Source organism: Callionymus lyra, chromosome 2, assembly GCF_982586985.1.
Source record: "Callionymus lyra chromosome 2, fCalLyr1.hap1.1, whole genome shotgun sequence".
NCBI classification, from domain to species: domain Eukaryota; kingdom Metazoa; phylum Chordata; class Actinopteri; order Syngnathiformes; family Callionymidae; genus Callionymus; species Callionymus lyra.
In genome coordinates, this window is record NC_141819.1 from 25,048,523 (window position 1) to 25,109,470 (window position 60,948).

Below are 60,948 nucleotides of genomic sequence, written 5' to 3' on the forward strand. Positions count from 1 at the left end.
CGATCAGGATAAAGCACCGACCATTTCAAGGCTCAGCAAAATTCTAATTCTAATTAGACTTTGCGCCACACGCCAAATAAAAATTGTTCCCATGGCATTTTAAGCCTATCAACTCTTTCTCCAAATCACTGAAACAAAACGAATAAAAAGGAATGATTAAAGCGATAACAAAGGCATAAAATTTGAATTATCGAGGCACCACATCTGGGATCTATATGTCACTTGGCTGCCGTTTGTACCCCCTTGTTCAGCAGTCCATTCTTTATGCATGAAAGAAAGTGAGGAACGGCGGCGGGCGAGGGAAATAGGAGCGAGAGGAGGCGCAGATTGTAACGTTAAAAGGTAGAAAGCGAGAACGCAAATAGGCCTTCAGCTTTAACGTTATTAATGACTCCTCAAAAATCGGCGACTTTTCCAATCTTTCCAAGAAGCGCTTGACGGAGTCTACAGATGAAGCTGACCTTCAGAATGTTCTTTGGTCTTTAGTTAAGAAATTCACTCACCATTATGGCGTCATTAAGGAAACAAGGATAAAATTACTCCATGGTTAATGGCCTATAGGATCCCCCACCAAAATTTGTTTCAGATCTAATAAAACTGTGCTTAACACAGCCGAATGAATTATGAGGACTGTTACTCGGGGTATTAAAATGTGGAAAATAGATTTTCAAGAGCTCGGAGGACTGGACTTTTTTGAATCAAACAGTAGAATGAGCTTTTCTGGGCAATAAATTCCATCGTGTCTCAATTTGAATCCTTTCATCTGCTAAATATGACACTGTGATGTATTGGGTGCTTTTGATGGTCTTATTTTTCAATGATGCCTAATATACAGATGCTGAATAGACTTTGAAGTAATCGTCTAAAACTGTAGGTTTTCTTTATTGTTAATCGTTCAATCCATCTAGTTTCTAAGGTCAGTCAAATACCAAATGTGAGTTCTTTAAGCAATTCTAAGTGTCTTTTTGGATCTAAAAGTCAATATGTCAAATTGGATAATTGAACCCTTACAAAAAAAGAAGTTTTCGGAAGTTTTGACGATTGATACGTAGTAGTTATCTGGTTGTAATTTGGGCTGCCTCACAGATAACCCTATGTCACCTACTCTCCACCCATTGGACTGCTCCTATATCCAAGTAAATGCTAGTAGTTTTTTTTTCTATGTGCATCAACATCTGATAGACTTCGGGAATGGTATAAATCTAGGCTACAGCCTTAGGAATAAGTTAGCTCCCAAGTAGGTCATGAATCTCAGTCCATCTCAAACTCAGTCCAAGAATGGACCAAGTGAGTTAGAACCACTTGGCACACAGCGTTTCCCTTACTACCAAACAAGTCCACCACTGGTTAAAATCGGCGTCTTATATTAAGGAGACCAAACAGGTGAGCCTAGAGTGACATTACATGCCGACACTGGCCTTGATGTACCAGTTAACTTATTAAGATGATTTATTCTTGACAAACAAGTTGCTATAGTTCTGGAGTCCACAGACAGACTCCAACATTTTTTCACCCCAACTGGATTTGTGTTTTATTTTAGCAAAAATTGATATGGTGATATATTGCCATATTATTTTCCACGTTGCTGCATATGCTGCTACTGATATTCAATTAGATATATTGATATATCTTTTCTGGCAAATCATATTTTATGTGTTACCATAGTGTCAAATCCATGTGTAACCATTTTGTATGGTTAATATTTCAATAATGTGTGAGTAAAATTTAATTTTTAAAAATTAACATGAAAATATTCACCCTAATTTTTAAACATTTTTGTAGCCATTAAACTACCTGCCTCTAGATGGCAGCAGTCCTTCTGGTGACGACTTAGTATGAGAAGATACAGTCCCCTCCAGTTTTTTGAGCGGATGTTTGGACATATTTTGTTTTCAAAATGGATCAGGAAATTAAATGTGGTCTTTTATATGTTTATCTACTGTAATCTCTTTTTTATTTTGTCGAGAAATATTTGGTGGCAAAACTATTACCTCCCAGAAAAACTAGCGAACAGTAAAAGAAGATGATTATTTTAAATTGCTCTTAATCTATAGGGAAAAAAACAATGGTTTTATTTTCATATCACACACGATGTTAGAACCAGTAAGCAGGGGTCTGTTATAGAGAGAGAGAAAAAAAATCCTTCTATCATATACACTCAGGCGACAAACTCAGACGATGATCTCGATCCTGCTCTTGTGATCTGGACCTTCATCATGCCACAGAGATGGCCACTAATCATAAAGAGGGGGAAAGTTTGCCCAAGATGGTGCCACGGAGAGCTGGTGTGTGTGGTAATGGCATTTGCTCTCTTTAAACTTTAATCTTTCCTATTAATTCCCTGCAACTGGAGAATGTGCGAGAGTTAATGTTCCATGAACGTGTTTCTCACTCTGCAATCTCTTCAAGCTAATTACCTTCAGGTGCTAAATGGTGGGAAATTGCCATCCATTTGGATGAGAAAAATTTCACCCCCTGCTCCCTAGTGAAACATTTTTTTGCCGGGCACATTAAGGAGGAAAAGGGGGGATCGTGGCGGTGGGGGAAGGAGGCAGGCCGGCACCAAGGTAAACAGTGCTCATAAAAGTAACTCTTCTCTGCTCGCCGCAATGAAAGCAGAAGTGTCGCCGTGCTTCCGGCAGCGGTCAGGTGGAGGTCAACAGGTGCTTCTCTTGACAAGAGCAGCAGATGTTTGATGGCTATCAATCATCTCAACTGCCCATTAGAAACTTATGATGTGAAAGGATGGCTCTCTGGGTGCCGGACTCTTTTAATTATAGACGTCTAAACAGGACGCATATCTTCGGTGGAGGTGAGTCCAACGACGAGAGGTCCAGAGTCGCTGCAGCTGGTCAAGCAATGAATTGTTTCCTTGTGTTCTTTTTCAATACAACACAGCAAGAAGGTTGCGGGTTCGCTTCCCAGCGACTTTTAGCCTTTCTGTGTGGAGTTTGTATGTTTTCCCCCTGTTGCGTGGGTTTACTCAGGGCACTCCGGTTTCCTCCCACAGTTCAGAAACATACAGAGGTTGGTTGGGAACTTGGGGAAACTGTCTGTAGTGTGTGTGTGAATGGTTGTGTGTCTTTGTGTGTCCATTGACAGACTCAGGGACGTCCTGTTCAGGGTGTCCCCCGCCTGTTGCATGAATAAACTGGGATGGATTAATTTAAGTTAGTTTTTGTCTGTGTTGGCCTGTTTAACAGTAGAGTATATGATTCAGTCTTTCCTGATAAAGACATTTCTAATATTTTCTTTAATATATAGAGAAACACCTGAGAAATGTTCCTAAAATAAACTTGGTAACTTGCATACTTATGTCCTCGGACGAAATCCAGCTACCTAGAAAAGAGCTTTCAAACACCTTTTAATAACTATTTTAAACTACAATGATAACTACTCTGACTCTGACCTTTGGCCTCTATAAAAACTGGATTCGACTACTAGAACCAAAAAGAACTCTCCAGGTAAGGGAAGTATATATGAAGACAGCAAAATACATATAAGATTAACATTAAGATAAGGTAAGCATGTTTAGGTGTAAGAAAATTAAACTGTCTTAAAAAAAGGTATATTTCCGAGCAAACGAGGATATCACTGAAATCCTGAATACATTTTAGATTTAGAATGATGAAATAATGGATTAAGAAATTTACGATACTGAATAAAAGAAAAATCCACAACAGTATTTTGTGACGTATCTATTTGCAAATATAACCATTGCCTGAATTTTATGTGGGTGGCAAAGTGCTAAATATTACCCTGACCACTAAGGTTGGAAAGGATGGGACACCCTGGACAGTTATGCAATCCATCACATGGACCATATAAAATGTGATTCCAAGTCATCCGTCGACCTCCTTATGTGCTTGGACTGTGCAAGGAATCTAAAATAAACAAGAGAACTTGAAGTAGGACTTTAAACGTCCATCATATTATCAAGGTCTATGAATTCTTGAAAGCAGGCAGAAGAAAAAAAAGATGGTATCTAGTAAGTAAGTAAGTAATAGTTATCTGTAAAGTGCCTTTCTAGACCAGCGTCACGAAGCGCTTGAACAATCAAAAACAATACATAGTTAAAAATTGATACAAATTCAAAAACTTTAAAAGACCAAGACAACATAAGAAAAACACAGGAGTCGCAGAAAATTGGGAAAAATCCTACACAAATAAGAATGTCTAAAGATGTTTCTTGAAGGAGTCAGTAGATCATCAAACACAGAGGGAGAAGAAGATCGTTCCAAAGCTTAGGAGCAACAGTCTGGAAGGATTTCTCTCCTCTGGTCCTGAAGTGTGTTCAGGAACCATCAGTAGATTCTGATCCACTGACCTCAGAGCCCGAGCTGGGGTGTAAGGCTGGATCAGATGACTGATGTAAGAAGGAGTCTGACCATGAATAGATCTGAAAGTAAGAACCAGAATTTTAAGGTTGATCCTGAAAGAAACTGGAAGACAGTGAAGAGATTTAAGGATCGGGGAAATGTGAGTTTGTCTACTAGAGCAGGTCAGAATTCTCGCTCCATGTTTTGTATTAACTGCAGGCGAGACAGCTACTGCTTGTTTAGACATGACTATTAACTGTTACAATAGTCTAAAGAAAAAGAAACAAACGAATGGATTATAAATTCCAGATCGTGTTGTGACATAGTTTCAAAGTTTAGAGATTGTTCCCAGTTGAAGGAAACAGTTTGTGTTCAGTTTTCTGCAGTGTTGTACTAGAGACATGTCTTTGTCAAATACAACACCCAGGTTTCTCAGGCTCAGTTTGACAGACTGGCCTAAGTCAACAAAGTACTGACTCAAACCTGGAACTTTATTATCAGGCGCAATAACCAGATCTTATCTTATAGTTATCTTTCACCAGTCCATCGCAGAGGAAGCTGACCAGAACCTCTCCATGCTGGTATAGTTCGGCAAGTTAGCCTGGAAGTTGAGCCCTTGTGTTGAAGAATAACATTTACCTTAGCTAACTAGCATTGTGGATTATTATTACTTGGTCTAGGAAAAGAAAGAAGCTCAAATGTTAACCCTGCTGTAATATTACAAAGGATCCCGGTCTTGTTGGAAGTTCTAGCCTCTTGTGAAGTCGGACTGTGACACCGGCTCAGTTCAGCGACTCCTCAGAAAGAGTGCGGAAGATGCATCATACAAGGGGAGTAAAAAGGCCAGCTGCGATGGGTGGGCCACATTGTGATCACTCACCTTCATCCCTGATTTGTAGTCATTATCCCGACCAGCGTTTGAAGATCAAAAACAAGGACAGGGAGAGTGATGGGGGACAGAGAGCGGCGGCAAGAGAACGGGGGCAAACCAGTGAAAGAAGGAGAGACAAAGAGACGCCCGGTGTGTGTTTGTGTGTGTGTTTGTGTGTGTTTGTGTGTGTGCGACTGCCGTTTGCCCTGTTTTGGTGGATACTGCGGGGAAGATGACAGCGATGGCGGGGAATGGGTGGGGTTTGAAGGAGGGTGGATAAGGGTGATAGCACCTTAAAACCAACCAAGCTGCAAAAGCAATGAATATTAAATTCACGCTTAAATAGCCCGGTCTGTGTGAAGCATTACTGTATTATAATTTGAGATTTGTCATCGATGGGACGCAGGGTGGAGCTGGAACAACGGGCCACGTCAGAGCCGTCCGCTGATAACAGCCGGCCGGCAAATTGATAATCTTATCGTAAATGATTGTAAATTTGGCTTTTGGTGGCGGCGCAGTCGGGCAGATGCAAATAAAGGTGTGTTTTATTTGTGCTGCGACTCGCGATTAGATAAAAATAGGAACATATAACAATTAGGAGGAAGTATAATATCCTTTTTACCCATCCATGTCTGAGGCAGAGCGTGCCTGTCGGAGGACTCCCATCAGGCTTTTGTATAAATTAACCAAACCCTCACTGTGCTGAGATTCATCTCCAACTGTTTCATTGAGAAGGCAGAGAATTTTCCCTCCTTTTTTTAGACTTAATTATCCTTTGTTGTTCGTTTTATCTACCTTCAAGGATTGTCCTCGGTGGGGGGTTAAAGGAATGGGAAGTAACACGAGGAGGGTGTCTGATCGTGGCTTCAGAGCTGTGACATGATGACACGAACCGAGAAGATATACGTTGTCAGTTATCAGCCATCGGAAAGTTGTTTTTCTACTGACCAAATCAGAGTTTCAGGAGTTTCTCTGCTGTCTGAATGTGTCATGATTTGCTTCATGGATATTTGATTGTTGCTTTTATGTTTTTTATCTCTGTCAGTTCTTTCACTTTCACTTGCCTGGAATGTACTTCAAGTTGCTTTTTGTTCAAATAAGTTTTGTTTTTCCGGTGCTAAAGTTGTTAAACAATAGTCAGTTACAGCCAGAAGTGGACATTGATTTGTCTCTTATATTCTATAATACTTGTTTTGTATGCGTGAACTTGCAGTATTGATAACTATTTGTATATATATGTATATATATACGTATATATATATATATATATTATGTTTTTTTCTAAAGATTTAGTTAAAAGAACACTATTCAGCCTGGCTGGTGGAAACTAAAGGTTGCAGCAACACTTAAATACAGCAGAATATAAATGACTAGTTAAAACAATAAATTATTTATTAATGTTTGTCTTTATATCGATCTTTTCATCCGACACAACGATGACTTGAAATGAAACAAAAAGTTGGGGGATTTTAGTTGCAATTTTTGGGGGATTAGATTGATTAATTTGATCAAATAATAACATGTTATTATGATATTCATATCATAATGAATATGATTGTTCAGTACCTTGACAGCACTAAAAAACATGAATTTAACAATAACTGTCAATAAAGATTGCAATTGACCAAAACATCCATGAGGGGCAAGTTATGTTTATGACGGTGTTCGAAATAACCTTTTGTGCAAACTCAACCACAACCTTCGCTTATCACACCAGACCAGAACGACACCTTTTTGTGAATCAAAATATAAACATTGAGAATGTTGGGGAGCACATACACCATCAACGTAAACACATCCAACCATATAGAAAAACTACAATTGGCTCTTCTTCAGTTGCTTCTTCAGAGCATCATGTTCTTAATAAGTAACTTCTGAAATCATGAGCTACAATTCCTCCAATCTAGTGTATTTATACTGTGTTATAACTTAAATAAAGGGTTATATTGTCATTACTGGATATATACAGTATTAGGTACTTGTGAACCTACTTTTTATTTAGTTTTATTTGTTTTTGGTCTCATTCCAACTGACATCAATTATAAGACGAAAACATGTACAATTATGTAGAAACATTCTCTGCAAATATCACAAAAGTTTTGGGCAATTGTCAATTGAAAACTAATTATATTGTTAAAAACTGCAAAATGAATTGACAAAGTTCAATTAAAAAGAAAGAAAAAGAACCCGTTTTGTTTTCCACTCGTGCAAACAAGTGTTGAAATTCATGTGCCTCAAAAATCTGCAATAACGCCTCTGGCAAGTGCAACAGCTCTCCTGCCAAACTGTCACCATTTAGGCCTGGATAGCGCAGGTAATTGCATTTCCAGAAGAGCAGGAGCAGATGAAACATGCTGTGGACAGATACTGTTGGCACGCCGGTCCCCTCTGTCGGAAAATTTCATTTTTCCACAAGGAAGCCATGAATGCTAAGACTGAATCCAAATCCGTTTTTCCGCACTTTATCAGTGTGTGGCCCACCAAGTGGGGAGATGGAGGTAATTCATTCAACTGAGACTCACCACCCTAATCCAATTTCCAGCCTCCCCCAGCTAGAGATAATTACAAGTATTAAAGCTGTTAGGACGGGGGGGTGGGAGGGGGCCCCGGCTCCGAAACTCCGCTGCAGGGCCCTGGAAATATGGACTGAGCGAGGGGATCTCTGCTGGGAGAACTCAAGCTAAGGTATTGTTCACAACTAAGAAAGTGTGTTAACTAATGAGGCAAAAGGACTCTCAAGGTATAAAGGACACCCGTAGCCACATGTCATAACACACCGCAGGACTTTCTATCCTCGCGCATCACTTCAGCGCCAACAATTGTTCGGTTCATGTGTAAAGAGCGGTGGGCCTTCCTGCACACTCACTGCAACAACCTTTAACATGTCCTTAAGTCGTCGGTGTGAGGCTCGACACACATGCGGGTCAGGTCGAGGATAGACGCTGCTTTTACGTACAAGTTAAGAGACTAATTCTGTCTTTGTGAGTTTTGTCTTCCATTAAAATGTTTTAAATCTGTGAAAACAGATGCTTAAAGAAAAAAATGTACGCTTAAAAACAAGAAACTAGTTAATATTGAGGATTTTAATGTCATTATATAGCATGAAATGTATATGTATTAATAAAGAAATACTTCCAGTACCAGAAAAATATAAGTATTTTCTCTTTTTTGTGTGAATCTTCAGATCAACAATGATCTAATGAAAATTAATATTAAATTATAAACACTTAGGTTTGATAGTTTGATGCAAAACTAGACCTTTGATTTACTCATTAATTTTAGTATAACGCAGCTATGAAGGAAATACTTTATTTTAACACTGATGCTCAAAAAAGGCCATTAAATATATATTTTCTGACCATGAATAATAAAATGAATCCTCTTTTGGCAGTTCACCTTTTTTTTTTAAATACCCTAAACATACATGTGTGATGTGTTTTTATATTTCATATTTACATTTTTGAGTGTGGAATATAAATAAATATAAGTAAAAATGCTGACTTTAACTATTGTCGTTTGTTTAAAAATCACTTCCAAATGACTGAATGTTTTGGGAGGTTTTTAATGTGTTTTTCTGTTTTTATCTCTTTGTACAAAACATTTTTACAGTTTGAGGAACCACTTAAATGCCAGATAAACTGTGTTTAAAACGTGATGTAGAGTAAATTGCTGCCGTACAGAGAAGAAAGTTAAGTTGGATGTAAAAGTCTTGGTAGCAAAAGTTTAACAATTGCTGTGTGAACTAGAAGTAAAGGTATTGATCAAACTCCTGAATGGAATTATTAAAATTTCGCTTAATCTATATATTTGTCCTAGCATTTTTTTTAATCTTATATTGTATTTTTCATGAACAAGGATGTGAGAAATAAAACAAAACAATACATTTTTTTAATATGACGATGATGGTGAAATTACCTGCAAAACAATCTTGTTCTTGGTCAGTTTTTACTTCAAAAGTGTCGATATATTTCAGCCCACTGTCCTCCATCTGTGACTCTTTCTTCTCCTCTCCTCCGCCTTCCACACCATCCAGAGGTAACCGACACCTCTTCATGTCTTTGAAGGCACAAAGGAGTTCTGTGGTGGCAGCACTACACAGGCTCGTTTTTTTGTCTCCGCTGCTTCAACTTTGACTGCTCAAGGAGCGGAAGCTGCAGAAAGCTCTAATTAACGGAAGCGGAGACGCTCCTGTGAGCTCCCATTCAGAACCTCCACAATAGACTAACTCCTGGAGCAGAACCGGGAACGGAATATTGGGGGAATGAAGGAAAAACACCTGAATAAAGAGCCACTTTTGTTTTTGCTTTTTAACGTTCAATTTGGTGTAAATCTTGAAGGATTGTTGATCAGTGATGAAGAACAAGTTTGTTACTTCTTTTAGCGTTGATGCTAAAAATATATAACAAACTTGGCTCAGGAGACACGTACGATAATTTTACGAAACAAGGTGACTGGAACTGAAAATGATCATCTTGACAGCGAAACAAAAGCCCTGCTAACAGTAATTTCCTGTTTCTAATTATTTACTTTTTTTGTCTTTTAGTTTCCTCTTTTGCGTTAGCTTACTTAAATATTTTAAGTATTGGTTACATTTTATTAGCTTGACAAGTAATGTCTTTCTTTAACAATTGACCAGTTTTCCTGATTATGTTTAACTTATTTATACATAGTCTGGCTTCCTCTTGGTTAAAGTTCTGTTTTTCTGTTTGACGGTTTGTTGGGTCGAGAATATTTTTTAATTTTAAGTTGTGTGTTTAAAAATGTGCAGTATTGACTCAAGTAAAGAATATCAATGAAAGTAATCTGTATATGTGTATTTTCTGTCCTGCCTAGATGTGAGTATTTTTCATGTACATTTATTTGTTATGTTTTTTTGTACTTTATTACATTAATTATTGTAATTAACCAAATATTTTCTCTGTTCTGCCCGTTCTTCTTTTGTTTGGATTGTGTGTCAGACCCACTGCGTAGTGTTTTTTTCTTGAAGCCTTGAAGCCACGACAGTCGCAGCATATCCATCGAACCTTTCTGGAATTAAACCCACAACTCTTGGGATATAATCTGTTCATCATTTTGATTAGAAAAACTTTGTTGCTTTTTTCGTTTTTTAAAGACTCACAGTTTATTCAGAGAACAGTTAAAGGAAAACTTCTGTACTTTTCACTGCATCTGTGTCATCATCCCTCTTGTTTCCTTTGGGTGTTTTTCTCTTTCGTCAGTTTGTCTTTCTCAAGAACATCTGTGTTGTCGACAATAAGCTACTGCATGATCGGAGTTAACAACAGGATGTGGAAAAAAAAGTTTTTGACACTGTGACTCACTTCAAGGTTCTTTCAGCCAATTAATACAAAATTGATGATGAAATTACGTTTATAAAAATGTATTTCATTGGGAATTTTCAAACATTTTATTTTGTAATTATCTGGAGGTTTTTTTCAGGCCCAATGATTTCCTCCAAAAATTCCAAACCACCAGGATCAGAGCTGACAAAAATAAAAGATGATGGACAAACAATCCTTGTCTTATTCAAAATAAACAACTTTTTGAAAACTAAACCTTTGAAACTAACTGAAGTATTATCCGTGTATCTGTTCCAACCTCTCCGTGCTCAGACTAGAACTTATACGGCTGTGGTGAATTGCCACCTTTCCAGGGTGTCCCATTCTCTGGGTAAGCTCCAATAACACTTCAATAAAACAGTAATGTTTTCTTTAAGATGCAGCTCACCCTTGATTCTCATGTCTAGATCTTATTGACCCTGGAACATCTCTGTATTAGGCCAGAGAGCTGCAGGGAGTTTCCAGACCTCTTTATTTCAAGCGCTGCCCCCACGACCCAACCTACATTCTTCAATATTCTTACCTTTAACCTATTTTTACATTAAAAAAAATCAAAACAAAATCAAACAGGATTCTTTTTACTTGTTAAGCTTGTAAAAATAGACGTTTAAAACTATTTTTTTCATTAGTTTAGCAGAAAAGTCCAACAGCAGCAAGGATTATTAATTGACAAAAGGTTTCCAACAACCGACTTGTTTAGCTAAAATGATGCATTTAGGTTTTAATTTGAGGGAAACCCTGACATTGTAGTGGAATCACCACTAATTGGGGGTTTTATTTATACAAAAAAAAGAGTGTAATTTTGCTGCTGGGACACTTGTTATTCCGCGTGTGTTGCTGCTTTGCTTCCATGAAATATGACACATCCTGGTGCTACAGGAAGCGTGCAGAGTGTTGTGTGAAGTTTTTAATGTGTCAGCGGCACAGTGCTGTTTGTGTTTTACTCAGCCCCCCAATAATCTATTCTGCTCAGCCAGGCGCGTACATTGACAAATGTTTCCAGCATTAGGTATTTACCTAGTGGAGTGTAATGGATGTAAAGAGTTTGAAAACGCCTGCCGCACTAACAGCACCGGCGGAGGAAATACACTGTTCAAAAAACACAATCGATGGCTCTGAAGGATGCTGCGTTTAGGGGCGGGCGTGTTTTTCTTTTTCCTCCATCTATATACATTTCACTGGGTATTTATTTGTTTGTACAGCGAACGTCCCATAAGTCAGCGCCGACAGTAATAGTTCTTCCAAAGTTAAATGTAAATAGTTGTATTCATGCAAGACAATATGTGGAGATATTAGCTGTCAAAGTGTTGTCGTTTCACTGAAATATGCATGTGGAGAGACGAGGGCTCGACTGCATCTACATACTTGAGGCCAAGATTTATCTAAACATGGAGGTATATTTAGGGTCATGCTGAGGTAAAAACATATTTTTTATTTTTCGTAATCTTCTTCTTGCAGCTATCGGTCAAATATATGTATTTATTTCCATCTCATCTAGTCATGTATTACAGTGTATTATAGTTATTGTAATGACAGAGTAAACATGTACTTAAAGGGCTCACAAATGCAGTATAACAAAACGAATATTTGTTTGATACACTGATTTTAAATATATACTTGTTCATTCAATTATTATTTTTATTTAGTAACAAAGATCAATTTACGCAGTTTTTTATACAACATCTGAAAAGAAACAAATTAATGTTTTAACTTTGACATAAATAAGAAATTTAGTTGGGGAAATGTTTATATTAGAGGCAGAAATAAAAATAAATTGACAAACCTTATTCATCTGCTCCTTTAATCTCTCTTATCTTTGATGAACTGGATTAAATTGTGTATATTTGTAAATGACCAACATAATAAAATTAATTAAAAAAATATAAATCAATAATAGCAATGCATAGAAAAATTGCAATTGAAAAAAAATATTATAATTATTTTTATTAGTAGTATTAGTTTTAAAATGGTTATTATTATCATTATTGTTGTTATTACTATTATCTTTATTATTATCATCATTTTCAATGTACGACCAAATAACCATTGAAGTTTGGACTTTTTGTCTTCACTGTTTCTCTGGGCTCTGTTGGGGGGGAAGCAGTTTTTCCGCTCGGACAGAAGTGTAAAGCCGGACACTTTTGGGGGGCAGATCCCAAGTTCAGCTCCTCATCTGTTGGCTGATCTTCCTCTTTTGTGAAAGTACTTCTCGGCCTAAAATCTGCTCACTCGTTACCAAACCCGGCGAGCGGACGGACTGGACTCCTCACTCGGGGTGAGACAATATAACAATTATTGATGATGGAAATGGAAGGTGTGTGTCTCGGGAACTTGTGTGTTTGTGTGTGTGTGTGTGTGTTTGACATGCTAATGGGAAAATAATTCAGATGGGTTAAATAGCAGGCAGACGCGACACACCTCAAAGTCCTATATCTTTTGACCAAATTGGATTTCTAATCCGGCCCACCGCTGAGATGTTGAGTCAATATCTGGGTGGAACAGCCCATAAAGGCCGTGGCCTTCTTTCACCCTGTGATTTATGTCACAGTCGCTCACCTTTGTGTGTCACATCATGACACCGTAGCTCTTGAGAAACACCAGTCAAACACATCCGTGTTCAAATATGATCTGAGTTGGTTTGAAGAGGGTCAGGAACGAAGGATTAAATGTGAACATAAGTATGTTTGAGTTCACTACAGGTCATTTGACTTATGATAATTCAATGATAATATGTTTCAATAATCAATACAAGAGATTGATCGAACACCCAAGATCGATATTTATTATTTCCTCACATCCTTTATTTACTTATATTTACTTTAAAACACAAAGAAAATTGTAGGTTTCTTTGTTTCGGTTGATCAGTGGTTCACATAGAACAACAAACCGTCTTCTTCTGTGATCACACAATATTTTAGAGAAGAAAGAAGCCGAGAGCATGTTTTTTAGATCACAAATAATATATGATGGTAATTAAATTTTTTCATATGTATTTATTTTTTTCATTCTCAGGGATTATTGACACAGTTTAACAACACTTTACTATAGAAAAAAAAGTGAGTTTGACGCCATCTGATAGAAAGAAAAGAAGGTCGAAACAAAGTCGAGTTTTAAATGAGTGAACAAATGTTGTGTTGAACAATTATGATGCGAGTTTATATATATATAATAGTATGTTCAGTGAGAAACTTCACTCATTTTAAAAAACAACCCTCTTGTTGATATGATCTCACGTAAATGACGTTGAACATCTTTATATGAGAATATAAATGCAGAATGTGTAATACTTTGGGCATTAGGACTTTTTTTTAGCGTAACACGAGACAGATATTCTGTATATGTGACATCAAAAAGTAAAGTTCAAACTAGCCCGAAAATTTAATCCATTTGTGTTCATAAAAAGATTGTCTGTTTGAATTTATTCGCATGTGAACCTACTTCAGTGGATTCATTAAGAAGTTGTATTTAATCATTTGTGAATAGTAGAAAATGGAAAAATCATATTGTGCTTCTCAGTCTTGAACGCACAACATTGTATTTCTCTTTACATGAAGTAAGTGTCAGTAGACTTAGTGAAACAAAGAAAAGTGGCAGAATCACCTTAAAGAGTTGGACCTGCAACGATCTTTTGCTTCTGATTCTCATCTACACCCTCGACCACAGACACTCCTACGAATACTTCCATTCACACCCAATGGAAAGTTAAATATCTGAACGTACGTCCCACACATAGATTTATTTGAGTCAGAAAAAGGTGCATCATTTGAATTTTCCTATAGATATGTTTTGCCAGTCATGTGACAGGATGTTGATGAAACTGTTGTTGAGGAGAATCATTGACCTGAAAACATCTTCAGAGAAACAGAAAAAATATTTTTTAAGCATTAGATCATTGTCAGAAGGTTTTAAATCAAACCCTGAATTTAAGATGAAGTTAAAGGCAAGAAGTTATAAACATTTTAAAGTTATATTTATATTTATTTAGTGCGTTTTATTTTGGGAATTTCCCTGGATTCATCTGGCCTTTATGATAAAAGAAAGAAAATCAAGTAGTGAGATTCATAAATAGATTTTTCCTTTTTTGGTTGTTGTCTTTAAATTCACCTGCTGTTGTTATACTATATTTTTGTTATTTTTTTAGTAAAATACTTTTACGGGTTTAAAAAGCTATGTTTTTAATTTGGCAATTCTTTGCTATTAAAGTACTATCACCCCTTTATTAACAACACAGTGGTCATTACTTAATGTACGTTTTATCATTTTATGTTTTGCTTTTTCATTTAATGGAAATATATTTGTCAGATATTTGTCGTATACAATCTAGGTTCAGGCCGGTTTCATCTTTTTACGCGTCGATATTATTAAACAGTTTTTATTTGTTTGTGTTGTACGATATATCACCTTTTTGTTGAATTTAAATCATCCCTAAAATGACGCAAAATGTTATTCCTCGCAACTAACTGTGTAAAAGCAACATTCGATACAGGGTTAAATAATTATTATTATCTTTCAAGACTTACGAAAAAAAACATTTTTTAATTAAGAATTAAGCAAATCTATTGGTTTACTGTTATTGTTATTAACTGTTTTACTTGTCAGTTTAAATTTAAAGCTTATTTTTGATAAAACAATGACTACATGTTATTTTGTCGTAGTTTTTTTCCAGGGTTGAGTTCAAGACTAATTTTAAAAGTTATAAAAATTAGTTTTGCATAACAGAAGCTTCTCTTCTGACGGGGAAAGACATAATTTAGCTAATAATCAATCATTTATTACAATTAAAAAACATGCAACATCAGCATTTAATGCCTTATTCAGCAGCCAAACTGGGTTTGTGTCAGTGTTGCACATATATACAGAGACAAATGCTAAAATGTTAGCATCTTTCAAGTGTAAATAATGCACAAAAAAACTCAACAAATGATGTTCATTCCCGGCACGTCTTGCATTTTAATCAAACATTTTGTTTTCTACCTCAAATTCACTTGTTTTTGCATCTATGATAACATTTTTTCTTCATCTTAAGAAATTAGCCGCTACATGACCTTTTCCCAAAACCCCCGTGTAAGTCTAACCCTGTGGAATTAAGTGTGAGTTAATGGTTAAACTATCAGACACTTTGGTGTGGGAAAGTTTGAGGGAGGAACATCTCGACTGGACAATCATTAAAACGTGCTGACAGCCATGAGAGAACAAGGCGGCGCTTTTATCTGCACATCACTTTTTTTTTCTTTTTACTTTTATTAAAACTGATGAGTCAAACAGACGTCACTGTTGCAAAGATAGCAACACACAACGGACAGTTTTTAACTATTTACTTTTATTTAATCAATTTAATGTCAATCATTTACCAATTTACAACTTATTTAAAATTATTATTATTTTAAAAGTGCATTCACAACTTATTACTTCGTCAAACCAATGTTATTCCTGTTATTTTCATGCATTAACATTTAGAAATGGATGTAAAGGAAGTTTATTTTAAACCAGTTATTCCAAAAGGAAACTTCAAGTCAATTTAAAAAGGCCAAAAAACGAGCAGATTTCCATGTGAAGGTCTTCTGCTGCCCCCCTAGGATCTCAAATGGTATTACAAGAGATTTACTTCTTAAATAAATGTATTTTAATTGGCTAATTTGTTTGTTAGATTCACGTCTTTATTTCGACGTCATAATAAATGTGAGTACATGTTTTTGGTCATGGCTACATCTAACAATGTTGAGATATTGACGTGAGGTCAAGGTTCAAACCCTTGACTGACAGATTTAAAAATGATCTTCTTGTTCATGTTTTTAGATATTTTGCATGACTCTTTGAGTTCACTTCAGGTCATTTGACTTATGATACTTGATAATAATACGTGCATCAGTATGACCACCTGACCAATCGTGTCAGTTCCCATCGAAGTGTTCCGGGTCAGGAGACTCATGGGTCTAACATGACGGGTTGAACCGGTTCAGCCCCCGAATATAACCACTGTCCACTGCCAAAACATCTGTCAATCGTCTTAAAATCTAGATTTTATTTGATGAATCCAACATCTTCACCTCCATCATCACTCTCACCGATCTCAGGATCAGATCACTTTAGATAGGTACTGACCACTGCAGACAAAACTACAGTTATATGATGATCTCTTCATTTTATTGCTTGTTTAAACATACTTGTGTCGGACCTTCACGTGTGCACGAAACATCAGTACTTGACCCTAAAATCAGTCATAACGCAGGAGCTGGAGACGGAGGCTGAGACCCCCAGACAAGCATGTGCTGCATTAGTATAGACCAGTGCCCATAACATCTGTTTCCTTTGTGTTACAGCAGCGTTCACGTTCTATAGCAGGCAGATCAGTGACTGCTGCACTAATATTTGTGTTCCCCGCACACAGACACACTGTCACACAAGCACTTGTCTACATTTTGTAGTTGCTGGAGGAAAATAATTGCCTTATCTGCAACTGTCAAAATGATGAATGCTCTGGAGAGCGCCGAGAATTGACTGATGGATTTGGGGGGAACACTTTGTATAATACATTAACCCCCTCTGGTACAAAAGGCTGCACAGAAACAGATTTGTATAGACTGCTGGAAATAAATCCGGCCGAGGCTGAGGGATCGATAAACATCAGGAGTTATGGCCGGGGTCCGAGTCCGACGCAGCCATTATTGAGATTCATGCAGGAGTTAAGAGACGGAGCAGAGGAGATGAGAGAATGGAGAAATATTAGCATTTATGTGTCACTTGTTCGGATGTTGGAGCCACATGTCGAGAGTCCAGCGTCAATCATTTTGCTTTGTTTTGAAGGTGATTTTTGACAGATATAAACCAGCATGATGATCTTTTCCAACATGACTGTAGAGACCAACTTGGGCTTTTACAGAATTCCTTGATCAAGGAAAGCTTGAATCTAATAACTAACTAATAACCGTGCATGTATATATATATACAGTATATAAATACAAAAAGATAAAGAAGTTATTAAAAACAAATATTTCAATGACTACAAAACACTATTTAGAAGAACGATGAGTAACTGTTCAATAGAGCACTTTCTTCAAACCATAATAGTAATGACATTTACACAAAACCAATAAAAGCCTTTTTAAATTGTATTTGAGATGAAAAAATAAAGAACCTTTTTTTGCAAGGCAAAAGACATTTTAATTATGTCAACACGTTTCTTTATTCTGTTTGACGAAAAGAAAAACAAAGTTTACGAATTATTGTTGTCATTTATTTGTTCTTTTTGACAATATATATAAGCTTGTCAATTTAGGTCAACACTTTTTTTTAACACTAAAAGACTAAATTCATACTGACACAAACATTTTATTTTGATAGTAAAAAACAATAAAAGCTATGATCAATTAATGACAACACCTTCATGTATTCTTTTTGACAATAAACACACATATGAATTATTTTCAACACATTTATTAATTCTTTTTTGATGATAAAAACCCAAATGAATTCATTTCAACCCATTTATTTATTTTTTTTTGACAATAAAAACACAAATGAATTATTTTCAACACATTCATTCATTCTTTTTGGACAATAAAAAGACAAATTAATTATTTTACACATTACAAATTTGTTAACTGTTTTTTTAAAGTAAAAACACAAATGAATTCATGTCAACACATTTGTTTATTCTTTTTTGACAATAAAAACCAAAATGAATTATTTCAAACACATTAATTCTTTTTTTTTTTTAGAGTAAAAAAAAACTAATTAATTCGTGTCAACACATTTATTAATTATATTTTGACAATAAAAACACAAATGAATTATTTTCAAGATATTTATTCATTCTTTTTTGACAAAGAAACTTGAATTAATTATTTTAAACACATTTGTTTATTCTTTATTGACAATAAAAACACAAATGAATCCTCGTCAAGACAAGTATTTATTTTTGTTGTTTTTTACAATAAACCACAAACAAAATATTGTCAACATATAAATGTATTCCTTTTGACAATTAAACACTAATAAATGATTGTCAACACATTTATTTATTGTTGTAGTATTATTTGGGTTCATTTCTATAAATCAACAAACTAAATATTGTCAAAGTATGTATTTATTTATTTCTGAAAATACCCACACAGATCAATTAACGTCCACACATATATGTGTTCTGCAGTAAAAACTGGGAATGAAGAAGGGAATGAAGAAGGGAATGAAGAAGGGATTGGCAGCAGACGACGAGGGAGACGATCCTCTCCTGCGGCTCGTCAGGCACATGAGTGGAAATCCTCTCATATTGAGGGATTCTCTCTCAATTAAGGGCAATATTAACTTTTCATAGCTCTAATGTCCTGAAATGAAGTTTTTCTCAAATGAAAACCCTTGTGATCCTTCTCCCTCTTCACACTCGGCTGGAAAACATTATGCCGCAGCCGAGGCGCAGACACACCTGAAACAGGTTAATGACCTCACACTGGACGCACCATTTCACCTGGTGAGGAAACCAAGCGCCCCCTCCCCCTCACTGAATTATGAATTAGTCAAAAGTGAGGCCATTAGAGATCGGACAGAAGGTTTGATTTCCTCTTCAAGCGTTTTCCATTTAAGAGGTTTAAATATTTTACAAGTCGATGTGATGATATTAAGTTGGAATATTGGAGCCACTTCTTCATCGGGTGACGGTAATGGTGCTGAAGCAATGAATCATGGGAAGTTAAGCTGCAATAATAAATGTTAAAACTCATTTTTATTTCTCTATGATTGTATTACTTTACACTTTTCAGTTCAAGAATTTCTCCTTTTTTATTTTGTTACACTGAAAGCTTTTTGTTATTCATTTTGAAAATAATGAGCTATTTGTTTGGCATATATTTTTTTTACTATTCGTCTTTTACATGTTTGAAAAAATGTCATGTTTGTGCTTTGAGGAAAAGTTTTGTCTATGACTGTGTTTTTGATTATGTCTAAATTAAAATACACTTTGGATGATGATGACACTGATATAATGTATATTTATTATCTAGCTATAACTTATAAATCAAACAATTTTTAATTGAATCTTAAAGTTGTTTTATAATTGGATAAGAAGTCAGTGATTCAATGTTGCTTCTATTTTTAATGCGTTGAGCTGCTACTTGCGAGAAACTCGTCCTTGCCTACTTTTACTGTTTTTATAAGTAATTTCTGTAACACTATGTTGCAGTATTATTTACTTAATTTCTATCAAGAATATAAATATAAACATTTGATTTATGTATTTAACTCTAAATTGTGGAATTCCATGTATTAAAAGAATAGTTTTTATTTATTTGGTTTCTTTTGCTGTCGTTTTTTTTCTCATAACGTTTGTTTTAAAATTATTCTTTCTTTTAATATAATTTTTTTTTTTCTTATTACATTCTCTTTCTTGTACAAGTGTTATTTTTTTCTGCCATAATAACTTTTCCACATTTGGCCCGACCCCCTGAACAATACCAGATACGTATTTTTAATTTTAATTTTATATATACTGTATATATATATATACAGGGCGTGGCATAAAGAATAGGACCACCGTTTTTTTGAGGGGAATTCTTTTTTTAAAAGTAGCGAGTAGTTTCTTAAGTAGGAACTTCCTCACCAAAATATATATGTATTTTAACCTAACGTTTATTTGATCGACCTGATCTGACCCTTGTGGCTGTTTGAACGAGTTCCTGGATCTCTGCTGCTACCTGCTGTCCAAAGTTTTTAAAAATACACAGAGAAAAATGACATATTTATGCGTGTATTTCCTAGAGGCAGCAGCATGTGTTGTGTGACCTGAACATTCATGTAACATTGAATTAATCCTCATAATTCTGATTGTTTTTGAGGCGTTCACAGGACTTTGTTCAGATAGTGAGAGTTTATCTCCCTCTAGTTCTGAATCTACCACAAATATGCAGAGCAGGAGTTTTGCTAAAACGCGTTTGCCCTGAACACAGATGATCAGACTAAGAATGTCTGCTTTAAGTCAGTAAATTGGAGGCTTGTGAGTTCAATCACGGTCTGCTGGTCTCGCCCGGGGCCACCAGGGGCCACCAGGGAGAGCTGGAGCTGCTGCTGAGGGTCTGTGGAAGTAAATCATCTCAACCACTGATCAACTTTGATGACAAACACACAGTCAGGAGTTGTTTCAGATACTTGATTCTTCCAAGAATGAAACATTCTCAATGTTATTGCATGAGCTCTGAATAAGGATTTAAAAAATACTATTGTAAGTAAATAAGTAAGTAATTTGTATTTATATAGCGCTTTTCCAGACCAGGGTCACAAAGCGCTTAAATAGAAAATAGAAAATGTTTATTCATCCCCAGAGGGGAAACACACTTTTACAACAGCACAGTTGAAAAAAATAAAGTGCAAGGAAAAAAAGAAATAATAAAAGAGATAATACAAAATAAAATAAAAACGATCTTAAAAATATACAAATTATTTACAAAATTAGAAATTTAACACTATTAACAAAATACAATAGAATAAATCAAACAATCAAAACAATACTAAATAAAATATATACTTTAAAGGTCAAGATAATACTGTTGTGAATATCAAAATACATGTTTCAATGTTTTTGTAAATATAAATGTTTTATTATTTTTATCACCTGATTTAATGTTATTATTAAAAAACTTGAATTATTATATATTATTATAATTATTCGTGTTATTGTTTGTTTTTATATCAAAATTGATCTACTATCTATTTATTAATATCTTAAATGTTTTAAGGTTTGTTACCACAGTATTTGATTATTATTATTATTATATCAGTTACACATTCTATTATAAAACAAGACATTTTAAATTTTAAAAGCTGCAAAAAAACAAACAAACAAACAAACATGTTTTAATGCCACAAAAAAAGAGTCAAATTAAATCCTAATTCCTTAATACTGTTGGTGAAGAACTTCTCAATTTTGTTCTGATTTTTTTAAACTAATTTAGGTTTTAGACTTTTGGATGTGATCAATCTGGACGCTATTTTATTTTATTTTATTTTATTATTATTTATTTTTTTTGTTTTATTTTTATTTTATTTTAATATGGTTGTTGTTTATTATTATAATTAACAATTATATTATATTTCATACATCAAATTTTTTCATTTACATTTATTCAGGGGTTTTTTTCCTATACTGTCATCACCATGAAAAATTAAATAAAAAAATCCTGTGTTGTGTTTGCATCACTGGCAATAAAAGCATTTTGATTCTGAGATACTCTTGGTATGATGTCACTGTTCGAAAATTCTAAAACAAAACGCTTGGACACCCTCAGCTGAGGTGTTGCAGTGCATTATGGGACCCACACGTGCAGTCACCTCGTTGTGAATGTCAATATTTTTAGTTGAAGTTTGGACACCAAATGTCATTTTGATCACGTGACCGACGGCTCCTCCATTCATCCCGAGCGTTTGTCTGGACCGTGTGTCCGGCCTCACATCAGGAGCCGCCGCAGGAGCATGAAACCTCTGCAGGATGTGTGATTGTCGGGCTCCGCTGCTCCTACTGGCCATTAACTGGGGATTAGTGCTGGTGTGGCTCACAGCCGTTTGAAGAGGTAATGCCTCACACTTCCTTTCTATTGAGAATCCGGAAGCAATCATAGGAGAAGCCGGTCCGGAGCAGGGAGGTCGGGGACCACTCCTGCCCTCCGGGTCCATGATTAAGAGGAGCCCCGGCTGAAGGGGTCACCGGGACCGGCAGGTTCTGGTGCTGAAAGGAGGGAAAGAGTGAGACGAATATATTCCAGTGTTAACAAGCTGGTGGCGTCAGCTCGCTCTGGTCGTACATGTGTCTGTGTGCGCGCCTGTAAATTAGCCTGTAAAAGTCTTGTCAGGAGATGCTTATGATGTCAGGCTGATTTAAAAGTCTCTTTTAAGCTGGAGGAGGTTTGAGAGCTTTGGTGCTGGAGGGAGGAGGTGCTGCAGCCGAGTCCAGGTGCCACCTTCCTCCAGGTCACCTGCTGAGAGCTGCTTACCTGTCATCGTACGACTGAACAACACACGCCAGTGTTTTCACCTGATAGACTCAAAACTCTACTTTCTTTTAATCATCATATTAGTCGTATTAAACCAGATTAATTATATTTTATCTGTATTAAGATTGTTTAATGTAAACATAGTAATAAATAATCAGGTACATTTGAACTAATATTACTTTACTAGTACTAGAATAGTAGTTTTTGTTGTCTTTACACCATTTTTTTTGTGATCTTTAAGCTGTAAATATATAACATTTTAACTGTTACATTTTACCAGTATGAAGCTAATATTCTACTTCCTGTCATGGTTATGGTTTTACTTATGTTTGATGTCAGATATTGATGAGTTTGTTTGTTCTCCCCGTGTTGCGTACGTTTACTCCGGGCACTCCGCTTTCCTCCCACAGTCTATAAACATACAGAGGTTTATTGAGAACTTTGGGAAATTGTCCTTAGGTGTAAGTGTGTGTGTGAATGGTTGTCTGTCTTTGTGTGTCTCGCGACACACTGCCGTCCTGTCCAGGGTGTCCCCCGCCTCTCGCCCCAAAAGAGACTGGAATAGGCTTCAGCCGACGGTGACCCCCATTAAGGGATAAAGCGGTAGAAAATGAATGAATGCATAAATTAATATTATATGACATCATATTATATTATAAGTCTTATTATTATATTATATTAAATAAATATATGAGCTATCAAACCAGCATGATGATTTATGTTGATCTTGAGTTTGATTTGCTGAAAATCATTCATTTGTAATAATGTGTGTTTTAACATATATAATTTTTTAGAATAACTAAAATATTCTTGCAGTGTTAAGTGTTATTTAAAAAAATAAAAAGTAGATGTGGTTTAAACTATAGACGTTTATATATATATATATATATATATATATATATATATATATATATATATATATATATATATATATATATATATATAAAGGGAAATCCTGTTTAAACCCTTTTGTTATCTCTGGGTCAAGGTGAACCAAAGGCTCGAAAACAAATGTGGTTCACCTTGACCCAGAGACAACACAAGGGATACCACAAAACACATTTGTTTTCGAGCCTTCGGGTCACCTTGACCCAGAGACAACCCAAAGGTTAAAAAAGTATTGTCCTCCAAATAACAAGTTCACTACTGTTGGATGTCACACAGAGAAAGTTTGCTTTTAATTTCTTTCTAGAGTTTTTTTCTGGAGTCAAATGTGTTCTGAAGCTTTGATCTTGGTCTTCAAACTCCATGTTTAAATGTCGCCTGTATTTTAACATCCGTCTCTCTGGTTTCCTCTGCTATTGTTAGTGTCCTGTGCATGTTGTGGAGATCAGACTCTCTGAGTATTTATTTAAAATAAAAATAAACAATCAGGGGACACTGTCTTTTAAAATTTAAATAAAGGTTAGTGAAGCACTTGTGTTTTTAAAAAGTGAGTCTGGATGCAGTTCTAAGGTTCTGCTGGGTGTTTACATGTGCAAGTCTAAACACAAACATGAATTATTCTTTATGAGGTGCAATCCAGAGTGGCAAGGTTAACTTGAGTCTACCACCATGGCGTCACCGACTAGTGGAACTTTTATGGAAATCCAGCTTTAGAAGTGGTTCATATAGCGTTCTCTTCGAGGATTAAGTATCACCTCATCACTGGTGTCTCCAGCTCTGTGAGATCATGACGCTGATATTTTATACTCGTCTATCTTGACGGGAAAGTCGTGGGAAAAGACTCTTGTTTTCACTGAGGGTTCATTTTTTTACACTTTGTTTAATGAGTACTTTATGCAAACCTCAGGATTCCTGGAACGCTAAATACATAATTCTTTTTAATAATGCAGCTGATTTCATTTAAAGACTTTCTTTATAGCTCTGTAGCTGCGGGCGCTCGGTTCCACACGTGGCGTCTGTTTCTGCGGGTCCTTGAACGTTACACGATAAGATTTATACGTTGAGACGTGAGCTCGGTGTTGACGAAGGTTCTTGTCCGTCAATCAAACTCATCTTATGTCTTATGTGGAAGATGTTTCCTAAGTTTTGTGTAAAATATTGTACATATATGATTAGAAGCTGAGCTCAGTTGTCAATGTATGTTTAAAGTCTCTAAAGCACCTTTCTAGACCAGGGTCAGAAAGCGCTTGAACTGTCAAAAGAAATACACAATTAAAAATACATACAAATTTAAAAACTCTAAAAGACCAAGACAACATGGATCGGGGAAATGTGAGTTCTTCTACTAGAGTGGATCAGTGTTCTCGCTGCGCAGTTTTGTTGCAAGCGAGTAATGATTATTTAGATGATATTGATGTAACAATAATATTGTTTTTTATAATATATATATAATAAAAATTAAATATTATACCACATTTTGAAAAGATCATTATTAAAAATTAATCTACTTTAATACAAAATATGTATATATATATATATATATATATATATATATATATATATATATATATATATATATATATATATATGTGTAAAATATATATCCATATATGTCAAAATGGGGTTTAATATTTATTTAAAATTAACAATGATTTTATGTGCAAAATACAATTGAATTCAACTACTTTTATTTTTATTTTATTTTATGTGACAATCCATTAGTTAAAAACATAACTTTACAAGAATGAATAATATTCAGATTTCAATTAGATTTTATTATCAAAAAGGTCTTTAAAAATCGAATAATTGGATTCAGTTTGTTAGGTTTGCAATTGCCTGGTTTGTATTAATATTACTTTGATGTATTTACAATTTTTTACTATCATACTTGTATTGCTTTTGACTACTTTTTATATAAAAGATTTCTCTTTACTTTAATAAAGCTTTTACGATTTTATCATTATTATTATTATTATTATTATTATTATTATTATTATTATTATTATTATTATTATTATTATTATTATTACTTAATTATTTTCAAAATAAGAAAGGCATGTCTAGTCAGATTTTTTTTTGTCTCCAAAAATAAATACCATCTCCATAAAAAAAAAGCCTCATTCAACTAATTGTATTGTGTGATATGATTATTATTATTAATATAATGTCATGTGTGTAAAATGTGTCATGTGAAGATAATACATGTGGTTCCTCCTCACAGGTCCCGTCAGCTCAAGAGGTATGTCTGCTCCGTGCGAGGGGCCTGTGTGCCCCCCAAAAACCAACATAGTGAAACGTAGGAGAGGAGGGGGGGCTCGTTTTTTACACCAGGATGTGAGATAGAAAGTCTGGGGCCCCGATGCTCAGGTGTTGCCGCTAACATCGCATGCCCTGCTGGTCATGTGATGCATTACAGTCCACGACACGTGTACTTTCACAGGCTCCGGACGTTCAGTCCACACAACCCTCGTCTGTCGTCGTCCGTTAATGAAGGGTCGTGACCTTTTCCAGCTGTCGCCCGCATTCTAATGCCCCCCAGATGTTTGTGGATGTCCAGCGCCACGGTCGGGCCCTCTGTTCTTTGTCTTGGTGCCGCACACCTGAGCGGCACCACAGGTGTTCCACCATGACCACCTTGTTACTGTAGCTCACTATGTGAGATGTGAGGAATGTAGAAAAATGTATGTTTTTTGTGTCAACCTGAACTGATTCTTGTTATTAGCAACACAATTGTTACTCATGTTTGTTCTCTCTCAGCGCAGAAAATACCTCATTTGTTAACGTTTCTTTTTTGTTCATTTTTCAACTGCTATTGCTACAGTGAGTACACCATGACTTTTCTTATGCATCCCCTTTTAATGTGCTATTTACTAAATGACAATATATGATCTAAAATATTTAAAAGACAAATGATTATTTCATTTCCCACCATTTAATATCGCTTTATATACATTTCAAACGGAAGCATATGCTAACATGGCAGTTAGCTAGCTAGCACCACTAATTATTCATTGTTTTTTCTTTTATTTTTGAGATCAAATACATTTTATTTGTATTATGTTTACTTTTCTTCGTTAAATGGAATCAAATAGGAAGCCATGTCGAAAGTAAATGACTAGAGTGACTAGCAAAAATGTGCTAAGCTAACGCCAATGCTAAACAACAAGCTACCTCTTATTGCCAGCGTTGTTAACACAACATAGGAATGTTTTGTGGTGTCAGTAGAGAATATACGAATACAATGAGATTACACTCAAAATAAGAAATGGAAAAAAAGAAGGAAGCACCAGTCATTCTGTTGGTTAAGTATATAAAAATGTTTTACACCGTCCAATAAACTGTGAAGAAGAATAGTTACTTGTATAAAACAAGTATTTAATTTGCCCCTTGTTGAGTTATACGTGCAAGATAAATGATTGTATTTATAAAATAAACTTCGGTAGGAAGATATAATTACCTTTGCTTTAGGGAATGACGAACATTACAGCCATTGTCTTAAGGAGCAACACCTTTGAATTTTTTAGGATTTAAATGAATAAAGTCCAGTGCAGTGGAGAGAGGCTGCCATTTTCTTCAGTGCCGTTAATGATATTGTACATGACAGGAATTTGGCACATTTATATACCAGTAATTATATATGTATTATATAAAGTAATGTAAAGATGGGTGAGAATGTTCAAGTGTTTTGATTCAAATGCTGTGAGCGACTCCAGTGCTTAAAAATGTTTTGTCTGCTCATTTGTGTCGAGAAGTGGTTCAAGAGACTCTTCATTTCGTGCAGAAAGACATTTGAATCAAAGAATTAAGAGTTTTTTCCCAGCCAGGACAAAGAGGTTTTTGTGTGTGAAGAGACTGGATTTTTTTTTTCCTCAAAATTCCCAGAGCCAACTGAAAAACCCACCATCGTCATGCTTTATTTAATCTATTCAAGTTCATAATAATCAAAATACAAATGTAAATAAATATGCATTTGATATTTGCTAGTAATAAACAAATAATTTCCTTTCAAATGTTTATCTTTTTTAGTTTTAGGCTAAGATGTGTCTCAATTTCAAATATTACAAAAATACTTCCAGCGTTTTAAAATATGTGCAAATATATTGAAGATACCAAAACAAATATGTTACAAACCGTTTTTGTCAGTACAATGTCATAGCTATTGATGCATTATGTATGTATGTATGTATGTAAGAGTTATTATCAAGAAAACATGGGAAATGTCTTAATGTCAGGTCCTAAATTAAAATATTATGATGTAATTTATTTTGTTATCATTACATTTATACAAACAATAGTACCTTTATCTATTAGAAATTCCAATAAACTACTTGGTCAAGCTTGAGACATTGTTCATGGCCAGTACAGTATAGAAAAATATACAAAATATAAATATTTTTTCATTTAATTTATCAGGAGGAAAAAAAATCACAGAATGAGGGTGTATTTTGCTGTGTCTGGTTGAGGTTTATCTGTCAATCATAAATCTTTCTGTGTAGAATTATTCAGTGCGTATTTATTGTTTGTTTGTTTTTTCAACCACTTTATGTTGCAATGTGTTACATATTATTGTACTTTAAAGTCATTAAATTAGTGACCCTTAACCACAGCTCAGGTCTGGTCAGTGAGTTATTTGTTACACGGCCAAACAGTAGGTATATATATATATATATACTTTTCTAGTGTATTGGTTATTACAGACAAAACCAAACCATTTTTATGGGAGGTACAATTGCAACTCTTGATGCTTGTTTTAGTCACTTTAGTGAAAATATTAGCCTTTAAAAGTTAGTAAAACAAATCTTGTCTTTTCATACACTTGATGTTTTTTTTTGTCGTTCATGTTGTTGTTTTTAGTCTGTTCCATGAAAATAATGGCAGCTTAAAACCTGTCACTAAAAGAAAGAGGGTGGGAAGGGGCAGAAAGGAAGTAGGTTTTAGGCTCTAAACCCACCTTTGAAAGGTGGTGACAGAACAATGATTAACCCGATGACACTCGTCATTGAGGTGCTGACCTGAACCCCAGTGTTTACTGAAACTCTACCCTCGCCAACAATAGTGATTGTTTGTTTTTTGGGAGGCGGGCCGGAGTTCAACCAAATTCCATGTTTGAGGAATTCTGTGGACTTCTAAATTTAGGGATTGACTCCACGCAAGCTCACAATCAAGAACCATAAACTCTTTCTCAGCACCTGAGACGGAGAGAAAGTCTGTGGTTATCATCACATCTATTCCAACTTCTTTTTCTTTGGGTGGGGTGAAGGCTCTCGTGCCTCTCAGGAAGAAAATCCCAGTCAACTACTTTTTCCCTCTTTTTTTTCAAGTCTTTGCACTGCTTAACAAGAGGCTTTACCGGATTAGCTTTATTTATTTATTTGTTTCTAGAGTGACCACATGATCAGTGTTGTTTGTTGACATGGCAGATGCCTCATGTTTTTTTCTCATCAAATAAGGAAGTGGTCCTAATGCTAACAGCAGAGAAGGTTCCTGATTCCAGTCCACCCTGCTGCAATCCTTTCTGTGTGGTGTTTTCTCAATGTAACTTAATGACTGTGAGAGGTCGTCTGTGTGTGATCTTCATAGTCCTAGTCCTGCAGCTCTCAGACCTCAGAAGTCTTTTTGATATTTTCTGTCAGGTTCATTTGGGTTAGAACAGTCTCAAACTTCCGACCCGTGGGCCATTTGCAGCTGGGATATGATGTTACGTTGCCCTTCGTTTCATGTCCAAGTTTTATAATTGTTCAATGTCAGAACAGTGAATAAAGATCATCATATCAAATGTTATCATTTTTATAGCTTTGATTATATAGTTAAAGTTCAACTAACGTGTTGATTTAAGTGTGTCTTAAATATATGTAGAACCTCTATTGTATCATCAGTATGTGTCTGTTTGTACCAAACTCCCTTTTCATTGAAATATTCACATTAGAAAATGAAACTAAGCCCCGCCAACTGAAAATGCTGAATTTCTTGATAAATCTTGTTTACCATAACCACACCCACTCTCTTGTGATTGCTCAAAGATCAAGGTTTGTCACTGTGCATCATCAATTCTGGAAGTCTCCACCTCCAAGGGACTCCTTGTATGAACAAAGCAGTGATGACAGATGGCTGGAGGAGGAATGAAGCCATTATTACGTCATTTCAGACGAGAGAGAACTTTATAAAGTAATAAGTTCAAAACATCATCATGATGAGAGACTTACTGCATCTTGGAGAGGAAGACTTCAACATTTGAAACATGCGAGTGAGTCAGGAGAGTTGCATATTCACATTAGTTGTGATCTTTTTTTAATATAATTTCTGTTCTATTGATAATAACTGCCTGGAATGTTTTTTGTTTTTTAAAAAGATCGTATTTTCTCATTATCCTTGGACTCTTGACACATCATAACACTTTGCAGTAAAGTTAACTCTACAAAAATAGCCTTTTGGGACAGTTTTTATCTACAGTCTGTCTGTGAATATAATGCCGACATTAAACTGATCCACTGTGCAACGAGATTAGGGACCCAAGACAGAAGATATTCCTTCAAGAAAATAACCAAAAGAAATTGCCCAAATTTACAGTGAAAAGAAACAAAAACACATAATAAACTCCTAGTGCAGCCTAGTCTTCACAAGAATTGACCTCTCGTGGCCACCCTGTTTGAAATCCCTGGGTTAAAGCTGGTGTACCTGCAGTCAATATCTATGTTAGTATTTAAATGTATTAATGTGTCTCAGACGTCTTCTGTATCAATTTTCTTTTCCGTCCTGAGTTGCTTAATGAGGTATCTGTGATTTTATAAAAGGATTAAAAGAGAAACGATGAATTCATCCAAGATGAAATGATAACTTATACGATTCACAACCGCTCTCCTCAGATAAGATTCTAATTCCATGTCTCCTTCGTCAAATACGAGGCGAGTACACGCATGAATCACCTCCATTCTGTGTCTGTTTATCGCTGCATCCAGCATCGCTCTGATCCAGCACCAATTTCTAACCTCTGGTGGTTGATGTGGTGAGAGGAGGCGGGCGGGGCTACCTCAATGTGCTCATTCCAGTCTGGAGGGGGGCGAGAAGGCTTTAATTCAGAGGAAAGTGGTTATTCTATATTTGCTGCGCCCGTACTGCGACTCCACCCGCCACATAAAGCCAACCCGGCAATAAAAGTTTATGGAATCTGAACTCCTCTTTATTAGCTTAAACCGGTGGCAGAGCCTTTCACTAAAATAGTAAAACCGGCCCCAAACTAACCAGACGATGATTTGATGGTGTGATTGAAGATTGCTTTGTTTTTGACGAAGCTCAATGAAACGAACACGCAATAGAGGTTCTGATCCGGTGGATGGATTTCAGAGTGTCCCGCATTGCTGCAGTGGGAGTGGTCAGGTGGTTGAAAATGACTTTGACCACATGATATGTAATGTCGGGTAATTACTAGGTTGGCAAACGTAAATAGACAGGCCCACAGCGGTGAGTGCAGCGACACCGCCTCCATCTGCCTCCACAGAACCAGTGAGAAAAAAGATGCCAACAAAGACATAAAAACCCGGTTTACCTTTTTTTTTTTGAGTGAACAACAAGGATCTTGCAGGAAGTAGATTTGACATCTCGTCGACAGGAATGGCTGTAGATGGTCAATTTAACTATGTAACAATTGTGGTCAAATGTAAGTAAGTAAGTAAGTAATATTTATTTATATAGCGCTTTTCCAGACCAGGGTCACAAAGCGCTTAAACAATCAAAACAATACTCAAAAAAGTAGATACTTTAAAGATCAAGATAATACTGAGAACAACACAGGAGTTGTTGGTTATCATCCAAATCAAGGCTGTCAACCACATAAGGTGCCAAAACACAGTTCAATTTGAGGGCCAAAAATAATTGTCATTTTGCGTAAATGCCACTTTCTCTTCTTTAACTACAGAAAAACATGTTTTGAAAGTTTTCAGTTGATGGGTTTTCGGTGTTCCTTACACTAGAATAGGATTCTGAGCACGCTACAATTTGGCTCCTGGACACATCACACGTAAATTATTTATTGATGGGATAATTACTTGTGTGTTGATTGTGTTATCAAATATTCTTAACCACAGGTATTTACATGTTCATTGTTTCTTGTGTTTCAAAATAATGCTTGGTCTCATTTGCAAATGTAATGCAAGAATCTTGTGTATGACACGCACGTCCTTACCTCGAGACATCAAGGAAAAAAAGTTACCTCTTTATGCTTCATTGATGACCAGCTGTTACTTATTCCTGTCTGTGTTTTTTCAGTTGTGAACTTTGTTCTCGCCTCTTGGATAATCAATGACTTATAAGGATAAGTTGTGACCGAAACAGTTCTTTATTTAGGGTGAAAATGGGACATAGGAAGAGAGAGAGAGTAGGTTATTTATTAAACTCTACTTGCAAGTAAAATTGCTGTGACTTTAAACCAATTCTGACTCTCTTCTTTGTCTGAGTTCACAGTTTAAAATCATATTCCTAACCAGGCACACTACTAGAATGGAATTTTAGAAAAAAAACATTTAGCAAACAAGAATACACAAGATAAGTACAATAATTTATTTTCAGATAAGAAAACACAGCACAGAGCCAGAGCCAGCACTCTGGGTTTCTATTGGCAGGAGACTTGTGTCAACAGACAAAGACGTGCGGACAAACTTCGCACAATCCTGCAAACCAGCTGCAGTCGGAATGTTTGCATACAGTAGAAGTGTAAACATCTGTTTTCTCTTCCTCCTCCTTACAGTCCTGAAGATGACTTCAAAAGATTTTTCTTACACAATTACAAGTGTGCGTGCACAGAAACCAACATTCCCAGCAGGAGGACACTCGTATTCTTTGAATGTGTCACAAAAGGCGCCGCCTCGTTTCTGCACAAAACCATTCATTCAAGCATATACAACAGCTGATGGTGCTTCAATCACTTCAGTCTTCTCAGTCACAAATGTCTTAAATTATGAAACGAGTTCTCAGAAACGTTTGGATGGAGTCATGGTTGTGCAAAACACCCTCGCGTTGACCATATTTGGATCCAAGTTCGGTGCAAAGCCAGCAAGTTTGGGTTGGCAGACATAGTGGTGTGCAAAAATAAAGGGAAGCAGAACATGTCACTTTGAGAAGGAACATACAAAACCCATACTGTATGTGGTAAAATATTTAGTTAACAAGCTCATTCTTTTCGTCAATCTTACCCTTTTAAGATGATTCTGTAATAAAACATACATTCACACAATGGATGAAAAGGTCAAGTTAGTTTTTCTTATGTGCAAAAAAGCTAAAATATGAGAATAAACGTTCATTTATTGAATATTAAAAGGTAAACCAATGGTTTAAAAAGACAAGCAATCACTGACACCTGAGTTTCCTAAAGTAAAAGTAGCTTTTCCCAACCCTTGATCAAGCTCAACCTTTCCAGAAAAATGTCTTTCTAATTCATTCCATGCATAGAGAATAGATAAGAACACGGAGTGCATCAGTATGAGTGATAAAAGTAGGCTTTAACTTTGCTATTATATTGTGGGTCCAATGTGGTCAAATTGTTTTAGTTACAAGAATACATTTAAGGTGGTCCAAGTATCCAATATAAGACGTAACTTGTAAGCTTCTCTTTGAAGATCTTCCAGATCCAAACTGGTAGAATGATCTTGTCAGACCAATGAACAGAGAATAGGAATCCCTGTACTGGCATTGGAATGTCTTCAATTGGCACATCAATGGGTATGTGTCTGTGGATCATGGATGACACTACAGTGGTTGAGAGGTTGACAACAAGATGAGAAGATCAACTGCCGTCGCAGTCGTCAATAAAGATACATTGACCCAAGAGATAACATCAAGAGGTCTGAAATCAGGTTGCCAAAAGTTGTAGATGCTAGCAAATGACGTTAATCTGCGTTTTTGGTTCGAGAAAAATCCAATAGAGTAACCAATTCAAGAAAGAAACTCAGAGATACATATGGAAAATAACACTTTCCAATCCCATCCCATGTTTACCGTACATTGGAAGTGATGCTTTCATCTACTTCTATAGATGATTCGGGTCCAAATATTAGAAAACCTTTTTCACATACAAAACGTAAGCAAGTCAAACAATCATTCTTACAGACATAATGAACAAGAATACACATTTATAATTCAAATATTTAAATACTATAATGTCTTAGTAGCCCTTTACAACGCGACAAAGGTAAATAGAAATAATCTTTCCACAACTATGTGAAGTTGAACACTTTGTCCTCTATTAAACTAATGGACTTGTCTTTCAGCATCTCTTCGCTCTCCACAAACTTGTACCCAAATCGCTTGAGTGTCGGGCCGCAGACATCCTGGACCACTTGTGCGATTTTAAAAGGTAAACTGAATCTCCATTTCTCTACTTGTTCCGACGAATTCTTCTGTGTGGAGTAAGGTCCTCTGGTCTGGATGGAGGTCTGCGTGTTCTTCTGAATCCAGGATTTGACCCGTGCAGTGAAGGGAATGCCAGTAAACTTGTACATCTCAGCCGCTTTTCTCATGGGAAACCTGGCGATGTCTTCGTAACGCACCAGCATGTAGCGCCTGCGTAGCCACTTAGGCTGCCTGAGGCCTACCTCCGCCGACAATCTGATGCTGTCACAGTTCGCCTTCAGCATTCTCACCTCCGCGTCGTCAAGAGGAATGTTGCCGTCCTTCGCCCACCTCATCCAATTCTTATATCTGGCGACGAAAGCCACCATGCGTGAGGCTAAAACCGCTCGAGGATCTCTGACAAGCTGGATGAATTTCACATCTAGGCTTGGGTCCTCAGTCAGCGGACGAAGCGTTTCCAGTTGGCGAACCCTCACCGACTTGATAGTCCTGTGCTCCTTCTGAAGGCAAGATGAGGAGGCCAGAGTTAGGTTCAGAGGTCCACAGCGTCTATTTTTACAATGATACGGCTCGTATAATCCTCTGACAACAGGACTGCAGATCGAGTCTTCACAAAGCGAGATGCTGGAATCCCTGCGGAACAGTGCCGCCGTGATGTGGTCTACCGGCTGAGGCTCAATGAAATCCTCCAAGAGCGAGAAATCACAGTGGAAGAGCCGCCGGAGAACCTCACGGTACGCCGTTGCGTTGGCGCCGCCGGATTCCGACGTTAGCATTTTCTCCACGTGCCACAAAGGCTCGAAAAGGTAAAACATATTGTCGCCCTGCTGGTTGAAAAACTCGCCCACGAAGGAGGAGCCGGTCCTCGTGGTGGCTAGGAGGAGGATGTGTTTGCGGCGCCTTGTCACCTCCTGAGGCTGGCTGTAGTTCTCAAGGCGTCGCGTCATGAGGGTTAAAGCAGTCTGCATTTTTTTAAGAGACATGGCTTGAACTTTGTGTCTGAGCAGGATTTGGGAAAGACCTCCAGTCGGTAATGGTGTCTGTGGGGTCTGCTTCGGGGACAGCTTATCAGATACCCTTAAAAACACGACAATAATCTCTGTTAGAAAGCATAGTTGTGTCAGCTTTTAGGGCAGAGTCAGAAATGTTCCGAAAGCTAACTAACAGTCGTGCTATTTATAATTCCTTTAATTATTTCAACTTCCAAAATAAACCCTTCTCAAAGTTATGTTCATTTATTCCACAACCCATGATCATATCCCAAATTAGACCATATTCGTTTAAATTATTTATTTAATGGGTGAATACTTCACAGCAAGAAGGTTGCTGGTTCAATTGCAGGCCGAGCCAACCTTTCTGTGTGGAGTTTGTATGTTCTCCCCGTGTTGCGTGGGTTTACTCCGGGCACTCCGGTTTCCTCCCACAGTCCAAAAACACACAGAGGTTGATTGAAAACTTTGGGAAATTGTCCATAGGTATGAGAGTGTGTGTGAATGGTTGTCTGTTTTTGGGTGTGCCCTGCAACAGACTGGCATCCTGTCCAGGGAGTCCCCTGCCTCTCACCCTATGATACTGGGATAGGCTCCCATGACCCTGGTAAGGGATAAAGCCGTAGACAATGAATGAATACGTTGTCTTTCTTCCCATGTATTCCTGTTTAACCAAGAGTTCCTTTAAAAAATAATATATAATCAAATAGGGTTTTAACATCATGGATACACACCTAGAATTATTTACCATTTTTTCTTCCTTCAGACTTGATGACCCTTCACAACAACCAAAGTGCATTATGGCCCATTAGGAAATCGAATTTCAATCGCAGCATTAACTACTATTTATCTAATCGATCACTGTTTAATTTGTTAATCTAAGGTAACTCTTTAAATATTGCATAAATATTTCTATGTTCATCAAGGTATGATTCCAAACACTTTCAAGACATTGTTTTTACATAATTTTTTAAGTAATATTATAAAGTTGTTTATCATATTTTGCACATTCTTGATGTTTATTTATAGGGGAAAAAATTGTTTCGTGCAAATCAACCTTCAATTTTGACATTGTAGCAATTTGATATCAGGCCGGTACCAAATATATTTGCTGGACTACAGTCTTGGTATTTGAAGGGTAGTATTATTAATACTTTATATAAATCCAATATGTGGCTGTTAAAGGTCTTTGTTCTTACCTTGAGATCAAGTTGTTCTCCTTCTCAATGATAACAAGTGCCATCAAGAAGGCGAAGCATATTGAGTATTTGATCCTCATTCTTGAATGTCGTGTCCGTCCTGTGAATTTCCTTTTCCAGACTTCCTTTCCTCCGAGCGGGTTCTGCCAATCCGACGTGTCACTTGGTCAGTAAATTGACTCGGTAGATGCTGCACGACGCTTCATCCTAGAAGCAAAACCCCAAAGTGTGAGTGACATCTCTGAGACAGACCATCAACAAGTTATCAGACGATAAGGAAGTTGTTATCTGCCGTCGCATATGAAACCACGACGACAGTTGACTCAGAAGTGCCTATTTCCTGTGTGAGCGGCTCGGTCTATGACAATGTAAAATAACAAACATGGGTTGAACAAAAGGAACATTCGACATGAAACGACTAATCTTACACTACGTCTCACCCAAATCCTAAGTGCCCCCGTGCAATTGAGGAGCATGCCCACCCAGCATGCAAGACTGGAGGCTGCTGCAAACTGTTATTTGTGTGTCTGTGCAGTTTGTTTATCAGCAACACTTTTGTAATTAAACTGAAGTTTGCACAAAAAAAAAATGCATGAAGTCATTCTGCGCTGGTGCAGTGTTCAACATTTCCCACCAGTGACTGTCCGACGGACCCTCTGTGGTCCAAACTACCAGCTGTTTCTCCGCGTTAACAGTAGAACCCTTTGACAGAGTGGCATGTCCTGGTGATACACCAGACCATCTGTTGGTGCACTGACTCTCGTCATCGCCCGTCTTTGTTCTCCATGAATCACGGCGTTGTACAGCTTTAGAGCAGGAACAGTCCTTTTCTCACAGTTTCTAGATTTGATTTCATGCAGTTAATTGTTCAAGTAAAGACTCTTCTGGTATTTGTTGATTTATATAACTAAATATACTAATGTATAGAAGCAAACAACACAACTAGTACTAAATGATTTATCGATCTATGATCAAATTGTGATGTCATACAACACAATCCTGTCAAGGCTGTCTTTTTAAGAGCTAGTGTCAACAGTTGATGCCGTAGGAACAACAACGCCATCGCTCTAATTTTGCTTAGTTGATTCAAAACACTGTTTAATTGTTTGTAGAGAATTTAGCAATGTATTGTACTCACAAAATGTATTTATTTATTCCTTAAACCTTCCTTTATACAATGAGTCCCTTGGTTATGTTAAACTAGATTTCAGTGGGCGTGGCTTAATCAGATTTTCTAATGTAAATATTTCAATGAAAAGAGAGTTTTTGTACAAACAGACACATACTGATGATACAATAGAGGTCCAACATATATTTAAGACACACTTAAATCAACACATTAGTTGATCATTATCTCTTCAGTCTTGAGTTAGAGTAGACATTACTGTAAATGTTAGTGTACATTAAGAATTGTATCTTTATCTGAAGGAAATCAGGAATAAATACGTTCAATATCTGCCAGAATGATCAAAATAGATGTTTTTCTTTACACACCCTCGAAAAAGCGTTGAGATAAACTCTGTGCTGACCTCCACCCTGTCATGTTGATGTTCCTCATCCTCTTATCTGAGATCAAAGGAGAAGTTGTCTCAACAAACACACTTCCGTTTCAAAAGATCTGACGCCGAAAAATTAAATATTCCGAATCTATGGAGACGTCGCAGCGGCTCTAATCTGAGTCTCAGATGCCACGGCTCCTACACCGATTGAATTGTGATCCTCGAAGCTCAGGATTGGCTCTATATGTAATATTGGTCTTTCATTCAAAGCGCAGCAACATAGAGGGTCTACACACACTAATGACCAGCATCGGGTCTTTCATGTGCTCTTTCACAGGAGCAGCTGCTGTCAGACCAGCTTGTTGGGTAACGATATCATAAAGCCACTTCTGAGCCGTGAACTCTCCACAGCAGCCTCTTCATTAAAGGTGTTTCCTGTTCATGTCACACGACATCACTGGGAACCGTTTCTATCAACAAACACTCTTGAAAAATAAAAGAAGTGTGAGCGATTCACGAGTTCATGATGACGGTGACTCATCTGCAGCTTCCGTTTAACACATGTGGCCGTTCTGGTCCGACATCCTGCCGCAACCACCGACACGGGTCACTTTCTGATCCCGTACGACTGCACTTAGTCTAAACACAGCCAAAAGGCTGGACCCCGGGCGAGGAAATGGGATGGGTAAAGGTCCAACTGGAGCAGTGACGTGAAGCCGTGTGCAGCGAGATGGTGAACAGCATCTGTCCTGGGAGGAAACATGGGCTCCGTTTTTGCACCACCCTGCTGCATGCCACAACCACAAAGGTCTCTTTACACGGGGGTGAGTCCAAACCCCCCTCCAGGCTGAGACGGCAGAACATAAACTCGCAAGTCATTTACACGTCAGCGGGTCAGCGGCTTAGCCCCCCGGACGTTACCAGGCGTGGAGAACTGACCACCGCAGCAGATAATGAGGCTTTCCCTATCCAAATAAGACTTTATGGAAATAAACCTGGCTTTAAATATTTCCTGTGTCAACAAATCTTTGATTGTTGATATTAACTATATTTGGACTTTTCCTAAATTTATTCTCAGACGTTTCAAACAAGGGGCCAAAATCTTTCAAATGAGTCACAGGTTGGACAAAAAAGTATATTAAATAAACTCTCTTTAACAGGAAGTATAATTGATAATTAAGTTAACTTTCTGCGGTTCAATGTATCTTCTATATCTCTGCTGTTGTTTATTATTGGAAGTCTCTGTATAATAATCTACATATCTTATCTTAAACACTGTCATCTTTATGGGTCACCATATCAAAATTGAGATTATTTTTATCTCTATTTTTAGACAAATATCAGGTGGGCCACAAACAATTGACTTAGAATTGACTCAGTTCGACCTGTTTTTTTGGCCTTCAATGCATAAAAAAGGGTATTTCGTCTTATTAATAATAATAAACAAATAACATAGGTGACGTAAGATGTAATTTGTTTCAAGTTTACTCTTCAGAAAAATGGGTAAAGTAGAGAAAATAAGTATCAAACTCTATATTGTAGAAAGTGTTAATGAGATGTATTTTTAAAGACTTTAACATTTGGTTTTTGCAGGTCATGATGTTTCATTTGTGTGGTTTTTAAAGGAGATAGGAACCTCTGGATGATTTGATACAAACTTGTAACCAACACAGAAACTATAAATTAGTGTTGTTATTGTGGCTTTTTTAAAACACGCCAAAGACATGAAAAAAACATGTTGATGCCAATGTATTGGAAAAACAATGACTATTTTGAAGGTGGTTACGAATCAACAATGTGACTCATTTAATTATACAATGGATTTAGTCGACAGTCGTGACAAATGTGATGCTAAAAGATGATAATGTGTCATCAGGTTTTTCATTTTAATGCATCAAATTTCAACGTGGTTTCCTGTTGTCAACCTGGATCTGCTCCAGCAACAATGTCTCTCCCACACAGCAAAATGATTCAATTATTGTGATGTAAATTCATGGCTTCATGCATTTGTATCCATAGAAAAACTGGGAAATGTGTGTGTTTTTTTCTTTCCTGATGAATTAGATCTTTGCCAATTATCTCAGCTTATTGCATCTGCTGCGTTAAGAAACACACACCGGGATGTGACAGTGTTGAATATTCACAAACCGTTGATGCGTTTGACACGTTTGATCATCTGCTCATAACAAAACTGCCACAGCTCCGTTTATCATGCGGTTAGAAATTCTTCTAATAGCTGCCTCTTACTTACTGTGAGTCTCATTTAACAGCAGCCACTGAAGTGTTGTCACACACCTAATAAATGACTCTTCCTGCTAGTTTACACCTCGGATTTGCTCCTAAATTAAGTATATTTATTACCATGTGTTGTTACAGTTGAGCTGTGTCAGGCTGGATGAAGTTTTTAAATATGCACTTGTTTTACAAAGACAGCTGTCTGACAAGTTCATCGTTGGTCAGAGCGTCAGAGTCTTGAAGTGTGGGAACAGACGAACATTACAATCTCAGGAAATAGAAGATACATCAAGATGGTGCTGATTGGGAACATCCACCAGAATTATAGCATTAAAAAGGTGACACACGACCACAAAAAAATGGAGATGACAAATCTGATGAAGCATTGGTGCAATAATAACCTACTTCTTCTATGGTTAATAACTTAGTTCTTATAGTGTTAATAACCAGTTATACAAGTGTTAATAACCCAGTTATTCCATGGTTATTAACCCAGTTCTTCATTTGTTAACCTAGTTCTTCTAGTGTTAATAACCTAGTTCTTTTAGCGTTAATAACCCAGTTCTTCAATGGATAATAACCTAGTTCTTCTCGTGTTAATAACCTAGTTATTTTAGTGTTAATAACACAGTTCTTCAATGGTTAATAACCTCGTTCTTCTAGTGTTAATAACCTAGTTATTTTCACGTTAATAACCCAGTTCTTCAATGGTTAATAACCTCGTTCTTCTAGTGTTAATAACCTAGTTATTTTCACGTTGATAACCCAGTTCTTCAATGGTTAATAACCTAGTTATTCTAGTGTTAATAACCTAGTTATGTTAGTGTTAATAACACAGTTCTTCAATGGTTAATAACCTAGTTCTTCTAGTGTTAATAACCTAGTTATTTTAGTGTTAATAACACAGTTCTTCAATGGATAATAACCTAGTTCTTCTAGTGTTAATAACCTAGTTATTTTAGTGTTAATAACGCAGTTCTTCAATGGTTAATAACCTCGTTCTTCTAGTGTTAATAACCTAGTCCTTTTCACGTTAATAACCCAGTTCTTCAATGGTTAATAACCTCGTTCTTCTAGTGTTAATAACCTAGTTCTTTTCACGTTAATAACCCAGTTCTTCAATGGTTAATAACCTCGTTCTTCTAGTGTTAATAACCTAGTTCTTTTCACGTTAATAACACAGTTCTTCAATGGTTAATAAACAAGTTCTTCTAGTGTTAATAACCCTGCTCTTCAAGTGGGGTTGGCAATGGGACATTAAGGGGCAGGATAACAGTTTGCATGCACAGAAACACCTGCAAACCAGTTTTGTTTTTAACTCAAATAAGTGATGTATCAAGTGCATTAAATGGTTTTGATGTTTAAAAAAAAAGGCATCAAGTTTTGTTTAATGCATTTTAGTAACCCTTTCTATTATATTGTGTTTACATTGTTTGCTGCCTTCCTTGTAAAACTGAAGTTTATTGCATTAGGTCTAACCTGGTTAAATAAAGAATAATAAATAAAATAAATGTGTACCTTTGGGTGTCACAGGTGATAACTGCCCTGTCAGAATGAGAGTCATGCACAAGTGTCTAGTAGGTACCAAAAGTATTAAACACTTTGTGTGTAAGTGTCAACATTTATCTTTTTGTATTGTTTTTTGGGGTATTTTTCATGAATTAAACTCCGTTCAATGGTCTCTTTACAGAAGCTGTGCAGAGCCTTTTGTATCTGTCCAGCCTGAAACACACAATCTTGAATTAAATAATCAAATACAACTTGTATTACTTTTAGATGGGTTTATTAGCGAATTAATAAATCAGCCCTTAGATATTCTAACACAAAGATGTTAAAGTTTTGTTATTTAATGATCACAAAGATAAACACTTTTACTGTCTGGGAACCTGCTGTTACCCAGGGTAGCTTGGAGGGCTCTATTGCAAAAAAAATATATAATTGATCTCATCTCAAAAACACGATTACTCGTTTAAAACAAATCCGATTTCAGCATTGCATTTATTTGATGTTTATTTTTTTAATTTTATCGTGATGACCTAATGCAGTAATAAAATACAATGTGTTGCACTAGTCGTGCACCTGCTTATTTGCTACTTTTTTTGCCACGTTTTACAGTAAATTGAATGTTAAAGTAAGAGATAATTGAAAGTGCATGATTTTCCTCGGCAACATGGATGGATGTTTATTTAAGAATGCTGACCATCACGTCTTTTCAATTAAGACTCTATATTGAACCTTCATCACGTGGTTTTGATCTTTGTTCTAAATTTTGTTTTTCTTCATTTAAAATGTTCCAGAAGTTTACCTAGAAGAAGAAAAAAAGAAAGAAAATATTGAGTAATCCCAACTCACCATACTGATGTGTTTTGGTCTGGTTTTCGTTCGTCAAGTTTCATTAGAAGTTCTCCCAAAAGTAACTCCCGGCAGATTATAATTCCATTGACAAATCCCAGAACGCGTTAAAGTGAGGGGCAGGAAAACGACTTGATCCAGGGAGCGGGTTTGTGTGAGGAGCTGGAGCGTGAAGGCACTGGAAGTGGATCAGATGGAAACATGTTGCGCTGCTCGGTGGTCTGAAGAGTTTTGTGAAGCCAACTGTGGAAGTTCAGTGACCCCCCCCCCCCACCTCCGACCTTCTGCCCTCAGAATGGACGAACATTTTAGATTTTTTTTACAACATGGAATTCAGTGTTTAAACTCAATATTTGGTCTAAGATAAACATAACTTTCATAAATTTCCCTTTTATTTAAAAAATATACATACATAATCATTCTTCTAGCGGGAATATTTAGGTTGCAATACCGCCATCTAGTGGACATACTTGAACTTGGTAAGGAATTCGCCAAGACATAATTGTAATAATTATCAATTTAATAAAACTGTTATATATATAAAAATAACCTTTATTGTAATTGACGTGAAAACAAGTCTAAAAAACAACCTCTTACAAGGGTTAAAAAAAACACAGGAAAACAATAACTTACTTATAAACATAGATGTCAACGAAGACAGGATCATTGAAATCAATTAATTACTATTAAGTTAATATTATTTTGGGTGAATAATAAAATAGATGAATAAGTATAGCAAAGTTTTCTATGCTCCTTTTATTCTCAATAATCTTGTATGATTTCAGTGGAAAACTTTGTACAATTGTATGTGAAGGACACATTGGGAACTCAAAGACCATGATTGTGTCCCATCTTTATGTGGTTCAACTTCCGGAATAGTTTAAGTCATGTGATCACAGCAGACATTGGAACCAGCCTGTAAAAATGTTCTAATAACGTGTCACAGACACACCTGAGGATCTAATAAACATCATGTGTGGTCCAGCAGTTCCAGCACCGTCACTAAAAATAGAGGTTCCAAACTTTCCAAGGAGCAGACGGTGTCCTCACAAGCTGGTGGCAGTCGATGAGATTGACTGAAGACCCGCTATCCCGACACTTGATATTATACTTTTGTACAAACAAACAAGATGCTGATAAGTTTGAACAGCAGACGTGGTAAATAAAGTGCAACTCATTGATTGTTTTATATTCTCTGAGATATCGTTTGTCCCATTGAATCAAGTCCATTGCTGTGTCTCAAATCGCATACTTGCGTACTCAAAGTTAGTATTTTTATGGCGTAAGTGCGTCTCAATTCTAAGTATGCAAAATTAAGTGCGCCATGCACACTAAATTGGCGTACTAAAACGCCCACAAAACTGAGTACGGTTCGATGGACACTATCTACCCTAAACGTCCGCCATCTTAGTGACGTTGTAAACACTAGTTACGTCATATATAGATGCATATATTTATATACTTAAAGGTGCATTTTCAGCAGCAGTAGAAGGATGAGACGTCTTCAGTGCTGATACCAGCTTAAATATCTCGCGAATATTTCGATTCTCATATTTTTTCTTTATTTATTTTTCCAAACTTGCAAAACGTGCTGCCAGCAGGTGTCAGCGATAGCGTTAAATAGAAGTAGAAGAAGAAGCTGTAGCGTCATTTCCGGTTAGTTTGTAGCGGCAGTGTTTGATTTGAGACATACTATCTGTTGAGAATTTGCGTACTAGTTAGTATGTACACTATCCTGATGCATACTAACTTCTAGTATACTAAGAGAAGTATGCGATTTGAGACACAGCACATGTCTCTCTGGTTCCACCCCAGTTATATGTTTCCAAATATTTGTTGAAAGCACAAACTTGTGTCACAGTTCTTCATGTATAAAACAAAAGACCATCCCTCCGCTCACCTCTGACCACTGGAAACAATGAAGCCGCTCAAGCTGAACAATCACTGACTCATCGCTTGTGTTGCACCGAATGACACGAGCCGACAAAGGTGACCTCAGTGAATGCTACGACAACACGCCACCAACATGGGGGAAGATTCACTCTACGACTTCTCGGCCGAGACTTTGGATGGAGAAGCGGTTCCTCTCAGTAGATTCAGGGGGAAAGTGGTTCTGGTGGTGAACGTCGCCACGTTCTGAGGGTCGACCATAGAGGAGGTAAAACGCTGCTGCGCTTATTCAGTTTTGCACCGTTTGTACTGTGAGATCTTTTGTTTTCAGTATCATCGACTGAATGCACTGATGGAGATGTTTGCCGATCGCAACTTCACTGTCCTGGGATTCTCCTGCAACCAGTTTGGTCTTCAAGCTCCTGGTCGGTGGGAATAGATCTAGGATGTAGCTGTGAATGAAGGCTTGATTTTTTTTACCCATTCAGCCCAATCGTCCGACAAATATTTTTAATGTTTAAAAAGTAAACAGTAAAAGACACTTTAGGTTGAGTCATTTCTTAATATAAATTATATCGAGACATTTTTTTCTATTAATTGTACAAAATATTTTATTTTAAATGAAGCAATATGTTTTCTTTAATGTCATTTTACGACCACACTGATGGACATTGATTTATTTTACAAGAAATACTTTAACACTATAACAAGATAAATTCTGAAAAATGACTGTACTTTTATCTTTCTACTACCAAACAGAATTATTACAATTATTACACACAATCTTAGCTATGAGAAGTGTTTTGAATGTTACAACTCTATTCATTGTATCTCAATAGAAATATTTACCTCTCTTTGCTTATTTTAGAATAACTGTCATGTTTGCTGTTAAGATAGCATTCCCCATTGACATGCATGGTAAACAAAGCTAGCATCAGTGTTTTTAGAAAATCCCAGAAACTCCATAGCAACTTTGAATTTCTGCTTCTTTTATTGACATGATTGTTATCAGCTAACTTTCAACCACCCCTGCATATCAATAGTTACCATTACCTAAAAAGAAATCTTAGATTAGACTTGATAGATTATTCTTGTATAAAAGGGTCAGAGTAATGCTGCTGAGAAGTGAATTATTGTGGGATAACTTGATTCATAAATGATGGAAAAATGATATAAGAAAAACATCCAATGGTAGTGTGATGAACAGATTTCTGATTGTCATGGTATCAGTTAATAAATGCTGCCAGTTTTAAAACAACCCATTTGTATAAAAGCATAATATTTATTCAAAGAATATTTTTTAATGTACAATATGCTTCAAAAACATAATAAAAACACAATTTGATCGCGATGTCTTCTCTTCTAGAGGGCAACCATGAAACCCTGAATATCTTGAAATATGTGAGACCTGGAAATGGGTTTGTGCCAAAGTTTCCTGTCTTTGCTAAAGTGGAAGTGAACGGATTGAATGAGGATCCACTTTTTGCTTACCTAAAGGTAACACAAACCTTTTTTTTCTTGACAAGACTATTTTTTTAATTTATTTTAAGTTTATTTTCACAGGATGCGTTGCCTTTTGTGAACCCGGTGATTGGAGAAATAACGAAATTCTATTGGTCACCCATCAAAGTCAACGACATACGATGGAATTTCGAAAGATTTCTTATCGCTGCGGATGGAAAACCTTTCCGAAGGTACACTGGAAGACAGCGAATCTCAGATTATACACTTTACATTTTCTTTAAAAAAATCCCTTGTTTGGATTCTCTTTCCCTGCAGGTTTGACCTTTACACCCCCATCAACGAGGTGGAGAAGGACATCGCAGCACTTGTGTAAAGAATCTCTTGGGGTCAGCACCAGCGGGAGAGTGACGATCCCTCGGTAAATGCGTTGATGCGGCCGAGCTGGATCTGATGGGAGGAGAAGAAGAACTCAGAACTTCAGTGCATTCATTCTGAGAACATTTATCTTCGTCCCCTGGAGTGTCTTCATACGAGATTCAATCATTCAAGTTGTTTGATTAATAAATAGATCAGCTACTATTGTTGTGTTGGTTCATTCTGTTAAAACGTTGAGAGGATATATGACATATATGTATTATTAAAAGAAATGGTGTTTACTTAAATAATCTTTCACTGAAAGACATTTAATAAAGTATCGTATTAAATTTTAAATAATTGAATGAGATCATTTAATAATTCTGATATCTGGATATTTATTTAACTATAAATGGTTTGGGCTGTCTGGAAGGGATACTTTACTCATTTTCTATTGCTTATTTCAGTCTTTTATCCTGTACTACCACCACAAAAAAATCCCATGTTGTGGCTCTGGCAATAAACGTTTCTGATTTTGAATCTGAATAAATGTTGTAAAAATGTGTTGAACAAAGATTATTCTTACATTTTTCAACTTTTCTATTAATCCGTAACAGTAGAAAATGTATTTCATTGACGAATTTAATTAAAATTAAACAAGAGTGCAAAATGTATCTAGTAAGAAGCCATTATTTAGTGACATATTATGATATAATTAAGTGGCAGTTATGCTCGGGGATTGTTTTTATATATTATACATTAAATTGCATCTATAAAAGAATATGTCCCCGGTGAGTACGTCCATGTTCGCGCATGCGCCCTCGCTTCGCGTCCTGACACTACTCAAGTAAACATGGCGGGGGTTAGCTTCCGAAGGCTAGCCCAGGCTCTTGTTAGAAGCCGAAGGACTGTCATACCAGCCCTATTGTCCTCGTCTAGGGCAGGTTAGTGGTCTGTCAGTTGCTACCTAAGACTTAAATAAATCCTTGCGTGTCCGTCTGTATAGTATTTATCTGTTTGTCGACATAACCTTGACATGCTAACGTTAGCTGCAGCTAGCGACGCAGTTGTTGTCATTCTGAATGGAAGCGAACGTAATTTATTGTACTTTTGTTTACGTCTTTGTTTACTGTTTTAGCATCTGGTGGCAGCTTCGCCGGTCTTGGTCCATATCCCAAGACCCCCGAGGAGAGGGCGGCAGCTGCCAAAAAGTACAACATGAGACTTGAGGACTACGAGCCGTATCCCGATAAAGGAGAGGGGTAAGAGTTTTGGTTGTAAATGTCCTTAAAAGTGTGTGTCTTGCTCGTGGACAATTTGGGGTCAACAGATATTTGCCAGCACCAAAAGACCTGGGGTTGTTATAAAGAATGAAATGTTGAATAACAAAACTATTCAATGTGATCATTGTTTTTATATTGATTCTGATGTGGTTTACTTACAGCTATGGAGATTATCCGATGCTTCCAGACCGATCCCAACAAGAGCGTGACCCCTGGTACGAGTGGGACCACCCTGATCTGAGAAGGAACTGGGGTGAGCCGGTAAGCTAAAGAAGTACTCTTATTACTGGGTATACATTAATTAAGAATGTTGTTTTTCACTTTGTTAAATGCTTATTCATTTTAATTCGCTCATTTCATTGATGGCATTTCTGGGGAAAGTGTGAGCCTTTTATTCATAGTAGGTATCCCAACTAGTACGTGCAAGAGGCGGGGGACACTCTGAACAGGTCGCCAGTTCCAGAGCAAGCAGAGATTCACAACCATTCACACACACAAACCTAGGGATAATTTAGTTTTGTCAATCAACATCCGTTTGCTTATGTGTCTGGGTTTGTTCCGGACTCAAGAGTTTCCTCCCAGTGTCCAAAAAAATAAGCTTTTCTGTATGGAGTTTGTTTTTTGTTTTTCTCCAGGTCCTTGTATGGATGTTCTTTGGTAATTTGACACACAAAACATTCTTATAATATAACATCATCATAGAAATTACTGTCAGTGTGTCACTAATTATTTTCCAAAACTATACCAATATTTATTCAAGGTGAAAAGATATATTTTATGAATCAAAATACGTGAGTATTCTGACGCCAATGAGATGCAGAGGTTCATTGGTTACTTTAGATTATGGTGTGTGTCTATTTGTGGTCTGGTGACCAGTGCATAGCGTTTTCCTCCAAGTTGCTGGGAGTGGCCAATGCACACCGTGTCCATATCAAAGAAATAAAACCCCTAAAAATTGGTTATCCTGTATTAATTGACCTTCATTTTTCAAGGAGAGAGGATTAAAAGGCTGGCATCAGTGATGTTATGTTGTATTTTAAATTAGTTTGTTACTTATCAACTCTTTTACAGATATTTTCATTTCCTTTAATGGATGTATACCTAATCAACATGCTTTTGTCCAGACTTGTTCTCACCAACCTTTACTCTTCTTCTATTCTAGATGCATTATCAATTCGACATGTTCACCAGGAACCGCGTGGACACGTCCCCCACTGAAACAGACTGGATAACCATGAATAAACATTTCTTTTTGTTCGTTGGGTCCATGTTATTAATTCTCGCTGTCGGGGCAGTGTTTCCAGTCTATCAACCAGTGGTAAGTATTCGTTGTTAAACGTGTTGCCTTTTGTTTGGTTAAAAAAACGATAATGGATCTGATCATTTGTACAATTTTTCCAGGGGCCAAAACAGTTTCCCTACAACGATCTCTACGTGGAGAGAGGAGGCGATCCTGATAAAGCACCAGAGGAAGTGAAGAATTATGAAATATAATCAATAATTCTAACTATGTTCATATTTATGTCTAATAAAAACCTATGTTAAAAATAAAACCATCTGCTTTTGCTTTCACGTCGCTACCTAATGCAAAGATATTTAATGAAAATTCGTTCTGAAAGTAAACGACTGTTAAGAAGGTTAGTTGGTTGTAATTATGGTTAAAGCATTTGTAGAGTAATGAGTTCTTTCTTGTATAGACCTTTTTTTTATGGGTTAAAGTAAGCAAGACCAGCCTTTATATCAAGGAACACTATTTACTGGGATCGTTTTTTCATTTCTAATGAGATGTGACTTCACTAAAATATTTGTCACATTCCGTTGGTGGTTCTGTGATTCTATAAATGTCCACTAGATGGTGTTGAAACCGATTATATTAGCAATGGAATAGTATTTTTCTTGTATTTTACTATACTATGAGAAATTTGACCACCCTTACGTTAACGGGGCGTGTGTGGCCGATTAATGTTTGATCGCATTGTTTAAAATCTCAAATATTTCAACTTGAAATAAAAACGGTAGGTATGCGTGTTGCATCATGGGAACATCGCTGTCCCTCGTCGGTTTCCGTAGCTGAGCGACAACACATCTCGACACTTTGGTCTGAACCTTGTGGCTAATCTGTTAGCCTGTCTGTCAAGTTGCTGACCCTCCTGGAGGTGAATGCAGACTGTGAAACAGGTAGTTCACGTCACGTCGTCAATCCATGCTTTCTTTTTACCATAAAACAACACATTAAAACTGGATTAAGCCGGTGTTTGGTGTCTGGAGGGAAGGGTGGTGGCTTTAGCTTGTCGTTAGCAGCAGCGTCAGCTTTCTCGGATAAGCAACTTAAATCTGTAGTTTTGCTTCGAGGTTAACAAATGTGTTCTGTTGATGCTAGTTTCCTGTAAGTTTAAAACCTAACGGTTTTATCAGGGCGTGTTTTGGGGGAATGCTAACCGTAACCCTGACAGGATGATTTAGGAGTTTTAGCTTTTCCTGCACCATGGGTGGCGTGTGAATGTGAAGAGATACTCTGAATCTGAACTATTGTTCTAATGCTTAAGGTGTTTCCTTTGCCCACATTTCTACTTGGGATCCACGTTCAGGATTAAAAGTGTTAACGCCGGCAGAGGACGATGAGGCTGAAGGAGATCCAGAGGACCGCCCAGCAGGCATGGAGCCCAGCCGGGCACCATCCCATCTACCTGGCCCTGGGTAACAATCTCATCCCTTGACTTACTCCTACTTGTTTCCCAACCTCACCTTCTTTGAGCTAGCGAGCACATTTATAGCATCCCTTGATGGTTTGGGTTTTTTTTTGACAGGAACATCAGCCCAGCAGCTGGACGCCTCTTTCAACACCACAGCTGCTCTGGAAATATTCGCCATGGATTTTACTGATCCATCTATGGACATGCACCTTAAAGGGTCACTTCCGATTACAAACAGGTAATGTGGGAGTTGTCCGATCATGGAATCCATTGAAGTTGAAGCCAACTTAGTTAAGATTGAGGACAGTGATGTGATTGATGTTTTGACTGATATTTTACCAGAACAATTTTAAATAAATATGTTGTTATCATTTAATTTACATGTATTGTAGGAGCCTGAATGCAGTTAATACTCGGATATATTCGTGTTTTATATAAGCTATAAATTAGCTATTTGCATTATTTACGGAAGAAATGTTATTTACAGAAATTGTCCATTTCATTTTATTGTGGATTCTTGTAGTTTAAAATTCGCATTCTGGTTGTATATAGTGCTTTTAATGCAGATGGATTGTTGGGGTGTGTGATTATCTGCAAGTTTCAGTTGTTTGTAGTGGAATTCCCATTTTTTCCCCCCAGTATATATATAATATATATGTACTTATATATATATATATATATATATATATATATATATATATATAATATAAATAAGTGTGTGCGTGTTCCTTTTGTTTTGTATTTCTTTATGAAAGCAAATTGTGTGCTGCCATAATAACTTCCCTAAAGCTCACTTTTGACTGTTATGTTTAACAGGTTGCATAGTGTGGTCTGGGTTGGTTATGAAATGGGAGAAGAAGGTCCAGGTGGAAGGCTGGTTGCTGGTAGTGAGAATGGCATGGTAACTGTTTACAAACCTGAGGCCATTTTGAACTCAGCGGATGATGCTGTAGTGGGACAATCAGACAAACACACCGGGCCTGTTCGTGCACTTGACTTCAATCCCTTTCAGGTAAGCATCGCAGTAGGTTTACTGTGAACACAACTTCCAGAGTTTGGGATGTACTTCATGTGTTACGATCCTTTTTCCTCTAGAGTAACCTCCTTGCATCAGGTGCAAATGATTCAGAGATATACATTTGGGATTTGAACAACTTAAGCAGCCCAATGACGCCCGGGGCAAAAACCCAGGTGGGTTCTACATTTTTTGCCAGTGAACATCTGATTGTTTTATTTACTGTATATGTTTGCAATCATGCCTTCTTAATCTTCTTTCCTTCAGCCTGCTGAAGACGTCAGTGTCGTCTCATGGAACCGGCAGGTCCAACACATCATGGCTTCTGCTAACCCAAGTGGCAAAGCAGTGGTGTGGGACCTCAGGAAGAACGAGCCCATAATCAAGATCAGCGACCACAGCAATAGGGTGTGTAGCGTCAAGTTGTATTAAGCATTATTTATTGATTCATTTACCTTTGGGTAGATAAACTGAGAGAAAAAAGCAACATTTTAGTTAAAAACTTGTTCATCCTAAAAGGTTATTCATTTTTGTTCAGATGCACTGTTCAGGAATGCTCTGGCATCCCGAGGTGGCCACTCAGCTGGTTTTGGCCTCCGAGGACGACCGTCTTCCCGTCATCCAGATGTGGGATCTTCGCTTCGCCACCTCTCCTCTTAAAGTCCTAGAGAATCACACAAGGTGACGCATCTTCTTGACCCACCTTCTGACCTTCTGATCTTGGCCTAGACATAAGATGACACTTAATGTTTTCTTCTTCTAGGGGAATTCTGTCCATATCATGGAGCCAGGCTGATCCAGAGCTCCTGCTGAGCAGCGCCAAAGACAACCGCATTCTATGCTGGAATCCAAACACACAAGAAGTAGGATATATTTATATTTTATTACTCCAGTCAGCGATGTAATGACTCTCAATCCTTTAGGTCATTTACGAGCTTCCAACCACAAATCAGTGGTGTTTCGACGTCCAGTGGTGTCCTAGGAACCCTGCTCTGCTTTCTGCCGCCTCTTTTGATGGCAGGATCAGTGTCTACTCTGTGATGGGGGGAAGTTTAAAGGCTCAGCAACAAAGCACCGTAGATAAGGTTAACGCTGTTCTCATGTTGGGAATACAATGAAAACTTAAGTCAAATTAATGTTGATCTGTAACAAAATAGATTTCATCCTCGTTCGACACAATGGATCCATTCGGAACTGGACAAGTTCTCCCTCCCCTGCAAGTTCCACAACCTACCGTGCAGGAAACCGTCATTCCTCCTCTGAAGAAGCCTCCTAAGTGGGTGCGCAGACCAGTGGGAGCCTCCTTTGCTGTAGGTTCATCTCTTTCATCAAGTTGTTGCTATAACTGTGCAGATTTTTTTCACTTATTTTGAAACACATTTTCTCAGTTTGGTGGAAAGCTCATAACGTTTGAGAATACCAAACAGCAACCTGGGCAGAGCCCCCAGCCTGTCCCCAGACAAGTGTTTGTGAGCCAAGTGTCCACAGAGACGGAGTTCCTGCAGCGCTCCAAAGAGCTGCAGGTAGCACTGCAGTCGGGTTCATTTAACGACTACTGCCAGGGCAAGATCCAAGCAGCCAAGTCGGACGCAGAACAAGACATCTGGAAGTTCTTGCTGGTGAGCGATCCATGAAATTGTGCTTCTATGTTTGATTACATTTTCATGCTGGATTGTTTTTGTAGGTGAATTTTGAGGACGAAGCGCGGATTAAATTCCTGAAGCTTTTAGGTTTTAATAAAGATGAGTTGGAAAGAAAGGTATGATTTGATTCAATGTTGAAAGTTCTGATATGGTAGATATGAAACTGACCTTTAAACTGACTCCTTAGATTTCCAAATGCTTGAGTAAGAATTTCCAGACCAATGGACACGCAGTCGATGCTGAAGACTTGGCAAAAAAGATGTTGCAGCTTTCATCTGAGGTTTGTCTCAACTTTTTTATGTTTTTACGTGACGGTAACCAAGGCAGCAGGTTAATGAACAGCTGAACAGTTTCTTTTGCATCGTCTTGAAGCAATTATCTAAACTGCAAGTGCATCTCGATTGAAAGACATTCATGTCTTAATAAATGATCAAAAAAAGTTTTCTGAGGATTAAATGTTTCTTGGAGTTACTGCCTTTGTCTTTCAACATCAGTGTCGCATCAGCGTTTTCATTTTTTGTTGATACTTTCGTGTTGCAGAGGTCAGATGAATCTTCTGCTGCAGCCGACGTCGGAACATCTGGTTCAGTTTCGCCAGCAGACTTCTTCAATCAGACGCCAAAGGAGAACTTCCAGATCCCCGTGTCCTGTGGTGAGTAACCTTCCTCGCGAGAAGAGCCTTCTTACCTGTGCCCACTTCAGTTGTTTCCTTTTATTTCTCCCACAGACACAGACGGGCTGATAAGTCAGGCCTTGCTGGTGGGGAACTTCGAGGGTGCAGTGGAGTTGTGCCTGAACGATGGGCGATATGCTGAGGCCATCCTGTTGTCCATCAGTGGAGGAGAAGATCTGCTGAAGAAGACTCAGCAGAAATACCTCAGCAAGCACAAGAACAGTATCTCTATGGTGAGAAGACGATAAAGAGTTAAATTATTGGAAAATGGTCAAAAAGTTTCAGTCTTAGGCATTAACTTAAGAAGATTATATGTTCTTGTTCTCCTTTCAGCTGATCTCCTCAGTGGTGACCCAGAATTGGAGGGACATTGTCCAAAGCTGCGAGTTGGACAACTGGAAAGAAGCTCTGGCTGCTTTGCTGACCTACGCTCACCCAGAAGACTTTGCCCGTCTATGTGGTGGGTTTCTCCTTCAGTAGTAGACCGAACACTGTCTTAAGCCTTTTCTCTGTCCACCGATAGATACTCTGGGGGGCCGACTGGAGTGTGAGGGGACGGAGAAACGTTGCCTGCAGGCCTGTCTGTGCTACATCTGCTCCGGGAACATCGATAAGCTGGTGGAGTGTTGGGCTCAACACCAAGACACAACCTCACCTCTTGGACTGGAGGTATCTTTCTCTCCAATGCGCTGTATTTTATTCTTGTTGATTCTTAAACATGAAATTCTTTGTTCTCCAGGATCTGGTGGAAAAAGTTATGATGCTACGAAGGTCCATCGAACGTCTTCGTAACAGTGAGGTGGCAGTACAGAGCCCCATCCTGGCAGACAAGCTCACCTGCTATGCTGGCATCCTGGCAGCAGAGGGCAGTCTAGCCACAGCGATGACTTACCTGCCTGAGAAATCGGATCAAGTGAGAGATCTCGGATGCTCTCTTGTTTTGGAGCTTTAGGTCAAACACCTTATGGATGTTTTGCTCTCCACAGCCTGCCATCACGATGCTGAGGAGCCGACTGTTCCACGCCCAAGGAGAAGCCCAACAGAGCTCTTTCAAAAGACAGAGCGGGGGTCAAGCTAAACCTGCTCCTTCAGCCCAAACCCCTGCACAGAAAGCACAAATAATGGTAAAACAGTGACTATAATGTGATTTATAGAAGAAGCTGTTCATGTGGCAAAAATATTTGAGCATGTTTGCGTGTAACAGAAGTAACAACTTCTTTTCCATCCAATAAACCAGAGTCAGTATCAGCCCTCCGCTCCTCCTGCCCCCCAGCAGCCCCCTATGCCGTCCCTGTACAACCCGCAAGCGGCACCACCGAGCAGCGTCCCGGGTCTGCCGCCCCAGCCTCGTATACCACAGCCCAGTGCAGCCCGCCCCGTCATGAGGCCTCCGTATCCCCAACAACACGCCCCTGCTCCAGGTTTGACTGAGTAGAAAATTAATGAATGAGAGTCTCTAAGAAATACCTTAACTGTAGTGAGTGGATTCCTAGATTTAATGTGGTGTTTCCGTGTCGTCCCAGGTTTCCTTCCTCATCAGCCGTTCCAGCCTCAGCCCCTGGGTGGACCTTCCAGCTTCCCCCCCTCTGGCCCATCAATGCCGGCTGCTAACCTTTCTGGACCTTCTCTACCACCTTCCTCGTCAACCCCCGGTGGTCTGGCCCCCATGCCTAGTCCAGGTGTTCCACCTACAGGCTTCATGCCATCTACCTCGCTCCCCTCCGGACCCATGCCACCCAGCTCTCAGCCCGGACCCCAAGTTCCCATGTACCCCGGGAGTCTTCACAACCAGACGGCAGCCCCACCAATATCATCAGGACCCTACGTGCCCGTCGGGCCGGGGTACCCACAGGGAGGCCCTGGAGCTCCTGCGGCGAAACCCTTCAACGCCTCTGCTGTAGCCCCTCCTCCATCAGGTAAACATTCTTTAAGAGGTAGAATATCTGACCAGGTGCTGTCACTATTTCAAACATGCCTCGGCGTCTGGATCCCGATCTTGGTAGATATTGAAAAGTGTCTCCTTCGTTTAACCTGCAGGACATTTTCCATGGCTGAATTCTCAAAGTGATCCTGAAGGTAACAGGATAAGCATCGGATCACGCATTGAGCTCTTTTTTTCATTGGGTTATTATGATTTAAATGATTTGAATGAATGTTATCAGGAAATAACTTGACCGCAAGCAATCTAGCTTATGTCAACTATTTTAACTCTGCATACATTCATGGAAGCCAAGGAGGTGGTTTACATTGACCCAGAGACAACACAAGGGTTAAAATATAAAGCAGGACAAAAATCTAATTCAAAACTAAATTGAATTTTTGAGGTCTGGTCAGAAAAGAGTTTCTTTCACATCTGATAATCATCGCAATAATTATTTGATCAATACATGTTGTTTTTTATTTAAAGCTGTCAAATGTGATTTCATTTTACTTTTTATTTTATTTATTTTCATTTTACTATCATGATTTGGACAATAGCAGCTGAACTATAACCATGACGAGCGATAACACATTTCTTTAGACTTTAGACTTTCTTTTATTGTCATTGCACAAAAAACAAAGCAGTGAAACTGGCAACGAAATTTCTTTGCTTGGCAACCGTTGAAAAAACACAGCAGAGAGATGTATATATAAAAAGTATAAATGTAAATATTAATAAGTTAAAAATAGTGCAATGTAGTAGAAACTCAATAAATAAATAACATTATAAATATTGCATGTAATAATTAATGTATATAAAGTATAAATACAAATAAGTTAATGGTGCTAATAAGTTATAAATAGAATAAATATGTAATATTTTAAAGAGTGCATAGCTAAAGTCATATTATTATTCAGCAGTCTGATGGCCAGAGGAAATAAGCTGTTTCTAAATCTTTCTGTTCTGCCAGACGCCAGGAGAGAGAACAGTCCATAGAGGGGTGGGTGGAGTCAGACAGAATTCTGTGGGCTCTGTTCAGATGGCTTGTTTTTGCCACATCCTGGATGGATGGGGGAGAGTGGTGTCCCGGTGATCTTCTCCGCGGTCCTCACCACTCTCTGAAGAGACTTCCAGTCGGAAGCCTTGCAGTTCCCCGACCAGATGGAGATGCTGCTGGTCAGTAGGCTCTCGATGGTCCCTCTGTAGAAGGTGTAGAGGATGTGAGGGGGGAGGGACGCCTTTCTCATCCGTCTCAGGAAGTGCAGGAGCTGCTGGGCTTTCTTCACCAGGGAGGTGGTGTGAAGTGTCCAGCTGAGGTCCTCTGTGATGTGCACCCCCAGGAACTTGGTGCTGCTGACGACCTCCACCGTTGTGCCGTTGATGAGGAGTGGTGCGTGGCGGGGTCGGGATCTTCTGAAGTCGATGATGATTTCTTTGGTCTTGTCGACATTCAGAAGCAGGTGTTCACCTCACACCAGTCCACCAGGTGTTGCTCCTCCTCTCTGTAGGCCAGTTTGTTGTCGTCCTGAATGAGGCCCCCGACTGTTGTGTCATCCGCATATTTCAGGATTGGGTTGTTATTGTACCTGGGACGACAGTAGTGAGTCATCAGGGTGAACAGCAGCGGGCCCAAGACACAGCCCTGTGGGGAGCCGGTGCTCCCAGAGATGACTCCTGAGGTGTTGTTGCCAGACTTCTTTCGTTCTGTTGATAAGGAAGTCCAGCAGCCAGTTGCACAAGGGGGTGTTGAGGCCCAAAGGGCCCAGTTTGCATACCAGGTTCTGGGGAATAATGGTGTTGAATGCTGAGCTGAAGTCCAGGAACAGCATTCGCACGTGGGTGTTCTTGTCATCCAGGTGCTCCAGACTCCCGTGGAGATGGCATCCTCAGTTGAACGGTTAGGTTGGTACGCAAACTGGAACGGGTCGAAAGATTTGGGCGGTACAGAGAGGATGTGGTCCTTAACCACGCACTCGAAGCACTTCATGATGGTCGTTGTTAGTGCAATCGGGCGAAAGTCATTAAGGCACGTGATGGTTGGTTTCTTGGGCACTGGGGTGATCGAGGCAGACTTGAAGCACGCAGGAACAATAGCCTGGGTCAGTGATGTGTTGTAGATGTCAGTGAGTGGCCTGCGCATTCCTTGATCAGCCGTCCTGGGATGTTATCGGGGCCTGAAGCTTTCCGTGCATTAACTTTCCTCAGGACTCTCTGTACAGCAGTGGTTTCGAGCCTGAGTGTCTGTTCGTCTGGGTGAAAACTGTTGAGCTCATTGAGGAAGCTGATGTCATCTTGGCAGGGTGCAGGTGTGGCATTGTAACCAGTGATGGTCTTGATGCCCTGCCACAGGTGTCTGGTGTTGCTGGGGTCATGGAAGAAACCCAGTCATCTTCTGACTGTAGGCCCGTTTCACTAGCCTGATGACCCGGTTCAGATGGGCCCTCGCTGTTCTGAGAGCCTCAGCATCACCTGATTTGAAGGCAGCTTTACGTTCCCTCAGACTAATGCGCCCCTCTTTAGTCATCCATGGTTTCTGGTCGGCCCGTGTGACTATTGTCTTTGTTATTGTGAGCTCTTCCATGCACCACTGGATGTAACCGCTCACAGAAGCAGCTCACTTTCATTTTATTGATAAGTTCATGTAAGATGATTCATCAGATTAAGGTTAATAGTTTTTATCATTACCATGGGTATTTTCTTTTAAACAGCAGTTGCTTCTTTAATAAAATTCAAATAATGCATTTATAAAAGTGCAAAATGATGAAATGTGATGAAATGATTAGATCCTTAGTTGTAGATGACACAATTTCTTAATGATGTAAAGTAAATAATTAAGATTTAGTTGTGGTTTCTTCAAAATTTTGTTGAAAAAGTAAACATCACATCCAGTGTTTGCTTGAATCCCATCAGACAGTTGACAAACAAGAGTAAACCCACAAGTACAAACCATTGTTTGAACATCAGTGTCCAGATATAGAGCTCATATAAGCTTAATTTTGATGATAATTAAATGCATGTTGGTGATAAAATGGCTTCCAGTGTGGTCAGCTTGGTTTGTGCCATCAAGAAATTCTACAATTCCTGATGCTTTGCTGCTTCTTTGACAAATCAACTGCCTCCAAATTGACTAATATGGACATAGTGACCGTTTGATTAATAGTTTGAAGAAAACAACAGTGTGTGTTTGTGACTTTCAGGGCCACATGAAGGCTGGAACGACCCTCCTGCTGTGCGAGGGGGCCCTCGGAAGAAGAAGGTACTTGAGCCTCTCTTTAATTCCACAACTCTAGTAAACTGTTTTAGGAACGTTAAAGTAAGAATATCGGTGTCAAGTCATCTGTGCTATTCACCGCTCAGGTTCCAGAGAACTACACTCCTCCTGCTCCCATCACCGCCCCAGTGATGGGCTTTCAAGCTGAGGCCCATCAACATCACGATCATGCTCAAGTCCCCCCAGGAGCCCCCCAGGAGCCCAGCGTTCAGGTGGGTGTGGATGTACAAGCTTCAGGGTCGTCAATATCATTTATTGTACTAGTGGTTGATGAACAATTTCAGGTTAAAGCCCATTTCAGGCTAACACACAATTTATTTTTTAAATAAATATAAAAAAGTGTAATGAAGACAACAACGATATAAACTAGTTCGGGGGGGTCGGCAACCCGCGGCTCTGTCAGCCCTCTGATGCGGCTCCCTGAGTTTTTTTTAATATAAGTATAAGTATAAATGTGGGAATTTATTTAGTAAGTAAGTAAAGGTTATTTGTAAAGCGCCTTTCTAGACCAGAGTCCCAAAGTGCTTGAATAATCAAAAAGAACACACACTGGAAGTATTTCATAGCGTTTTTCCAATAATTAATTAAAAACGAGCAAACCTCTCCTTCACTTTACCTTTTATTTAATAGAAATTGTTAGTGTAAGACGTCACCGTCATCAGAACTCTGACTCCTCGCCCTCACCTGTCTCACTCTTAAAGGAATAGATTAGAAACAGTTTAGAGATGTAAACAAAAATGTATTTTAATGTAGCGACTGGAGGTCAGTTGTCTTCGTCTTCATCTTCCTCCAAAAAGACACTTAAAAACATCCAAATACCTCCATACTGTAACAACCCTCTTGCATTGACGGCCTGGTATCATCCACTCAAAACAAGCCTAAAGTATACACTTGTTTAAGTATTTTTCTTATCAATTCTTCTCATGTTGAGCTTCAATACAAGAGGGACATTACAGACGAGCAGTATGGAGGTATTTTGATGTTTTTAAGTGTCTTTTAAGAAAGATAAAGACAACTGAGCTCCAGTTGCTACATTAAAATGAACAAACATTTTTGTCTATAACTTGAATAAAATACTCTGAAAATAATTAATATTAGTAATAGTCGACATGAGGGTGGAAAATGAGTGAAGTTTGAATTTTGAATAAACTTACGCTTTGTTTCTAGTTTATTTATATATAGCATAAAGGAAAACGGAGAAAGTGAACATTATATTACATTTTCAAAGTCAAAAGGGTTTTGCCACTCCCAGGGTTTTCTTTCATGTAGGATTCGGGTCCCAGTGGCTCTTTGAGTGGCAAAGGTTGCCGATCCCTGAACTAGTCAAAACCAACTCATTTAAACTATATCAAACCAAATATGCTTTCATTTACCAAAGTATCGTCACTTTTAAGACGGTACATTCCAGATGCACATGATTGATTCCTAGTTTCCCATGATCCCTCAGCTTCTTCAGCAGCTCCCAGCCGAGCGAGTGGAGCAGAAAGAGATCCCGGCTGAGCACCTGGTCCTCAAGTCCACCTTCGACGGTCTGGTCCAGCGCTGCCAGCTCGCCGCGGGAGACCCGGTCAGTCACGTGACTATTCTCTCGTAAACCATCCACCGATATTTACCGTTTGTCTCTGATCCAGCAAACCAAACGCAAGCTCGACGACGCCGGTAAACGTCTGGGATGTTTGTACGACAAACTGCGGGAGCAGTCGGTAAGAGGAGCAGGAGGATGACATGATAAACTGCACCGTCATTAGCCGTGATGTGTCACCGCCTGTCGCCGTTTCTCTTCCAGCTCTCCCACAACATCCTGAGCGGCCTCCACGAGATCGGCCGCTGTGTGGCCAGTCAGAACTACCAGCGGGGCCTGGAGGTCCACACCCAGGTGGTGAGCAGCAGCAACTTCAGCGAGATCTCTGCCTTCATGCCCATCCTTAAAGTGGTGATGACCATCGCCAACAAGCTGGGCGTCTGAGGAGCACCTCCAGTGTCAACACTCATCTTCTATTCATCTATTTATTTTCCACTATTTTTTTTTTTGGACTTTGCTAATGAGATCATTGCTGGGTTCGCCCTGGTTCACCTCACGTGATGGTTTTACAGACTGATAAGATGAATGTATTCTGACGGTTGTGATTTATTTCTGAAGTTGGATGTAAAACCCAAGATGTTTGATTCTAGATCAGTGTCATTGTTTCTCCTCCACTTTACGCTTGTCAATCATAAATGGGGTCTTACGATGTGGGTGGCTTTGAACTGTGTTGGATGTTAATAGTGTGACTCGGGTGTGTATTCAAGAATGTCTGGTTGGGTTTGGTCCCGAGGAGCCTGAACTGCTACAGAAGACTGTCAAACCAATGCTTTCTGGGGTTTTCTTCTGTTCATGTATTCACAACAAGAACATCACCAGAACATCTTTTGTTGCATTATTGACTTCACTTTTGTAACTCCATCTGTTTTTCTAATATCTCTTCATACATGGGATAAACAACATAAACAAGCTGATAAATAAAATACGCTTATTTGTTTTAGCAGTGAGTTGTTCTTCTATTTGGACAGCAGGTGGCGGCAAAGTGCCTCGGTGGGCTTTTTTTTTGGTTGCACAGCCTTAACTCATTGTGTACGGTATTTGTTTCCCAAAATAAAAATGTACTTACAAATATAAAATGATTCATCAGTACATGGACTTAAATATATTGTATATCTGAGTTTAAACCAATACACTAAAAGAGAAATGGATTCAGCG

The 60,948-nt window shown here is 38.0% G+C and overlaps 4 protein-coding genes across 10 annotated transcripts; 3 read left to right on the forward strand and 1 right to left on the reverse strand.

Annotated features, from left to right (window-relative positions):
- Positions 1 to 32,665: 32,665 nt before the first annotated feature.
- On the reverse strand, positions 32,666 to 42,217 carry chst3b (carbohydrate (chondroitin 6) sulfotransferase 3b). 3 transcript variants are annotated; one of them, XM_087784278.1, is made up of 3 exons: positions 42,005 to 42,217; positions 35,919 to 36,125; positions 32,666 to 34,807 (listed from the first exon to the last, which is right to left on the reverse strand). In XM_087784278.1, the coding sequence occupies exons 2-3, from the start codon at positions 35,996 to 35,998 to the stop codon at positions 33,595 to 33,597; spliced, it is 1,293 nt and encodes a 430-aa protein (XP_087640404.1). In that variant the 5' UTR covers positions 35,999 to 36,125; positions 42,005 to 42,217; the 3' UTR covers positions 32,666 to 33,594. The 3 variants fall into 3 exon arrangements, with proteins under 3 accessions (XP_087640404.1, XP_087640403.1, XP_087640402.1); XM_087784277.1 differs by lacking the exon at positions 42,005 to 42,217 and adding an exon at positions 37,413 to 37,591; XM_087784276.1 differs by lacking the exon at positions 42,005 to 42,217 and having other exon boundaries at positions 35,919 to 36,193.
- A 1,800-nt stretch (positions 42,218 to 44,017) lies between these two features.
- On the forward strand, positions 44,018 to 45,937 carry gpx9 (glutathione peroxidase 9). Its single transcript, XM_087782856.1, has 5 exons — positions 44,018 to 44,162; positions 44,226 to 44,319; positions 45,261 to 45,391; positions 45,458 to 45,588; positions 45,674 to 45,937. Exons 1-5 carry the CDS (start codon positions 44,031 to 44,033, stop codon positions 45,729 to 45,731), a joined length of 546 nt encoding a protein of 181 aa, XP_087638982.1. The 5' UTR covers positions 44,018 to 44,030; the 3' UTR covers positions 45,732 to 45,937.
- A 613-nt stretch (positions 45,938 to 46,550) lies between these two features.
- Positions 46,551 to 48,548, forward strand: ndufb8 (NADH:ubiquinone oxidoreductase subunit B8). Its single transcript, XM_087782857.1, has 5 exons — positions 46,551 to 46,656; positions 46,851 to 46,974; positions 47,157 to 47,256; positions 48,158 to 48,313; positions 48,397 to 48,548. The coding sequence occupies exons 1-5, from the start codon at positions 46,566 to 46,568 to the stop codon at positions 48,487 to 48,489; spliced, it is 564 nt and encodes a 187-aa protein (XP_087638983.1). The 5' UTR covers positions 46,551 to 46,565; the 3' UTR covers positions 48,490 to 48,548.
- Positions 48,549 to 49,051: 503 nt separating this feature from the next.
- On the forward strand, positions 49,052 to 60,733 carry sec31b (SEC31 homolog B, COPII coat complex component). Of its 5 annotated transcripts, none has more exons than XM_087784281.1 (27): positions 49,052 to 49,173; positions 49,584 to 49,692; positions 49,803 to 49,926; positions 50,505 to 50,700; positions 50,784 to 50,879; positions 50,971 to 51,111; positions 51,242 to 51,384; positions 51,467 to 51,566; positions 51,627 to 51,788; positions 51,861 to 52,013; positions 52,092 to 52,322; positions 52,388 to 52,462; positions 52,534 to 52,626; positions 52,887 to 52,998; positions 53,074 to 53,252; positions 53,353 to 53,479; positions 53,543 to 53,688; positions 53,759 to 53,932; positions 54,006 to 54,143; positions 54,257 to 54,440; positions 54,543 to 54,935; positions 55,057 to 55,095; positions 58,138 to 58,196; positions 58,274 to 58,423; positions 59,659 to 59,778; positions 59,843 to 59,914; positions 59,998 to 60,733. In XM_087784281.1, the coding sequence occupies exons 2-27, from the start codon at positions 49,614 to 49,616 to the stop codon at positions 60,175 to 60,177; spliced, it is 3,666 nt and encodes a 1,221-aa protein (XP_087640407.1). In that variant the 5' UTR covers positions 49,052 to 49,173; positions 49,584 to 49,613; the 3' UTR covers positions 60,178 to 60,733. The 5 variants fall into 5 exon arrangements, with proteins under 5 accessions (XP_087640407.1, XP_087640406.1, XP_087640408.1 ...); XM_087784280.1 differs by having other exon boundaries at positions 49,066 to 49,173; positions 49,542 to 49,692; XM_087784282.1 differs by having other exon boundaries at positions 49,066 to 49,173; positions 49,542 to 49,692; positions 58,298 to 58,423.
- The last annotated feature ends 215 nt before the right edge of the window (positions 60,734 to 60,948 follow it).

Excerpts from the sequence above, each read along its gene's own strand:
- chst3b (XM_087784278.1), bottom strand. The coding sequence starts at position 35,998 with ATGAGGATCAAATACTCAATATGCTTCGCCTTCTTGATGGCACTTGTT. Across the intron at positions 34,808-35,918 it reads GAGAACAACTTGATCTCAAG|GGTATCTGATAAGCTGTCCC; the intron begins GTAAGAACAAAG and ends CGTGTTTTTAAG.
- ndufb8 (XM_087782857.1), top strand. The coding sequence starts at position 46,566 with ATGGCGGGGGTTAGCTTCCGAAGGCTAGCCCAGGCTCTTGTTAGAAGC. Across the intron at positions 47,257-48,157 it reads GAAGGAACTGGGGTGAGCCG|ATGCATTATCAATTCGACAT; the intron begins GTAAGCTAAAGA and ends CTTCTATTCTAG. Across the intron at positions 48,314-48,396 it reads TTCCAGTCTATCAACCAGTG|GGGCCAAAACAGTTTCCCTA; the intron begins GTAAGTATTCGT and ends CAATTTTTCCAG.
- sec31b (XM_087784281.1), top strand. The coding sequence starts at position 49,614 with ATGAGGCTGAAGGAGATCCAGAGGACCGCCCAGCAGGCATGGAGCCCA. Across the intron at positions 53,933-54,005 it reads TGCCTGAGAAATCGGATCAA|CCTGCCATCACGATGCTGAG; the intron begins GTGAGAGATCTC and ends TGCTCTCCACAG. Across the intron at positions 58,197-58,273 it reads GGGGCCCTCGGAAGAAGAAG|TCATCTGTGCTATTCACCGC; the intron begins GTACTTGAGCCT and ends ATCGGTGTCAAG.